At 38.5% G+C, this 72,089-nt stretch overlaps 2 protein-coding genes across 5 annotated transcripts; both read left to right on the forward strand.

Annotated features, from left to right (window-relative positions):
• Positions 1-10,789: 10,789 nt before the first annotated feature.
• Positions 10,790-11,518, forward strand: LOC131229598 (uncharacterized). Its single transcript, XM_058225598.1, has 2 exons — positions 10,790-11,257; positions 11,365-11,518. The coding sequence occupies exons 1-2, from the start codon at positions 10,888-10,890 to the stop codon at positions 11,391-11,393; spliced, it is 399 nt and encodes a 132-aa protein (XP_058081581.1). The 5' UTR covers positions 10,790-10,887; the 3' UTR covers positions 11,394-11,518.
• A 5,783-nt stretch (positions 11,519-17,301) lies between these two features.
• Positions 17,302-21,968, forward strand: LOC131237283 (BEACH domain-containing protein C1-like). Of its 4 annotated transcripts, none has more exons than XR_009167154.1 (6): positions 17,302-17,393; positions 18,037-18,289; positions 18,396-18,546; positions 18,980-19,055; positions 20,459-20,530; positions 21,748-21,968. XR_009167154.1 is itself a non-coding variant. In XM_058234977.1 (5 exons), the coding sequence occupies exons 2-5, from the start codon at positions 18,231-18,233 to the stop codon at positions 20,476-20,478; spliced, it is 306 nt and encodes a 101-aa protein (XP_058090960.1). In that variant the 5' UTR covers positions 17,302-17,393; positions 18,037-18,230; the 3' UTR covers positions 20,479-21,968. The 4 variants fall into 4 exon arrangements, 1 of the variants encoding a protein (XP_058090960.1); XR_009167153.1 differs by having other exon boundaries at positions 21,790-21,968; XR_009167155.1 differs by having other exon boundaries at positions 18,037-18,546; positions 20,752-21,968.
• The last annotated feature ends 50,121 nt before the right edge of the window (positions 21,969-72,089 follow it).

Genomic DNA, 72,089 nt, shown 5'->3' on the forward strand with positions numbered 1-72,089 from the left:
GCTATGGCAAAGACGTAGGTCAACACTTTTACCTGAATAATCTTTAGACAGTTGAATGTTGTAACCATGAGTGTTTGAAAATTTTTACCATTCTCAAAGCCAAATTTCTTAATAAGATTCATCGCATATTTTGTTTAAAAGATAAATATCCCATCCTTAAGCTGTTTCACTTGGAGACTAATGAAATAATTTAGCTCACCAATCATACTCATTTCAAATTCTGATTTCATTGAATCTACAAAGTTAGAGGAAATGTTCGTATTTGTTGATCCATAGATAATATCATCTACATATATTTGAACAATTAACATATTTTCATTATATTTTTTGATAAACAGGGTTTTATCAACACTTCCCATTTTAAAGTTTTGACTAAGAAGAAATTTAGTTAGTTTTTTATACCATGCTCTTAGAGCTTATTTTAAGCCATATAGAGCCTTTTAAAGATGGTTTACATTGTTAGGAAGTTTAGAATCTTCAAAACCTTTAAGTTATTCTATATAAACTTTCTCATTTAAGTCACCGTTCAAGAAGGCACTTTTGACATCCATTTGGTATATTTTGAAATTTTTATGGCATGCAATGGAAATAAATAACCTAATGATTTTAAGTTGAGCAACTGGAGCAAAGGTCTCAGCATAGTCAATTCCTTCAATTTGAGTGTACCCCTGTACAACCAATTGTGCTTTATTTCTTATAAAATTGCCTAATTCATCAGATTTATTTTTAAAGATCCATTTAGTTCCAATCACATGTTTGTTAGAAGGTCTAGGAACTAGATACCAAACATTGTTTCTGATAAAATGATTTAATTCATCTTGCATAGCCAAAATCCAATTTTCATTAGTAAGGGCTTCATTTCCATTAGTCGGTTTTATCTAGGAAGTGAAGCACACATGATTACATATCTTTTCCAATTGTCTTCTGGTTTGAACACTAGTGTGAGGGTTGCCGAGTATTTGATTAGTCGGATGATCTTTGACTAATTTATTCTTAGTTGAATTTAATTTTGATAATGGTTTAGATTGATTGAAAATAGTACTTTCATCATCTTGATCATGATTGGGTGTGATAGTTTGATCATCGATACCAACATTTATAGATTCTTATATCACCCTGGTCCTTTTATTCAAGACACGATATGCTCTAATATTTAGAGTATACCCCAAAAATATAGCCTCATCACTTTTCGCTTCAAAATTTTTCAAATGTTCTCGATCTCGTAAAATGAAGCGTTTACTTCCAAAAGTACCAAAATATTTCACGGAAGGTTTTTTTTATTAAACCAATGTTCATAATCTATTTTATTTTTACCTGCTCTTATATAAACTCGAATAATAATATAGCATGCGGTATTAATAACTTCAACCCATAGATTTTTTTCTAATTTTTTACCGTTAAGCATAACACTCCCCATTTCTTGTAGAACTCTGTTTTATCTCTCGAAAACACCATTTTGCTGAGGGGTTTTGTCACGCCCCAGACTCGGTGACCGGACCCCCAAGGAACCTGATAACTGATTCCGGCCATAACAGCCTCCGTAGTACCCCATTCTCGGCTCCTGAGGAAAGATTCTGATCCTCAGATCCTACATGGTGGATTTCCATATCACAATCCCAAACCAAATCGAGCATACCCAAGATCATAACAAGTAAATCCCAGAAATAAACCAAGGAACACACTATAAAATCCACTATAAATTTAAGCTTTTACAGTTACATAAGGTTCAAAAGGACATACATTAGATAAGGAGAAAAGTCTATAACGGGTCTTCAGCATGCTCCGATCCAATGCCCCGACCGCTACTGCGTCGACCTAGAATCACCTGAATGCATCAATCATGCATAAGCTTATAGAAAGCTTACAGGGCGGTGAAGGTATGTGATAATGGTGCTCAAAAGAAGATAGGGGAGAATGCAAAAGGAAATAAAAATGATACCAATGCCACTAGCCGTACTGAGGCTAAGCTACGAATGCGGTAAGTCATACCAAGGCTATACAATGTAATACATGAGTACCGAATGTCATGCCAAGGCGATACAACATGAGGCTTATAGAGCCAATTGTAACGACCTTGGAATTTTTATGTTAATCTTTCCTTAAGTAGTTGTTTTTAGGGTAATTAGTGCTATACTTGATTGCTTGTGAAATTCGCATCAATCACTTTAAATTGTATCTGCATGGCTCAAAACTTGTAGATTAGTTAGCGCTATGTTACTCTGAAATCTAGGATCCATCGCTAAATCCAGTTGTTCTGGAGAATTTTTGGAAGATCTGGATCGGACCTGGACCACGCGTCGAAAGTCCGATGGCGATGATCTTAGGCTTTTGGGGTCACCGAGTTGGGCTTGACCATCACCTCGAAAATCAAATCCATGTGATGTTCTGGGTCGATTTGTTTGAGTTCGGAGTGAAGAGTGTGAGAATGGTTGGAAATTTAATAAGTTTTTATGAAATCTGAGTCGTGTCTCTTGCGCGACGATTTTAAGCTATCTGACTGTTGGATTCTGACCCAATTTCACCCTCTAATCAGGGAAGGTGGCCCAGGCATATCCTTGTGCTTGTGGACCTGATTGAGATTCCGTCACTGTTGAATTGAGTGTGGTCCGCCATGGCTGATCTGAAGAGCCGGTCGGTATGAAAACTCAGCTTGACCTAGATCCATGGTCAGTGAGCTTAAGTCCGACCTTTCGTGGTTATAGGCCCACCAGAAGTGCTTCGTTGGATCGAGAGAGGCTTGCTTTGGTTATAACCTAAGTATACCTTGTCCCTGGGGTTATTTTCATCAATTTGAGGCCTATTTATAGTCCTTAAACCCTAGCTCTCTTTTCCATACGAATTTCTCTAACCCTAGCTTGGAAAGAGAGTGGAAAAGAGAGAGAAAGTGAGAGAGAAGTTGGTGAATCATCTTGGATTCTTTCCTGTTCTTCTTCATCTTTGAACCTTCACTTTGAATCGTTATTCTGACGGTTCTGAGTTCATCTTGGGGTAAGTTAACCTAACCCTAATCTGTGTTAGAGCTTAGATTAGTCTTAGTGTTGTTGTATCTCATTTCTATACTTGTTTTAGGGTAATCTGTCGCCGTTGACGAAGACAACTCGTTTAAATCAGTTCGGTGTTTCTTTCCTTGCTTAAGGTGCGGACTTTAAGTGTATAGGTTATGGTTTTCAAGGCTTTCAATGCTAGTTAATGATTTATTCTTGTTATGGATGAGATTTCACATGCAAAATGTTGTGTTTACATTACTTTCCTGTTATGCATGTGTTATATTGAGATTTGTGCATTCTATGTGTATGTATAAAGTACCGTATACGTATAAATTATGCACTTGTGTTTGCCATGATTATTTGTCATGTATGCATGTTAGATGTGTGCATGACAACTCCTTGGTAAAAGGAATTGTCCAAGTGCTTGTTTTTCAACATACGTCATGTATGTTGTACCATGTATTCTAAGTGTTTGTAGAAATGCATGAATGATCTAAAGTGTAACTTATTACACTAATTGCGGGCGTTGAGAAGTGATTCTCAACACTCCTATTGATGTGCATGATTTCCTTTATGCAAGTTACATTCCATGTTATTTAAATTCAAGCATTTCATATGCTTACATTTATGTTAAGTTGATATTCTTCAAATGTCTATGTACCATGATTTGAGTTGTTGTTCCCTTACTGTTTTACATCCAATATGAACATCTGTAGTAGTGTAATGTGTTTGGGACTATGCATTAGTCCAGGAAATCGGTAATCGACCCTATGTTCGTGGTTGAGGTTACTTTCGCCACGTAGGACGTATTAGACGAACCCGAGCGTATTAGAGTTGTCGGCAGTGGTTTGGCCACGCGTAGTGTTTGCGCACTCTATGTCGTTTTACTCAACATGCTCTTATGCTAGTCGAGTTCGTCAAGTAACCCGATTGTCCGATGTATGTTCACCATGTATGGACGCTACTGCTTGAATCTAGGGTACCGAACTTACCAGTGAAATCCTAATAACTATGGTACCTTGATCCGCTAAGACTCATGAGCCGGACATGATGGTATGGGACACCATGGTCGAGTTGTCGGCCTACGCTGGGGTGACGAGCCTCCCCGTAGTGATCAGTGAGCAATTAAACTCGTTAGCCGATTATGGTGGTATGGGACACTATATTCGTGCTGTCGGCCTATATTGATTGGTGACGAGCCCTTTGTAGTGACCTCGAGCATACCTGGATACTGCAATGAGGTGACGAGCCGAACTGTGGTAGTAAAGGTGTGAAAGGCGTGCATTGATTGGTGATGAGCCCTTTGCTACGACCTCAAATATATGATCGTATGAGACGACTAGGATTGATGACCCTAGAATGGATCACTGTTTGGATGGTGACATGAGGAAGGTATCTTAACTTCCCAATCCTGCTGTATGAAATGGACTAATAACAACTTGGTAATAATATCCATGCACCGCATTTGCATGTGCTTTGTAGATGTGGCGCACTTTTAGGTGGTGTCATGCGTAACGTAAGATGAAGACGCTGAGGGTGTACGTGTGAGGGCATGCATCATTTTGCATACGTCCTTGCATTAACAAGAGTACTTAGGATTTATTTAATTGTTCTGCTTTATCATTACTGCTTGATTGAACTGATAACATGTTAACCAGTACCTTATTGTTCCACTTAGTTGATCACTCACTCCCACGTTTCTGGGGCGGTGTTAAACACCCACCAGACTCTGTCTTAGGTTCTGATGTTGCAGATGTTGATGCGACCTCTGAGGCAGAGCGGGAGATGGATGATGATGAGGTTGCCTTCTCTTATATGTAGTTTTCAGATGGGTTCTAACGAGCTTTGGTCTGATGCGTGGGACTCTGGGATTATTTTTAGGAATTGAAATGATATAACTTGATACTTATAATTTTGTTAATTAACACTTTCATACGACCTGGTTTATATATGTACTTCAGGGATTTACACTTGTACACATATTTTTCTATAAGTCTTCCGCTTGCTTTATTTACTTATCCCTGAATCATATCTGTGTTTTGACTTAATCTATTCCATGTGTTATGCACTAATACAGTCAACATACATTCATCATAAAATATGTTGCATAAGTGATGTTTTGGAACTTGGGAGCTGAGTTATGCTCGACCCTCAAATTTCAGGGCGTTACACCAATGCCAATGTAATGCGAAGTAATGCCAGTCCTCATATACAATCCACATATCAAGTACAGTTCGATAAGAAGGAATCCACCGGGGTCAAATACACTACATGATGACTGACGCTTTACAAACCCGCACAGTCAAACGAGCGTAGGAGACCTCACTACCTGCATGTGGACAACCAATCACTAGCGAGGCTCGATGGTAGCTGAACCACTCACAAGCTGGTCAAACTCAGCCTAGCAATGCCCACTCACTCAGGCGGATAAGGCCACATCCCCTCTCAACCGACTATACGACAGTGGGAGATGTGGCTTAATGTTGTAAGGCACTCAGGCGCTCATGATTTCCACTCAGTCACGGCTTTGAGGCATCTTCCAGGTACCTTCAAGGTTTAGGGGCTTTCACCCAGGGATATCCTATGCACCCCAAATGCTCAAATAATATATTTCTGGTGTCCACATTTAGCCATCCACGAATATACCTGTGGAGGCGAGGCCCTGGTGAAGCAAGAGCGATAATATCCATGAGATGCGATGCCAAATACATGAATCAGACATACCAATCATGCACCAGCTCCAAGTACTCAATGTGCACAAGAGGGGAAAACTCCATCCCTCTATCATACCAACCCAATGACCCCACACTAATGCAATCCAACCACACAATGATGCATATGGGTCATGAGGGTGAAATAGGTGCGTCATACGGTGATGATGACATAGAATACACTCCTCCTTCCCAAGGAGGGACTAAGCCTAGATATATGGACAGATACTCTAAGGAGAAATCCTCTAGTTGGGGGGGGGGGGGGGAATGCTTTAGGTTAGCCCACAAAGCTAAGGAGAACAAGACATAAGCCTAAAAGGATAAACGGTCCAAGCAAGGGTCTATGGTGGACCTTTAACCACTTTTAGAGAACCCATGGGCCTACCTTAGGATCACCAAGGAGGACATCCAACCTCAACTAGTTCCAAGAGGTAGCCCGTCTAAAATCAAACGTGAATCAAGGCCCAAGGCCTATACCAATACATGGACCTAGTTGGCAATCATACAAAGCCCAACTCATAGGCAATGTTGTGGGCCCATAGTAAGGTTTGGGCTCAATCATAAAGGTCATAAACCCATATATTGTGGTGGGCCTAATGGGCAACCCATTATTCCAACCATATGAGCAAATCCTTAAGCTTAAATCAAGTGAATCGGGCCTTATAACTTGGCCCAATTACAAGGTTAATTTAGTGGGAAACCAAAGGCCCAACTACTTGTGTAATTTGGTTCACAAACCCATCACAATAATATAGTAAATATAGGTCGAAAGGTCTAATGGGCCTATCTAGAAAGTTCTAGCCCAATAAGGCCTAAAAGTCCAACAATTAGCAAAAAATATGGACCCAATAAAACCCAACTGGGGTGGGCCTCAAATGTGCACTAATTAAGCCCAAAGAATAATAGGAAATAGGGCAAGATGTGTGTGCAAACATCCCCAAATATGATGGGCTATGCTACCCCAAAACATATAATTATGGGCAGCAACTTTGGGCTTATTGATGAAATTCTAGCCCATCCACTTTCTGGGCCTGCTGGAATCCAGCAATAATTTAATTTATAGAAATATTTTGTTCCTTGGTGACCCATACATGTCACAGTGGGTCCCACCAAATAGGAGTGCATATAACACTTACATCAAGTGGGCCAGCTGCGGGACTGGACGTCCAGCAGCAACCCAATAGGGTTGGGCGTCCCAGCTTGGACAATCAAGGGGCCTTGGACGGCTGCCCTTAAAATCATCAAAGTGGGCCCCACATGTGGACATCCCCCTGGGAGGTAGGCCACGACCATGTGGGCCACACCATGGAGGGATGGCGTGGATAGAACCATACATTAAGGTGGGTCGAAGGAGGGTGGATGGCCAGCCCATGGCTAGACGTCAACCCAGCTGGGACGTGCAGCTGTCAGCTGCCTATCCAGCAGCAATACACACCAATTTGTCTGGAAAAATGATGGCCCACACACCTAAGATGGGTCTTAACATGATGGGCCACAAAATGGACTAAGAAGGAAGCCACAAACCCAAGCAAAACATGAAGTAAACACATGGATAACAAGGTTGGAAAATAAAATCTGCTACATAACAATGTTGCTATCCACTCCAATGTACACCCATGGCCTGTATCCTAGACCATACCATTCCTTAGGCTTCCCTAGTTCTCCCAGTTGAATTACGGAGACCCGCGACACGTAGATAGCAGTTGCGCGTGACCCTAAGTCATATCCTATATTTTAGAGTCAGTTCAACCCGATATTTGTACCCTAGCAACCACACCGTCGTTGCGGTTCCGACACCGCGTCTTGTACGCCGATGCGATACCTAGGCCAGGAGATGTGGGCCCGCATTCAGTTCAAGGAAAAACACTGTGCATTTGCAACACGCAAGAGAACATGTCAAATCAATCAATCAATTACATCAATCAAGTACACATCACTTGTCAAGTACATTTCCCATCACTTCCTTACCAAAGTAACCCCAAACTCAAAGCAACCTATCCCTTACATGTCAAGTACACATCACTCCAGCACTCATCCCTCTCTCTCTCATTTCTCCATTTTCAAGCAAGCTCTCAGGAGAAACTGTAAGAACTCTATCTAGTGGGCCTCACTGATCAACGGTCTGGATTGTTATACAGTTGGACTGGATGATTGAGTAGACCAGTGGGCCCCACTTCAGGTGATACGCTGCGCAGTCTATCTGCGCAGCTCTGCGTACTAGGGCTGGAATGCTATAGCTGTCTTACGCAGACAGCAGTTTGAGTTGAACTAGGATGTCACAACGTGGAGCATGGGAGAGAGAGTTGTGATGGGTTTCAAACTCCCTCTCCACAGACTCTATAAAAGAGAGTTGGGTCCCCAATCCTACACCATAGCATAAATTCGAGTCCCATCTACTGATTTGCAGAAAGGGTGTGAAGGAGAGGAAGATCCTAAGCTCTACAGGTTTTCTGGTATTCTTATCCGGCTTCCATGGCGGCGTCTCAGCTAGGTAAGCTATTCGACCCCTGATCGCCATGTCCCATGCACAGACAGATCCGTGGGCCTATTCCGCATATAGATCAGATCCCACATTTGGTATCAGAGCAGATCTGTACATAGGAATGGATGATCAAATTCATCTGTTTCAGATACAGATTCATTAAGTTAATTAGGGATATCCGAATCCCTGAATACTGTAATATTAAATTAGGGTTTTTCGAATCCCATATCTCAAAATTGGGGATTTCAGTCTAATAACCCCAAAATCCAACTTATATTAGGGATTTCGGATTTCAAACCCAAATTCAGAGATTAGGAATTTTGGATTTTAATCCCTAAATTCAGATTTTGAAATTTAGGGATTTCAGTTTTTTCGAAATTAGGAATTAGGAATTTCAATCCCCAAATTGTGAAATTAGGGGTTTTCAATTTCGAAATCCCCAAATCAGAGAATTAGTGATTTTTCCCTGAAATCAGAAATCAAATATATAGAAATTTCGAATCTCAATTCCCATATTGGGGATTTCAGTTCCATTACCCTAAATCCAGTTTTAATTAGGGATTTTTTTTTGATCCAAAACCCCAAATCCAGACAAACCGTTTGGGATTTTGATTCCCAAACTAGCTGTTAGGGTTTTGTCTCTCAATCCTTACCTGTATCATCCATGAAGCTAGCCATTCCTGACGACAACGCCTGATGGATGCCGGAGATTCGGCCACCTTTTCTGATCATGACCCTTTCATCCAAGGCTCTTGATGGTCTCGTCCTATCTCCGTCAGCCATCAACATCGTGTTTTGTGGCCGTCCGATCCTTCATTCAGAGGCTGGGTGTTGCTGCCATTGATTACGGCCACCTTCCTGGATCTAATCTTCTCAGACAACGGCAATACTCGTGCGGCTTATGGATTTAGCCACCAGATTCTGGCCACGATTGCAGTTCGTCTCTCAGAAGGAGTAGCACAAAACTCGTTTTCAAAACTACGGTGAGCAGCAGCAGCGGCTGTTTTTTCGAACAGAAACAGTAGCAGCAGCTGCTTTGTTTTCGAACGGAAGCATTAGAGGCAGGGATTTTACCTACCCGAGTTTTTGGGTGACGGGTTTGCGGACCCGATTGAATGATAGTCGGGTCTGCAATTCAGGACCCGAACCGGATTTTCTATTATCCAATATTTCTCTTAGTGGGCCCTGACATCATTCAAGGCCCATTGGTCCGATAATCTGGTCCACTTGATATCATTCTGATATAATTTTATTTTTATTTTTGGCCTGGACCATATATGGGTTCAATCATGAGCGTATGATCTAACTCATTCAGGAGGATAGGGACCATTTATTATGATCTGACCGTTTATTAGTTTGATCAGGAACTTTCATCTGACTTTTAACTCATCTATTCAAACTTATGGATGGCCATACACAGATCTACCCATCAAATTTATTCAATCCATAATATCGGTCCATTATTAGAATGTCAAGAGCTCGATTTAATCATGCTCATTTGAACAAGTACAGATCAAATGAGAGTCCTGATTAGGCCCTATTATTTGCCCATCACCCATATTTAAGTATTGATATGGACCGTTGGAAAGTAAGGTGTGAAACCTATTTATATGTTTCACTTAAGGTCCCTTTATTTCCAAAAAGGTTAGTATCAACTAACTTATGGACCGCATCGGACTAATTAAGAAATAATCCATAGAGAGGCAGGATTATAATAGCAATCTTAAAGTCTATATTTGTAGTTTTGGATTTGGTTGTGTTAGCCACCATAGTGACCTCAATCGATGAAAACTTTACAAGTACAGACTTGTAACATTGTGATTAGAAAGATTGCATACAGTTGCGTTCACTTTTTCATGCGTACGGTAACGAAAACACAGACGATTACCGTTTGGCAGTCAAGTGAACGGGTGGAGTAAATGGTGTAGGTAATGTAAAGCTGAAAGACTCATCTCACCCACAGGTGTTGAGTGTCTCAGATTTACATCACTGACATCACTTAGCTTCATATTTAGGAGGATTACTAACATGTTGTCATTACCACCCATAGGAGGAATGATGATGATGTAACAGATTCTCACTAGGATGAGATGGTTGGGCTCATCGTCATCCTGGATGATTCAGTTGATGCCTCCCTTAGCAACTGAATCAGTTATCTTTGCCTGATATTTTGTTTACTAAACTGTTTTGTGAAATAATGAACTAATGTGAGTATATGTGTATCTATTATATTTCAGTCTCAATTCCAACTAATACGCATCAAGTCCCTGCCTTAAATGGATCTAATTATACTCAATGGAAGAACGCCATTGAAGTTGTACTGGGTTGTCTTCAATTAGATCTTGCCCTGATAACACCAGAACCGCCAAAGCCATCTGATAATGCCACTAAAGCTGAATATAATAGATGGGTTGCATGGTTTAGATCAAATGATACATGCCTGAAAGTCATTAAATATTCAATTTCTGAATCGATGAAGGGTGCCATGCCTGAAACAGATAAGGCTAAAGTTTTCCTAACTGAAATGGGAAAACGATTCAAGAAATCTGATAAATCTGAAGTAGGCATTCTTCTGAATAAATTGACTCGCTCGTCCTACGATGGAAAAGGCAACATCCGTGAATACATTGTAGAGCAGATCGAAGTCGTTTCTAAGATCCGTGCTCTAGGGCTTGTACTCACTGATGATCAACTAGTTCATTTGATCATGAACAACCTACCTCCCCAATTCGGCACGTTCCTGGTAAACTATAACACTCTGAAGGACATGTGGATATTGGATGAACTCATCACTCAGTGCGTCCAAGAAGAAGACAGGATCAGACAGATGATAAAAGTTCAAAATGTTAATATGGTGACTTCAGGACAGGGGCATGGGCAGGGGAATAAAGGTAGAAGGAAGAGGAAACAAGGTTCTAATAATGGATTCTCTGGTCCTCCATCTGGAAACCATGAAAATCAATCTGGAAATGGATCTAAACACAAACGGGTTAAAGGCAAACTGTGCTTCTTTTGTAAAAAGACGGGTCATCTAAAGAAAGACTGCGAAGGTTTTAAGGATTGGCTCATAAAGAAAGGTAATCGTTCTGTTCTTGTCTGTTTTGAATCTAATCTGACCGATGTGTCAGCGGATTCCTGGTGGATAGATTCAGGAACTACTATTCACATATGCACTTCTATGCAGGAATTACTACAGGCCAGGCCACCAACTGATGCGGAGCGCTCAGTATACGTAGGCAATGGTGTCAAAGTTGACGTGGAGGCAATAGGAGTCTATAGGCTTAAGTTGAAGTCTGGTCATTTTTTGAATTTAGTTAATACATTCTGTGTGCCGTCTATAAGGCGCAATTTAGTTTCAATTTCCTGTTTAGATAAGTTGGGATATTCGTTCCACTTTGGAAATAAAAGTTTTAGTATTAACTTTAATTCAATTAAAGTTGGAACCGGCTCTTTAGTAAACAACTTATACCAGTTAGACTTGATTGCCTCTCACGTCTATAATATTAATACCTTGCATGGAAATGTAGTGGGATCTAAGCGAAGACTAGACTATGAGAATTCCTCCATATTGTGGCACAGGCGGCTATGCCATATATCTCGTGAGAGATTAGACAGGCTTGTGCGAGAAGGAATTTTGCATTCTCTAGACTTTTCTGATTATAAAGTATGCATTGATTGCATAAAAGGCAAACAGACTAGAACGAGAAAGAAAGGTGCAACCAGGAGTGTAGATCTATTAGAGGTTATACATACAGATATATGTGGACCATTCCCTACAGCCTCATGGAGTGACCACAAATATTTCATTACCTTTATAAATGACTACTCTCGCTTTGGGTACCTATACCTTAGCAGTGAGAAATCAGATGCCCTGGATGCTTTTAAAATCTATAAAGCCGAGGTTGAAAATCAACTCGATAAGAGAATTAAAGTTGTCAGATCTGACCGTGGTAGTGAATACTATGGCAGATATAACGAATCAGGACGCAATCCAGGGCCATTCGCTAAATACCTACAGGATTGTGGCATTGTTGCTCAGTACACTATGCCTGGTACTCCAGAGCAGAATGGAGTTGCTGAAAGACGTAATCGCACCCTTATGGATATGGTGCGAAGTATGGTCAGCAATTCAACATTACCAGAATCTCTGTGGGGTGATGCGATCAAAACCGCAGTTCATATATTAAACAGGGTTCCCAGCAAAGCAGTAAGCAAAACTCCTTTTGAGTTATGGAATGGGAGAAAACCAAGTCTCCGATATCTACATGTTTGGGGTTGTTCTGCTGAGGCCAAAATTTATAACCCGCATGAAAAGAAGCTTGATCCTAGAACCATAAGTTGTTTCTTCATTGGATACCCAGAAAGATCAAAAGGCTATCGATTCTACTGTCCTTCCCACTCCATCAGGATTGTTGAGACTGAGAATGCCAGATTCATTGAGGACACTGAAAACAGTGGGAGCACGAACATAAGAAATTTTGTATTTGAGGAACAAAGGACTGTGACTCCTGTCATAGTCAATCCAGATCACGTGGACATTAATAATGCAGTCGATCCTTCAGTTACTGCACAGCACCACGTAGAACCTCATATACAAACCACTGATGAGGAAAATCAAGATCAGACCCAACAAGTTGAACCATTAAGAAGATCTGAAAGAGAGAGAAGGCCTGTAAATCGAGACGATTACATCGTATACTTACAGGAACACGACTTTGACATAGGGGTGGAAAAGGATCCTGAATCCTTTACACAAGTCAAACAAAGTGTTGATCCTTCTCGTTGGTTTAATGCCATGAAAGATGAGTTGAAATCCATACAGGACAATAAAGTATGGGATCTTGTAGAGTTACCCACTGGAATAAGGCCGATTGGTTGTAAATGGATATTTAAAACCAAACGGGACTCCAAAGGTAATGTCGAACGATATAAAGCCAGACTTGTTGCCAAGGGTTTTAACCAACGTGAGGGCATTGACTTTAAGGAGACTTTCTCACCAGTATCAAAGAAAGACTCATTCAGGATCATAATGACTCTTGTAGCTCATATGGATTTAGAGTTACATCAGATGGATGTAAAGACTGCATTTCTCAATGGGGATCTAAATGAGAATGTGTACATGTTGCAGCCCGAAGGTTTTGTAGCTACTGGCGCAGAACATTTGGTTTGCAAACTTAAGAAGTCCATCTATGGGTTGAAACAGGCATCGTGGCAGTGGTACCTTAAGTTTCATGAAATCATTTCTTCATATGGATTTGTAGAAAACACTGCAGATGAATGCATCTACATTAAAACCAGTGGGAGTAAGTTCGTTATGATGATTTTGTATGTTGATGACATTCTGTTAGCTAGCAGTGATACCAGGATGTTGAGTGACACCAAGAAATTTTTATCTCAAAAGTTTGAAATGAAAGACCTTGGTGAAGCTTCTTACGTCATTGGCATTGAGATTCACCGTGACAGAACACTTGGACTGCTCAGTTTGTCACAGAGGACCTATATTGCTAGGGTACTCGAAAGGTATGGCATGCAAAATTGTGCTTCAGGAAAGTCCCCCATTGTGAAGGGCGACAAATTTGGTTTATTTCAGTGTCCAAAGAATGATTTAGAAAAGAATCGAATGAAAGAATTTCCGTACGCATCAGTAGTAGGGAGCATCATGTATGCTCAAGTCTGTACGCGACCGGACATTGCCTTTGTCACTGGAATGTTGGGAAGATATCTATCTAATCCAGGAATGCAACATTGGATAGCTGCAAAGAAAGTATTACGGTATTTTCAGAGAACAAAAGACTTCGGACTCACATACAGAAGGTCTGATCAGTTGGAGTTGATCGGATATTCAGATGCAGACTTCGCAGGCTGCGTCGATACTAAGAAGTCTACTTCAGGATACATCTTCATGATGGTGGGAGGAGCTGTGTCGTGGAAAAGCGTGAAACAATCTATCATAGCCTCATCCACTATGGAAGCTGAATTTATTGCTTGCCATGAGGCATCTAATCAGGCACTATGGTTACAGAGTTTCTTCTCGGGTTTGCGAGTACTGAAGCATATCCCGAAACCGTTGAGAATATTTTGCGATAATTCGGCTGCTATTTCCTTCTCTAGTAACAACAAGCATTCGTCAAGGTCGAGACATATCGACATCAAGTATCTTGTTGTAAAGGAAAGGGTTCAGAATCATCAAGTGTCCGTGGAATTCATCGGCACTAAGCAGATGATTGCAGATCCGCTCACTAAAGGGCTCCCTATCACGCCATTTCAGGAGCATGTAACATCCATGGGAGTCATTGATCCCACAAATGTTTTCAGTTAGTGGGAGTTGAGGTACTTTGATTTTCACAGACACTTAGAGATCTCATTTTATACAGTTTGTTTAGATGATTTTGATATAAAGATTTATTTCTGCTTATTTATATATATGCGCAAATTTTAAATAAGTGGAACTACAGTTGTGTCTCGTTGGAGACATGAAAAAGGTTCAGGACCTCTTAAGGATAGGCACATATTATCACACTAAAATGTGTAATCCTTATACCACATTTCCTAGTTCATGATCTATGTCGTTAAGATTAAAAGTATTTGTGATCGTGCTTAGACTCACTTCGCCTAAATTAAATGTTGCGATGACTACCGCGTTTCGATACTGACTGTTTTGATGGACCAGATTGAATAGCATTACTCATATTGTCCAACTGTTTTCATTGGTTAACCATTTAGATATTTTTTTTTTAAAAAAATATCAAAACTTGTTTACAAAATTATTATATATATGACTATCATTGACGTTGCTCAATGAGGCCCAAGTGGGAGAATGTAAGAACTCTATCTAGTGGGCCTCACTGATCAACGGTCTGGATTGTTATACAGTTGGACTGGATGATTGAGTAGACCAGTGGGCCCCACTTCAGGTGATGCACTGCGCAGTCTATCTACGCAGCTCTGCGTACTAGGGCTGGAATGCTATAGCTGTCTTACGCAGACAGCAGTTTGAGTTGAACTAGGATGTCACAACGTGGAGCATGGGAGAGAGAGTTGTGATGGGTTTCAAACTCCCTCTCCACAGACTCTATAAAAGAGAGCTGGGTCCCCAATCCTACACCATAGCATAAATTCGAGTCCCATCTACTGATTTGCAGAAAGGGTGTGAAGGAGAGGAAGATCCTAAGCTCTACAGGTTTTCTGGTATTCTTATCCGGCTTCCATGGCGGCGTCTCAGCTAGGTAAGCTATCCGACCCCTGATCGCCATGTCCCATGCACAGACAGATCCGTGGGCCTATTCCGCATATAGATCAGATCCCACAGAAACGTCCAAGCTTCATGGGAGAGAGCTAGTGTGGCCCACCTTCCTACCACCCAATCCCACCATCCAAAGTCCATCTCAACCTTTGAAATTCATCCATTGGAGCTCTAGGATGCTTTAGTGGAAGAAGGAAGGGGAGATCCAACAATGGGTGCCTCTCTCTCTATCTCTTTCTCTCTCTATCCCTCTCCCTTCCCTATTTGTGGCCCACCTGACGTGCACATCAAATCCGGACTGTCAAAACAAGCGGGACTGGACCACCTTGCTGCCCACCGTCCAGGTTCAGCAGGCCCACTGAGATGTATTTATCCCTGCTGCTAGTCCATTTGGATTGGCCTGGACGAAGGGAAATCATAAATATCAACTTGATTCCCATCTGGTGGGCCCCACCCATGGACCACTCCTTGATGTGTATGCCATTCGCCAGCCCAACAGGTCTAGCTGCCCAGCAGGCCCACCTGATGAGTTTATCCAGGCCGTCTGTCAAAGGGACGTCTAGTAGGACTGGATGATTTGGAAAATACAAATATAGCTGGTCTCCCAGCTGGTGGGCCACGCACGTGGACCCCACCCTAATGTATGTGTTGTATCCTCACCGTCCAGCTGGGACGATGGGACCCTTCTTGATGAATGTATTCTATCCACCGTCTAGCTGGGACGGTGGGATCCACTTGATGTGGTGCCCTGTCCAGCAGCATGACTGGCTGCCTGGCCCACCATATTGACTCCACCAGCTATGATCGGCCTTTCAACTCTGTATCTTCTCAGTTCAACATCTCAGATCAGCTTATCATATCTGTTTAACCCACTAATCAGACGGTGAGGACTGTTCATCAAGTGGACCATGCTCACGAATCTAGATCAGACCAGAACTTAGTCTCTATTTTATGACCGTTCCTGACCCAGAATACTCGGTTCATGTAAACGATAATAATCTTATCTTCAAATAGTGAAGATCTGATCATCTAATGATCAGACAATACTTCTTTCTTCTACATTTTCACGGATCAAAGACATGCGTACGAGCAGATCTGTTGACTCTAGATCAAAGGTGGATGATATTTTCCCCTTGCATCATCTCAGCCTCCATGTCTTCACGGCAGATCACACCTGCTTCTCTGCTGGTGACGTTGAAGCTGAGTGGGCCGTGATCATTTATACATTTAGGTAAGAAAACAACCTATCAACTACTGATGCGCGTTCACGCACCATCTACGTGGTACTAGATCCATAGCAGCAGTAGTACAGGCGTGCTTGTACCTTGGATCTTCAGGCCACCTTGCTGCTGACTGTTGGATGAAGGAAAACATAAATATCAGGTTGATTCTAAGCTGGGTGGGCCACCTATGTGGACTCCACTTTGATGAATGCGTTATATCTATATTGTCCAATTGTGGGACCCACCTTGTTGACGTCCAGTAGCATTGCTGCCTAGACTCACTATAAGAAAGAGGGCCTTAACCGACCGATGGGCCGACCCTTTGCCGGCTGCTAGTATTAACGGATGCTGGCAGGGCCCTGTGTATAAAAGAAAAAAAACCTAACCTAACTCTCACTCTCACGTGATTCTCTCCCTCTCTGTCGCTCCCTCTCCGCTCGCTCTTCCTCTCCCTCCCTCTCTGTGAAACTCTCTCTCCCTCTCTCGCGCGCTCCCTCTCTCTGCCTCTCCCTCTCTCTACTTCTCCATCTCCGGCCCTCTCCCTCTGCCTCTCCCTCTCCCTCTCCCTCTCCCTTTCCCTCTTTGCTCACTCTCCCTCTCCCTCTCTCTCTCTCTCTCTCTCTCTCTCTCTCTCTCTCTCTCTCTCTCTCTCTCTTCTCTATCTCCTCGGCCCTCTATTGCAACATCATGTATCTCTCTCTCTGCTCGATCTACCGCACATCAAGGAGCATTCTGCTGCAACATCAGGTATCTCTCTCTCTCTCTCTCTCTCTCTCTCTCTCTCTCTCTCTCTCTCTCCTTATCTATTCATATCAATTTGGGCATTTTTTTTAGCATTTTTAATACTTAAAGTAACATTGTGCAATGATTTGTGTATTTGAAAATTTTAAGTTTCAATCCCTAATTAGGGATTTATAGTGTTGATTACCTAATTGTAGATTATAGATTAAAAAACTGAAAATCCCTAATTAGGGATTCGAAATTCAAAAATCTTAATTAGAAATTTTTTAAGGGCATATATTGAGCCATTGGATGTTCTTGATCCTTTGTGGGGCTTCCTATGATGGTTGATTGTTTAAGATTTACTTGCCAACAGTCCACTGTCAACATAAACATCTGTGTAAGCCCTCTGGCAAAAATCGCTTTCCTATTATCTCTTAATGCTTCCTATGATGGATGCATGCTATAGCCATCTATTTCATCTTTAATTGCATTGTATTTTAGTTGATATGATTCTTTTTCACCTTTGCTTACGAGCTCTGCTTCAAAATTTTTCTCTATAATTCTTTGTGAAACCTTTTATCTAAGCTGCAAGTCATTCATTTGTTGCACCAACCTTTGTGTACTTCATTTTTCTTGAGAACTTCTAATTTTTCTGGAATAATGGCAGGGTTTTGATGTGAAACTAATCAATGTAAATCGAACTTGCAAAGTTACAAAAGGTGATGCTCCTTTCTCTTTTATTTGGGTTCTTTCTTAGGAATAAAATTCATTTCTCTATTGTATGTGATCTTTCTCTTCACTTCCTATTTCGGGGAGGACAAGTGGTCAAGTACACTGCCATGTTAGCTTGTGGCAACTATCATGGAGTTGTGGGCTTTGCAAAAGGAAAAGGCCCAACAATTCCCATTGCCCTCCAAAAGGTATTTGTTTGATGCATTTGTAGACATCAGCTCAAATTTGAAGTCCTTGTTAATTGGGAAATCAAGATTATTTATGGTTAATTCTGCATTGTGGCTCATCCATCAGCAAAAGAGTGACTATTTTACCTCCAATTGTTGCCATTCTGAGACGCTGGCGGCCACTTTTGGCAAGTATTCATGAGCTTACTTCTTCAGATGATCTGAATCCCCTCGTTGTTGATGACCGCGCTTTGACAGCAGATGTGCTGCCTCTTATGGTGATTGAACTTCCACACTCTTATCTCTTTCTAGTTCCGTGGAAACTGTGAGTTGTATATACTCCCATTGAAGAGTTTTGTGATTGAATTCTGTACTCTCTCACAATTTTAATCCACTATATTTGTTCCCTGCCGTTTGATACATACTTTGTAAAGAAATTTGATATAATTAACGTAATTAGTGTTTCTTCCTGGTGCTTGTGATATCACTCTAGCGAAATCCATATCTAGATAATTAGATAATTAGATGTAGTTATGTCTGGTAATATATAGTATACTGGAGCTTGTCATGACCATTGTGCTTGTGAAAATTTCAGGGAATTCCACAAATTATTTTGTTGATGCTATACTGTTTTATCAGTCCAACTGTTTTTGTTTTTCCTGGTTCTATGTTGATTGTTAATTGATGAATTCTCCACTTCTAACTTAATAGGTTGCGGAGGGTGCAAAAACAGCTGGTGCTTCACGTATAATTGGCGTAGATAATGACAACAAGAATTTTGATGTTGGTATATTTTTAACTGTTCTTAGCAATGAAATTTTGCTAGTAGTTCCATAAATTTCTTTTATTGAAATAGCGGAATTATATATATAAAAATCAAGTTCCAGAACTTGAGGCTATGTTTATGAGTATTTAACTGGTTTTTATTTTATTTTATGTGTTCAACTTCAGTCTATCATAGCCAATTTGAGGAACTCTCAGAATAAAAACTAGTCCATTTGGGATAGTTCCAATGAAGCAGCTTTTGGATGTTAAATTGAAATGTCTAACTAATTTCTAAAGGCATAAGGTCCTGTTTTTTAATATGTTCTTATGTTTGTTTGTCCTTTAAAGAATTTGGAAAGATGAGTATTGATTTTTTATTTTTGTTTTTTGAATTTTTGAATTTTGAACAGGTTGGGCTATTGATTGTAGATGGGTATTACAACAGCTTGCTTACTATGTTTCACCACTAATGTAAGAAAGTGGAAATGACTAAATTGTAATCACTTTCCTTAACATTAAAAAAATTGAGGGACTGGACATATGAAAACCATAAAAAATTGTAAAAATCCCAAAATCATAATTTATCTTCCTCTGCTCCTGAAATTGCCATGTGCCAGCATATATGGTTATGTTTGGCTTTTTTCCTCCCATGTTTAAGTGGGTCATGGTTTCCATTTCATCTATTTTTCACCATGGTTACAGATTTCATGGATTGATGGAGAGAAAATGGCATAACAGGACACATGTGCCAATTTGACACATTAGTATGGGATCTAGGACGTTCATCAGATGAGAAAAAAACAAAAGTCAGGTCCACAATGCAGATCAAAGTACACAACATTGCAATGTTTTGGATGTTGGTCTATGCACCTCCACCTATTTTGGCTTTGATACACATAGTCATGGGTAGTATAGGTGCATGCTGGATGACTTGGATTAGTTGGACTTGGATGGTTAGTCATATTTACTTGTGTTTGTGCTTGTTGCTTGATTCAATTTATTTTGTTTTCCAAGTTAGTAAACTTTATTTTCTGAATGGAAGTTATAAGTTGTTGATGTAAATCAAGGCTGTCACAATTCCTATGGTTTATTTATTTATTTATTTTTATTTTAATTCTTAGACAAGCTGTTTAAAGTTATTCCTGCGCCTTTGCCACGTTTTTATAGTTAAATTGTGGCAAGCTAATCTTATTAGAAGACTTTGCGTTCTTACATTATTCCAAATACAAATCATGCTTTATATCCTTTATTATAATTTTATCAAAATTTCAACATTTAAGTTATTAAGTTGGCAATTTGGTTATAATTTGTTCATTCAATTACTATCACCTTCATTAATCTCATTCTCTTGTGCATGATTCATGGTCTAAGTACACAAACGTTGGATGTGTTTGGCTCTAATTTTAATTGTTCTGATTTTAATAGGCTGGAGATTTGTGGTTTGAGGGTCGTGAGCACATTTGCCACACATGAGACCTACTCTTACAACTTAAGGAGGTATGTTGTTGTTTGTTGCAAAAACGATTTCTTTGCTTGCATGCTTCTGACAATGAGTTTTTTTTTTATGAGGCTTGTGTGCTTCTGAGTTATGTTTTTGTTGTTGCAAAAAAATGATTTCTTTGCTTGCATCCTTCTGAGATTGTATTTCTTAGGAGGCTTTGCTAAGATATGATTCACCGGTGTTGTTTGTTGTGGTGAGAGATGAATGCGTGCTGTAGAAACTGAGACATCTGGTTTGGTGGGAGGAGAAATAATAAGCAAGACATGGGAGAACCTTATGGAAAATTGCATAGAAATGAAGGAACTTGTTTCTGGTTCATATTTGCGGGAGATGTGTTTCCCTTTTTGCTTTCTCTACCTTTGAATTTCTCTCACAATCACATGTTTAGGAACTGATATAAATTCATTTACCATTCATTCGAAATCTATGTGAGGCTGTGAGCGCTGAATTCATTTGTAAAATCCATGATAATTTTTTCAGTGGAAATGTTTGAAAGCTTCTATTTTTTACTCAAACATAAGAAATCACATGTTATTTTATTTTGTTTTATATTTTATTTGCATTTATGGACAACTCATGAGTTTTTCCCTTTGTTCTTTATTTTCTGTTTATACTGCAGCATGAGCCAAACAGCCTAAAGAAATCTATCCGTACTTGATGCATAAGAAAACCACACTCCATTTGATATATCTTCCTTTATTTAAGCATTATAGATTTATAGAACCTGTTGGGATTAGCTATGCTAGAAATGGAAAATTATGAAAACTCAAACGTATACTCTAGCCTCGAAGATTTAATAAACATACAAAGGAAGATTCAGGTTGGACAAGTACAGGAAACTTGTACTGCAAAAGAACTATGTGAAATTCTTGGTAGTTTTCACTTATACTTTGCATTATGACAAAAAAAAAATCAGTTTGTTTGATAATCCTTTTATTTTTATGTTATGTTATAATTCTCAAAGGCAGCACATGATATTTTCTAAAATTCTCAAAGGCAGCATATGTCAAAATTTATCATGAAGAAAACACATACTGACTGCCCCTTAAAGTTTAAACATCTGGTAAGAAAATTATTAGAAGTTACTTGAATTTTGAGATAGTTCATTGACATGAAATTCTCAGCGAGTACAACTTTCCTCTATCTATTCCTATTGGTAGCTATGCATTTATTTATTTTTTTAGTGTAATATTTTTTGTGTTCTTTAAATCAGCTCTATAACTCACAAGCATCGTTGGTTGGCCTCGTCATACAGGTGTTATAGTTGGGATGGGACAGAAAGATGCTTGTGTTGGTGATGAGATGCAATCCAAGAGAGGTATTCTCACTTTGAAATATCCGATTGAGCATGGGACTGTAATTTGGATGACATGAAGAAGATCTGTCATCAATTGATTCCATTTTGAAAAAAGAAAAATCCTTCCCTTCATCCTCGATTGATTTACAAACTCATGTAAGTATTTAGACCATCATGACTGAATTAATATTCCCATGCAGTCCCATTGATAAATACATCCAGTTCATGGTTACTTGAAATCATGTTATTGTTGTGTCCTCATGCCTTGATCGGAAGCAAGTGGGATTTGCCAAATAGTGAGCTGGTTGTTATGGTCCCTTCCTATGAACACTACTGATATTCAAATAAAGTTAAAGAGATTTGCTAGATATATATACACATAGCAACTACTATCTTTACAAAAATATGATATTTTCAGTTTTTAGCCTAACAAAGTTTAGCACTATTATGGTTTTAAATACATCTCGAAAGATCATAAATTAAGATCTTATCAGGTTGGAGCAGTTCTATGGAACAAATTTTTATAGTGGCAACAAAACAAGGTGTGTTTGTTGGCATAGTTAAAATTGGCTTATAGGCTAACTAAATTTTGTCCCACTCGTGAACTTGAACTTAGTTCACGAGGGGTTGAAGGCAATAAAGGAACATTTGGATCTTAGGTAACTTAAGATAATTATGCATTAAGTAGCTTATCTTAGTTTCTACTTGTGTTTGTCCTACTAAAATTAATCTGGTCAAGTTGATTTGAGGCTTTCGATTGGAATCTCATGGTGTACTGATTCCATTCTTTTGTTTTTTGAACAAATGGACAAATAGCATTTTTGTATTCTTGTTTAAACATCTTAATATTGTGCCATGTGCATCTATTGTATGTGGCTGCAGCACCAAGCCAGGTCAGGGTCAAGTTCCTGGATGACTAGAATCAACTCATAATGAGGAATGTGAAGGGTCCTGTCAGGGAAGGCGACATCCTTACCCTGGTTGAGTCTGAAAGGGAAGCAAGGAGGTTGCGCTGAGCAAGGTTTTGCTAGGTTTGTTTTTCATTCACATGTTCCGTTTGGCTTTTTGAAATGCTTTGAGATGGGTATGAGAGAGAGAGAGAGAGAGAGAGAGAGAGAGAGAGAGAGAGAGAGAGAGAGTGTGTGTGTGTGATAGCTGAGATGGAAAAGCCTAGGATTTGGGATGATAAAAAAACCTGGAACAGTGGCTAATGGCTAAGATTTGTTTCGTAGGTTAGAACTGACTGGTTAGGCTAAGTGCTTCCATTGAAGTTGCAGTAGCTAAGTGCTTCACTCGTATAATCGCCTTTTAGAACCTTGTATTCCATGCATTCTCAGTATATTTTTACAACTTAGCTACTGTATCCTGGAAATATTAAATGGTCTTTGTCGATTTCCAAGTCCAAGCAGCAAAAGTTTAACTTCGGTTTCAACTTTTAACCTTCCATTTTCCTCACTCAAACATTTATTTTTGTTATTATTATGATTATTTTAAAATTTTTCTTTGGAAGCCTTGCTGACCACAATTTTCTGGTAGAAGACTAAACTGATTTTGATGGGTTTCTGGAAACCTACATTGCCTTGTACCTGTCAGCAAGATTGTTAATACCTTCACATATCTACTTATTGATGTCAAGTAGCTCTTTTCTATAGGTAACTTGGGTTGATTCAAGCTATCCAGGTGGTTTGGCATCATATATTCGAAATGCTAGGAATCTATTAGCAGATTCAAAAGCAGGGAAAAGTCCATTTAATGGCTTTACTCCTTTGGTAAGTGAATCCAATATTTTTGTCTTGCAATCTGTGTTTCTTGTACATTTCTGCTAGATTTTTGTCTTCAATTTCACTTTTTTTTTAATGAGAAAGATTTGCTCCGTGGCTACGGTTGCATTGTGGGGCTGGTCATCTTTAGCTACGGATTTTATCCATAGCTTTTGGCCAATTTTCTGGCAGTGTAGCAGAACTGTCGATTTAGCGGCGTCCAGCACAATCGTCAGTAAAGGTCCTAACCACCGGTAAAGCCTTTACTGACTGAGGCTTTACCGGCTATTAGCTGATCGTGGGCAAAGGATTTGCCCACGGTTTTCTGGGGCTTTGCCGGCGGTTTTGACCGCCGGTAAAGACCAGTTTTCTTGTAGTGACTATTTTGAGATAGACCTTGGTGAAGGGAAATTATAAATATCATCTTGTTTCGGCCACACTAACGTGGACCCCACATTGATGTAAGTGTCCTATACCCCCAGCCGTCCATCTGAACATTGCCCAGATCCAAGGTTCTTGTGGACCGCACCACAACAATAGTGGTGACGTTCCTGGTGTTGTTGAACCTCCCATGCCCACTGTACTTTTACTGGCCACCCAACCTGGGGGCTGTGAGGCCCACCGCAGATTTCTTTGATGTGTATGGGCCATGACCAGGTGGGGCCCATCTCATATTCAGTGTTTCATCTAGACTGTCCATCTGCAAACGGTCCAGATCCAGCGTCTTTTTGGGCTGCACCATAGCAGCAGCAGGGTCGCTGTTTATATTCTTGAAGCTCCTAGGCCCACTATAATTTTATATGTTACCCATTCTAAGGGCTATGGGACCCACCTTGATGTATATATGCTATGTTTGCATCGTCCAGATGAACGGTGCTGTATGGTGTGCGCCATGACGTTTCATCCAGGCCATCCAGGGCCTGGACACTACTGTTTTAAAAAATGATAAATAATAATAAATAATAAATATCATAATATATAAAACTACCTGGTGGGCCATACGTGGGACCCACCAAGTAGATTGAATGGTGTACGTTACCTAGCATCAAAGTTGTTGTATTGACGTTGACGTCAGCATGATGTGGGGCCTACCATGATGGCACGTGTGGACCCCACCATGACATATGTGTTGTATCTCCACCATCTAGTAAGAACACCACCATGATTTGGTATTTAATCCACTCTGTCAGTTCCGTGGACCCCACAGTAATGTATGTATTATGTCCACACCGTTAATCACTGTGTGGCCTGGATCATGAGGTTTGTGTTGGATCCAAACCGTCCATCCACTTTCTGAGATCGTCTTAAGGCCTAAGACGAGTATTAAGGCAGATCTTCTTAACAGGTGGACCACACTGCAAAAATCAGTGGGGATTGAATGTCTACCATTGACACCCTTTTAGGGTCACAAAAGTTTTGGACCAATACGAAATTTATTTTTTCGCTTAATTCAGGTCTTTATGACCTTATGAATAGATTGGATGGAAGTAAATGTTATGGTGGGTCCCTGGCTCGGTGAATTATTTAACAGTGAAAATCATTATCTCCACTGCCATTTGTGGTATGGTCCAGATGATATGATTCATTTTTTTAGAAATACCCTAAAATGATCTCTAAAAATAGATGTATGGTGTAGATGGTGCGGCCCATTGATGCGACCCACTTGATGCATATGAGGCCCATTGGTGCGGCCCATGTGATGTAGCCCACTTGATGTATATGTGGCCCATGAGTGAGGCCTGATTGTTGTATATGAAGCCCACGTGATGCGGCCAATAGTGATGTGTATTAGGTCCTTGTGTGAGGCCATGGGCCCATGATACGTTTGGCTCTATTTGGGCCACTCCTTGGGAGCAATGATGGTTAACTGTCCACATTGATGGGCGATGATGGTTAAATGTCCACATTGTGACCTTCTCTTAGGCCCATTGTTAGGCCGATTACCGATTCCAATTATCGAGGCCGATTCCGATTGTATAGGTCGATTCCAATTGTCGAGGCCAATTCTAATTATCAAGGCTGATTTCGATTGTTGAGGCTGATTGTCAAGGTTGATTCCGATTGTCGAGGTCGATTGCCAAGGCCGATTCCGATTGTCGAGGTCGATTGTCGAGGCAGATTGTCGAGGTCGATTATCAAGGCTGATTATTAATGATGATTATCATGTCGATTATCGAGGCCTATGCTGATCATCAATGCCAATTATTGATGTTGATTATCGGTGCCCGTTATTGATATCGATTATGAGTATGTGACAGCATAACATCATGATACATGCACATACATATCATCTGCATGTTTGTTATGAGATGTGGTTGACTATTGCATATGCCAAAGGGCAGGTTGTTTATGAGACTCCCTGATAGGTGGAGTCATCCCACATGAGCAAACTGTATGCGTAGGATTGATGTATGACTGGATTGTATGAGTCACGCATCACGTATTTTGTAATATGACTACTATACGCCCTAGCGATATCAGGGTCATAGCCTCCACAGACATGTCGTGGATGGCCAGATGGGACACCGAAAATGTTTAGTTCTAGCATACGGAGGCCACAGATGTCCCTGGGTGAAAATTTCTAAACCTCCGTGGCCAAGAGACACCCCAACGTCGAGACCGAGTGGATATATATGAGCGCATGAGAGCCGTATACCAGTAGGTCGCATCTCTTACTATGTCGTGGTTGGTTGGAAGGGGGTGTGACCTTACCCACTTGAGTGAGGGGGCAATATCTAGGTTAAGTTTGACCAGCTTGAGGAATGGGTCCGCTATCGACGAGCCGAACCCGATAATGGCAGGCGGATAGTGAGGTCTGTTCCACTTACCCAGTTATGCCCTCGGATAGGGATGGCAAGCTGGCATAGAGTGTAATAGACCCCGGTGATGATCTCAGAGATGTAAATACTGATATATGGAGTTATTGAGCAGGAGTTGCATACTCAGTATTTTACTCATTCATTCATTCATTCATTCACTATCCACTTGGGCTAATGGTGAGGAACTAATTGTTGTGTACCTTCACAATAGCTAGGATTTCGGTTAGGGCGCATGACCAATCAGAGATCAGGAGTTTACCACATTGAGTCTGACTATCCAAATTTAGGTATATGACTAGTTTGGATAGAAGTCCCTTGTGATAAACCCCATAGCCTGCGATACTATGTACTATCATTCTGATTTCACACTCTAGCTTGGTCATTTCATTCTTATCGCATATTGCATTACATCCGTGACATATGACATTTTAGGTTGCTATGCTACGTTTCTGCATTTACATGGCCTAGTTAAGGTTGACGACATTTGTGGACTTGTTAGGATTTGTATATTGGGTTGCATTCTCAGTATACGATATTGGCTTATTATGTTTTTACGTCACATAACCTGGATAAGGCTGATGATATTCATGGACTTGTTAGTACTTCTGCTTACTCTGATATCTGTGTGTTTGGCACTTACCTTGTGCACATACTTTCACCACCCTCTAAGCATTCTATAAGCGTATGCATGATAGATGTATGCAGGTGATGTTAGATCATAACAGCGTTGAGCTTGGAGTGTGCAGTTATCTTCTGGAGCTTTGATTTTTGATATATGTGTTTTCCTTTCAGCACTGTATTCAATTGTTTATATTAGTGGATATATGATGATGATGTTGCCTTTGTGATTTGGGTATGCTTGTGGTTATGCTTCTTATAAGATAAACATACGTTGGAAAATCCTCCTTGTAGGATCCTATGATTGAAATCTGGCGTATGCGCGTTGGGAGCTGAAAATGGGATACTACGGAAGCTGTCAGCACTGGATTTGGCGATCGGGAATTTTGTGAGCCCGACTTCTGAGTTTGGGGCATGACAATTAAAGTGGGCCATTGACTTACCTAGAAGAGGAGGAATGAGTGGCCAATATTTTCCCTATAAAATACAGCAAAGTAGGTTCCACAAAAGGGATCCACCACTCAAAGAATCAAGCTAAAATTTGTGTTTTCCCTTCAATCAGCATGGCTGGACGGTTTAACAAGGTGGACCATCCACCCCTATGGGCCTGCACTTTTGGGTGCATTGGGATGGACAGGTGGGGTCCACTCCCCTAAAGGACACCCCACATCAGGGAGAAAAGGGATCAAATACATGGTTAAATCCCATGCCAAAAATTGGCAATATCAATTCAAGAAAAACAGTCCAAATTTCTAGACAGCCATATATGGCTGGACATATCAGCCCATATCTGGAAAATTACATCAAATAAAGGGTGATGTGGCCCTCCTTAGTGGGCCCCACATGTGTCCATATCATAAACTCAAGCCAACACACCTTGCATGCATCAAATGGGCAGGAAGTAGGACACTCAAAATCATAAGATAGGTGGTATGGGCGTCCCACTATTGCTGGATTTTTCTGGACGACCCAAGGCCCACTAAATAGGCTACACATAAAAAGGGAGAAAATAAAAGAAAAGAGAGAGGAAGACAATCCAACCATAAGGAAAGGGCTCCGCCACTATTGAGCCCTCCCAAGAACAATCACACCCACACATCTTCATTGATATAGGATTACAACATAGATTTACATCATGCATGTCCTATAATCAAGATGCATGGTTAGGATGCCATCCCAACCTTGATTCTAAGGTCTAAATGACCCATCACGTTATGAAGTCCAAAGAAACCTCCATGATGGGGCCCATAGAGGGAAAACCCCATGCATGGGACATGTATGCATAAGATAGGCCATTTAGCCACATCCAAGGGATTGAGTAGGATCTCCACCATTGATTGGTGGGTCCTACACTTTCCAAATGAAAGGAATAAGAAGATATATACTAGAGAAATGAAATTACACATCTAGAGGAGCATCCACCTCTTGGATCTCCACCAAAATTAAATCTCTAAGCTCCTAATGCACCATGGAAGCAAGATCAATGGGTAGGATGGGTTTGGGATGGATGGATGGAGAGGAAATGGGAGAAAAGAGGGCTAGAATGGTGAGGCTTAGTGGGGACATCCAAACTCTCTCTTGCTAGGGAGAGAAAGAAAAGAGAAGGGAGAAATGAGAGGGAGAGAAGAGAGAGAGGGATGGTTGTAGAAATACAATGATGGTCTCTCTAAAAGAGACCACCTAGATTAGAGAATTTCATCATGCTCTCTCTAGGGAAGGGTGGCTTGGATAGAGAGCTCATCATGGGCTACCAAAAGAAGGGCTATATGGGGGCTATAGGGTGGAGATGGGTGGTGTGGGTAGTGTTGGTGGTGTGGGTAGTGTAGGAGATGGAAGTCTTAGGTGGTGTGGGTAGTGTGTGTTGAAAATTGAGCAAATGGGTAGGCCATCTTGGAAAAATGTGCATATCTCTCTAGGTGGGCCACATGATCATGATTAAAGGGCTAGAAATGAAATGCCTACAAATTATGATCTACACATCGAATGGACACATGGTATGTGGCATCGAAACCACAATGATGATGCAAACAAGATGGTATATGTTTCGGGTCGATCCGGGTCGGGTCAAAGTGACCGGACTTGAGGATGACCACAAACACTATCCGAGGGTTGCGGGTCGATGAGATTCGACCAGTAAGAGCGCGGGATAAAGATAAATAAAATGCACACACACACACATGCACTCGGGTCGGGTCTTAATAGGAGCATAAAATTCATATAATATTCCATGGTCATTACAGAACTTCTCAAAATTGCTATTTTTAATTTCAGTGCCATAGTCACTTTTTATTCCGTTCACAGGTAGTTCTTTCTCAACCTTGATGCATTTAAATAACCTTTTAACTTCGTCAAAAGCATCCAACTTTTCTCTTAAGAAGGCTACCTAAGAGTATCTAGTGTAGTCATCAAATATAACTAGAAAGTATTTCTTACCACCTTTACTCTTTGTTCGAGTTGGTTAAACTAAGTCCATATGGAGTAGTTTAAGAGGTCTTGTAGGGGCTAAGGAGTTTACCTTTTTATGATTACTCATGATTTGTTTGCCTATTTGACAGACACCACATACTTTCTTCTCTAACTTTTTTAGTTTGGGTAAACCTCGTAGATGATCTCTCTTGCTTAATTTATATAGGTCTCTATAGTTTACATGTCTAAGACATTAATGCCACAATTCAGTTTCGTCTGTCTGGACCATGTAATAAGAATGATTTGAAAAACAAGAGTCATTAATGATATAGCAATTTTCAGAGGTTCTTTGACCATTTAATATTATATAGCCTTGATTGTTAATGATCTCACTTTCGTGATTTGAAAATTTAAAACTATGGTTATTATCACAGATTTGAGATATGCTTAGCAAATTATGTTTTAAACCTTCAACATATAAGACATCTTTAAAGATATGTAGGTTTGGAAGTTTTACATTATCTCTTCTGATGATATTGCAGTTATTACCATCTTCGAATGTCATTGAGCCGCCATCGATTTGATTGATGTCAAATAGAATCGCCTTATCATCTGTCATATGTCTAGAACATCCACTATCTAAGTACCATCTTAAATGGCTACTAGCTTTGAAAGCTATGTATATAACAAGACACTTATCTTTTGGAACCTATTTTAATATGGTTTTGGGTTTAGGAGGATCTCTTACTATTCGCTTTGTTTGGGAGTAAGAGTGTTTCTTGTTTCTTCTTACTCTGTTATTTCTAGAGTTGAATTTTAAGAACTCCTTAAGTAATTCCACTATGTTATCTGCAAGGGGAGGATTATTGTTTCTCTTTTCATATTTATGATAGTTGGCCTTAGTTTTTCATTCTTCTTTATTTCCTTTATAGTTTCTACATTCGACTTTGAAGATTCACCTTTTACAAATATAGGAGCATAATTTTTAGATTTTTCTGTTTGACTTTTGATATATCCCAAGCCAGATTTGTCGCTACTTCATCGAGATGCAATTAATAATTTTTCAAGTCTCTGGTCACCTTGGGTGTATATCCAAGTATCTTTTGAAGTCTCAAGAGAAGCAACTTCTATTTTTAAATTCTCATTTTCTATTTTGAGATTTTGAATTTCAAAAATTTTCAAACTTAAATCTAGTTTGGTTTTCTCAAAATAATAAGAAAAATTAGATTTTTCCAAAATTGATTTTTCAATTTCTAATTTTAAATTAACAAAGTTTTCTTTTTAAATTTTCAATTTAGCTGCAATCTTACTACTTTCTTTGTATAGGGCATCATAAGCAATTTGAAGATCTTTTTCATTTTCAGAATCACTTCCAGGGGTTTCATAGTCAGAAGTTCCACCTTCATCTGAAGAAGTAATCCTAGCTATAGTCATTAAGGCCTTTTGATCATTCTCAATTTCTTGGTCGGATTCGTCAGATTCTGATGATTCATCCCAAGTGGCAATCATGCCTCTTCTTCTAGATTTATCTTTCTTAGGATATTTTGAAGCTAGATACCCATATTCAAAAAACTTAAAGCATTAGGTGTCATTAGATTTTGATTTTTTAAAATTTTGATTTTCTTTTCTTTTGTCAATCGGTTTTTGAAAATCAGTTCTATTTAAAAAAAAAAAAAAAAAATCTACAAAACTTTTTAGCCAACATTGCCATATCATCCTCATTTTCCTTATTATCAGAATTTACGTTTGTATATTTGGATTTAGATTTTGAGGATTTAAGGCCTATGAACTTGTTTTTAAGAGCTTTAAAATTTAGTTCATAGGTTTGTAGAAATCCAACTAATTTCTCAACTTTCATAACATCGGTATCTCTTAATTCTTGTATAGTAGTGACTTTAGAATTGAACCTGTTAGGAAGTGATCACAGCATTTTAGTGTAAACCTTGCTTTCATGGACCTTTTTCTTCAAGACCCCGCATTGAATTAACAATGTCATTTAGTTTCGTATAAAAGTGATTGCATTTAAGGCTTTTGCATTAGCACTGCTTTCACTTTTCTAAGCGGTAGTCCAAAAGGTATAAATGGTTTCTTTCATGTACGTGGTTCCATCCTTAGCCAATACTTCCATTGTTGGAGGGGTCCATTTAGTTAAAGTGGCTTACCACATACTTTCATTAATAGATTTTTAGAAAAATCATCATTTTGGCTTTCTAATAGGAATAATTTGATCCACCAAAGGGAGGTGGCCTGGTAATGGACAGACTGTCGAAATTTGACATTCTAATAGTTCTACATCTTGCTCTAAGAGGTTAGTCCCAAAAAGTGCAACCTTGCTCTGATACCACTTAAAAGGACGAGCTATAGATGTCCTAGGGGGGTGAATAGGACAATACATAATATTTTGATACAATGCAAAATAATAAAAATAATTATACTCAATTGATTAGAGTATTGAATTCCTGATATCAAATAGTTCGTAGGACAACCTTCACCTAAAAGATTTAGACAGGACAACATTATTTCACGACGTCTTTGAGATCAAAATATCAAACTTAGCAAGAGTTAATCAATCACAAGACACGCATATAAATAATTAAAATAATCATCACAATGCATAAAGAAATTATAATGGTTTGGTGCTTAAACCCACACCTACTCCACTCTCAGAATTACTAGCCTCTCAATTTTGGCTTTCACTATTTCAAGGTTTTCATAGGGTCACCTTAACAACCTAATACATTTCTTATGATTTTCATGAGATATCACCGCAAAACTCACTTTATGGTTTTCACGGGATCACCACAAAACAAGCTGAGATTTCTAAGCTATCTTAAAATAACTTAAAATGAAATGAATATAAATACATTACTTATCTTCAACTGGCGAGTCGAAGATGTTACTATAGCCTGATTGTAGTGATCTTCTTTCTTAGGATATTGATGAAGATGTGTAGGAGTTTAACCCAAAAAGAATATAGGGATCTAATGTGTTTTCAATATATAAATAAAACCCTAATTGCTACAAATTTTATTCTCTTAATTTCAAGTAGAGTTTAAATAACTCTTTTAAAAATAATTAAATCTAACTTAAGAAGAGGAATAAAATAAGCTAATAGAAAATTAGAATTACCGCAAAAAGAGCTTAAGAAGGGCGCGACATTCTCTTTTTCTTTGAAGAGTTTTCTCACTAATTTTTATGTGTTGAATGAATGAGAGAATGCCTCTATTTATAGCTAAAGTTTTTGAAAATTCGATTGGACCAAGTGTCGGTTTGGATAGCAGGATTCCAATGATTTCGTTCTAACGGCTCTCAGATTTCACAGGATAAAATCTTTCAAAAATTCGGATGGCTCAAGCCAAAATTCGGCTGGCTGAATCTCCTTGAGATCCAAAATCTTTATACGCTGAAAACTTGACCGAACATAGTCATGCTAGCCGAACAATCATGTTCGGCTGGTTGAACAGTACACAGAAAATTTATGTTAACTTGTAAACTTGCCCGAATTATGTTGGGTTAGCCGAAGGTAGTTAAGCTAGCCAAACCAGATGTCAGGCTAGCCTAACTAGAGTGTATTTTACTTGAAATTGTTTTCATTATAATGTTATGTGAAATACACCTAACATATGGTCAATCTAAAGTTATACCCCTGATGGTTGACTCATACGAAGTGTTCTGATCTTTAAATTATGTACTTTTATGCCTTGAGATGTTGAGTCTTCCTTAATACGCTTGATCGAGTCGATAACAATTCTTCATGAGTTGTCTAAGAGTATCTTCATGAGTTCTTGTGTTCCTTTCAAGACTACAAAATTTGACAATCCTAATTGTGCTTAAGTATAAGCACTTACAGGTGTGTTGAGTGTGAAATATTGTATATTTTTCCCTCTTTATGCCTTGGTTTTATAAACATGATAGTGCTTAATCGATCTAACTATGCATGTTTTCATGTGCGAGGTGATTTTGAGAGCTTAAAGTGAAATCAATGCTAAAAGGAAGATTTATGCTCAAAAGATTACTAAATGATGACTTGGAGATTTGAAAGTCATTAATGAAGAATTCACATGCTAAAGATCTAAGGAAACTAAGCAGTGAATGAAGAGAATCGAAGATTTGAAGTGAAGAAAAGGAATCCTGAAAATTGTTCAGAAAAAACGTTAGGGACTTTATCGTATTTGCCAAGGAGCAAACTGAGGTGATCGAACATGTTAGACAGGCAACCTTAAGACATTAGGCCATTTTGACCAAGAAGGAGGAGAGGCAAGAGGAAGTGAAGGATGTGATCGCTGGATTTTCTGATTTTGATATCTAACTTTTCTCCTGTATGTTTATCAATTAATAAAATCGACTTTCGCACCACCTTTGTTTCATTCCCTTGGCCATCTTTTAGTTGGTGTTTTCTTTACTTTTGCTATCTATAACTGATTTGATGATGTGACATGCAAAAAAAAGAGGAGTATGCACTGCCTTAGCTGAAATAAATGCCACGAAGGATACACATTCTGACTTCTCAGTAATACAAAGCGTCATTGCATGCCATAACTACACATGATGCATCGAACATGGGGGAAGGCATAATCGCATATATAAATAGTATTAGACCTCATATTGCAACTCACTAAAACCCACATACTTCCCAAAACTCGTATAATTTGCAGATATAGCTCTCAACGAACCCTCTTCTTCTTTCTTAGTCAGGCTTAGGCCTATTTAGAAGAGATTGTCGATTTAAGCCTTGTTGATTATGGCCAGTGTTCCCTCTTGTTTGACACTACTCTCTGCCTCAAAGATGCTTTTGAGGCTGCCGATACTAACGCTTCTCTAAAGAAGATTCTGAAGGTACTAAGGAAACCCCACTACCTTAGAAATCTATACTTCCAACTCGAGTTTAAGTCATAGAAGGTTGTTGAATACTTGAGACAACAAGCCTCTACTCAGGAAGAACTTGATTCCATGGACGATGCCTATGGGAGAGTATGGAACGATTGCCTTCACTAGAACATGGCACATCCATTCACCTGTACTTTACTTCGAGTCCTTTAACCTCAATGCACTGAACTTATAAAGGGCATTAAGGAGAAATAATGTGCTTATGCTGTGAAGGATCCTGTCATCCTAGAGGATCTCCTCTCCTTCTTGGACTCCTAAATTTTTGACTACCAAGTGTTGAATGTGAAATATTATATATTTCCCCCTTATTATACCTTGATTTTCTAAACATGAATGTGCTTAATTGATCTAATTACATGTGTTTTCTGTTATGAGGTGATTTTAAGAGCTAAGGAGAAAAGATGCTTAAACCAAGGAATTAATGCTCAGAGAATTACCAAGATGAAGAATGGATCTATTGAGGTCAAGATTGAAGATTTCAAGAGTCAAAGATACAAGGAAACCAAGTGAAGAAGGAAGAAAATTGAAGTTACAAAGTGCAGAAAATCAAATATGTTGAAATCGACTGTTCGATGAAATAAACAACACCTTTGATGCCATCGAAGTAAGTGTTTGATACCATTGAACGTAGATTGATCCCATCGCAAAAATCAGAAAAATCTGATTTAGTTATTGGACATATTTAAGCACCCTTCAATACCATGAAGCAAGTGTTCGATGCCATTGAAGGAGTGTTTGATGCCATCGAAGCTAGTTCGATATTATCATAAAAATCATGAATTTCTGATTTTCAGTCATTGGACATATTGGAGAATTCTTTGATGCCATTGAGGAGATGTTCGATGTCATCAAAGCTAAGTTTGATACCATCGAAGGACGTGTGATGACATTAAGACATTACGTAGATTCAAAAGTTGGTTCCTGGAAAATTTCCCAATTCAATTTGGACTCTTCAATGGGACTTCGATGTCATCGAAGCTGCATAAATTTGAAGCGATTTTGAAGTTAGTGCAAATCAAGCCTATTTAAGGGGATGTTTTAGGAGTTTCTAAGCACAAAATATGGTAGAAGGAGTAGAGCAATGGGTCCTTCCTCCTCTTCAATCCTTCGGTTCTAGTTAGATTTTATGTTTTTCTTTAAGAGTTCTAGTTCAATCGTATCTATGGTTGGCTAATCTCTTAGTTAGAGCTAAGAGTTGAAGCTTGTAGTTCATTTTTATGTTTATTTTACTTTGATTCAAGTTATTTATCTATATGTTGATCAATTCATTATTTTTTGTTTGAATGAAGAAGTAATTCTTATTTCTTTTAATCCATTGTCAACTCTGGCAACATTGGATGCTTATGAAGACTATGAATGCTTTCTTTCCTATGAGGTTTTAATCTATAGAATTCATTGATCTATCATTAACTTCAAGCATGATAGATTCTTTAAATGAACTATTATCAATTCGCAAATGCTTTATGAGGGAATCAATTCGATGAAAGTTCAAAATCTGTTTTATGGATGGGTATTTGGGCTACAATCAAATAGAGATGACCCTTGAAGATTAAGAAAAGACAATGTTTACATGTCCCTTTGGCACTTTCGTATACCGAAGGATGCCATTTAGATTATGTAATGCTCCTGCCACTTTTTAGCGATGCATGTTGAGTATTTTCTCTGACATGGTAGGCCAATTTTAGAGGTCTTCATGGACGACTTCTCTATCTTTGGTTCTTCCTTCAGCAAGTGCATCGAACATCTTAAATTGGTGCTGAAGAGATGTGAAAAAAAGAACTTCATGCTAAATTAGGGGAAAAAATGTCATTTTATGGTTTAAAAGGGAATAGTTTTTCAACATATTATATCGTCTAATGGAATTGAGGTAAACAAAGCTAAAATCGACTTCATATCTAACTTACCTCCAGCCAAAATCATACGCAATATGCGATCCTTTTTAGGATACACCAACTTTTATTGAAGGTTCATAAAGGACTTTAGTTTTATCTCTCGTCCTTTATGCAATCTTCTTCAAAAATATATTCCTTTGAGTGGAGTGAAGAATGCCACAAAGCTTTTACCAAGCTTAAAGGCACGTTGACTAGTGCACCTATTATGCAACCACCCGATTGGAGCCTTTTGAAATCATGTGGGATGAGAGCGACTTTACTATTGGGGTGGTATTAGGCCAAAGAAAAGATAAGAGGCCTTACATAATTTAGTACACAAGTAGAAGTCTAAACTCGGCCCAAGTGAACTATTCCACTATGGAGAAGGAACTCTTAGTCGTAGTGTTTTCCTTGGACAAGTTTAGTCCTATTTGATAGGATCCAAGATCATCATTTTCATTGATCATGCGGCACTGAAGTAGCTTATTTCTAAGAAGGATGCTAAGCCCTGCTTGTTATGATGGATCCTTGTACTCCAAGAATTTGACTTAGAAATATGCAATAAGAAAGGAGTAGAAAACGTAGTGGTTAACCATCTTTCTAGGCTTGTCTTATCAAATTCCACGGAGATGACACTCATTAATGGAATATTTCTTAATGAAGAATTTTTTAAAGTCTCCCAATTACATTGGTATACTGTTATTGTTAATTATCTTTCCACAGGTACAACTCCCACCTATTGGACTGTGCAGGATAAAAAGAAAATTTTCACTGAGGTATGCAAGTTCTTCTAGTATGATCTATATCTATTCAAGTATTGACCAGATAAAATCATTTGGAATGTGTCCCTGACAATGAATATAATAGTGTCATCTCCTTTTGTCATTCTCAAGCTTGTAGTGGCCACTTCTCAGTTAAGAAAACCACAGCGAAAATTCTGCAGTATAGCTTTTATTACCTCACTATGTTCAAGGACACGTGAATTTTGTAAAGCATGTGAGCATTGTCAGAAATCAGGATGATTGTCCTATAGAAATATGATGCCGCTAAACCCCATTCTCATTATTGAAGCATTTAATTGTTGGGGCATTAATTTCATGGGACCATTCCCCCAATCATTTAGAAACATATATATTTTGCTTATTATAGACTATGTCTCCAAATGGGTCGAGGTGATTTCGTGCCAGAATAATGACCATTGAATGGTCATTAGGTTCTTAAAAGAAAATATCCTATCTCGGTTCGAAACTCGTTGAGTCATTGTAAGTGATGGAGGATCCCATTTTTGTAATAGGCCATTTGAAGCATTGATAAAGAAATATGGCATTTCACATAAAGTGAGTACCCCCTATCATACTCAGATAAGCGTCCAAGTTGAAATTTTAAATAGGGAAATTAAATAAATTTCAAAGAAAATGATTACCCCATATCATAAGGATTGGTCATTTCGACTATCTGATACATTATGGGTTTACCGTACCGCTTATAAGACCCTTATTGGAATGTCTCCCTTTAGACTTGTCTATGGGAAAACTTACCACTTGCCTATAGATTGGAGTATAAAGAATATTAGGCAATAAAGAATTTCAACTTCAATCTTGACAATGTCAGCTTGCTGCATAAATTACAATTAAATGAAATTGAAGAAATTCAAAATGATGCATATGAGAATTCTAGGATATATAAGGACATGATGAAGGTGTTCCATGATCAAAACATTATTCAAAAATCTTTTGAGCCAAACTACAAAGTTCTTTTGTATAATTTTATACTTCAGTTTTTTCCTAGAAAATTGAGATCTCGTTGAACCAGCCCCTTCAAAGTTAAAATGGTCTATCCTCATGGGGCTGTTGAGATAGAAAACTCAATGAATGGTAACATTTTCAAGGTAAACGGTTATCGTCTCAAGCCATTCATTGAGAATTTTGGTTCAGAACATATGGCCATCCTTTTGATTGATCTTGTGTATTAGGATTGACCTTCTAGTTTGATGAAGGTCCACTCATTTATTTCTTCCTTAGGATTTCTTTAGGTTAGTTTTGTTTTTCGTTTCGTACAAATCCCTTTAAACAATAAAGTGACTTCATGCCATTGATCTTCCTCAGGTATTATCTCTTTAAGTAATTCCTCTTTTATTTTCATTGTATTGTGTTGATTTCTTGTATATCGTTTACATTGAGGACAATGTAGATTCTAGGTTGGGAAGTTAGATTAGATAGATCTAATCAACATTTTCTTAGTGTTGAGCAAAGATTTTTTGAAAAATTTCAAAATTTTCAGTTTCAAAACTCTTTTTGAAGACAATTATGTTGTGAATGTGAATATATTGTGAGTATTAGGAGAAGTTATAGAATACCTTTTTGAAAATCTAGAGTTTAGTTAAAGTAATAGACTTTTGAATAAGTTCTTTTAATAAATTGTGTGATAGAAAGTTTAGACATCAATTGAGTCAAGTTCACAATTCACACCTAACTCAAATTTCATAAAGTTAACTCGAAATCTTAGTTTTAACTTGATGATTACTTAAAAGTGATTAGGTACCAAGTCTAGAGATCCTTATATACCTTAAAATGTGAAAAAGAAGAAGAAAACTATCTAGAAAATAGTTGAAAATGACTATATGCTTCAATGAGAAATCAATGGAAAATAAGAAAAAGAAAATAGAATGAAGAATGAAAAAGCCATTAATGAAAAATTGAAAGCTAAAATAATAAGTGAAAAGGAGAAAGGATCGGAATCAATAACTTATGTTAAGTTATGCACTTTGAAGGTAACGATTATGGTTAAAATGTGGAAAGAAGGTTGACTATTATGAAATATAAGTTAAAAGCCATTGAGCACACTAGGAACTCGATGTTTGAATACATTTTATTTGGCAGTTAATGAAAAAGAATTTAGTTCAAAAAAGATTACTACTAACATTGAATTCTAGATTGATGAAATTTTATCCTCATATCTTTGAATTCTACTCAGATGTATAGGATTGCACATGATACTATTTTCTGGAAAAGGTTTAAAATATGATTGTTGAAACATTGATTCTTAACATGTTTTTCTCGGGACTAGCAAAATGTTGGTTGGGGGTGTGTTGAGAGTGAAATATTGTATATTTTTTTTTTCTTGTTATGCATTGGTTTTGTGAACATGGATGTGCTTAATCAATCTAATTACACATGTTTTCTCTTACAGTGTGATTTTAAGAGATAAGGAGAAAATGATGCTTAAAGCATGGATTTAATGCTCAAAGGATTACCAAGTGGAAGATTGTATATATGGAGGCCAAGATTGAAGAATTCAAGAGTCCAAGATTTAAGGAAACCAAGTGAAGAAGGAAGAAAATCGAAGTATAAAAGAGTAAAAAATCAGAAGTGCAAAAATGGACAGTTTGATGCCATCGATGACACCTTCGATGTCATCGAAGTAACTGTTCAATGACATCAAAGCTACTTTAATCCCATCACAAAAATTAGAAAAATTCAATTTTCTAGTTGGACATATTGGGGTATTCTTTGATTCCATTGAGGAGTCGTCACCCCTCTTTAATCCTTCGGTTTTAGTTAATTTTTATATTTTTCTTTGAGAGTTTTAGTTCAATCATGTCTATGGTTGGCTAATTTCTTAGATAGAGCTAAGATGTGAAACTTATATTTTTTTTTAATGTTTATTTTACTTTTATTCAAGTTATTTGTTTTAATGTTGAAAAATTCATTGATTTTGGTTTGAATGAAGAAGTATTTTTAGTTTACTTTGATCTATTGTTGATTCCAGGCACTTTGGATGGTTAAGAAAACTTATGATATGTTCTTATATGTTTTGCAATTGTTTGGTCTGTATAATTCATTGATCTGTCATTGACTCTGGGCATGATAGATGCTTTGAATTTCCTGTGATCAATACATTGGTGTGTATGAGGGAACCAATTCAATGAATGTTCAGATTTGTTTTAATGCATGAATTCTGAATTAACTGCTCTATCATCCAACTGGATAGAATAGGACTTCGATTCCAGTTGTATTATGCCTTTGAATCAAGTAGATTAGAATTAAAGAAGCTATAAGTGGATCCTTAGCGCTCTAGTTTCTTCTTTCTCCTGATAGTTTTCATTCACAATTACTCTTCAACTTAAAATCATTGGTTAACATAGTTCGAGGGTCGAGCAAAGCTCTACTCCCGAGATCCAACACATCACTTATGTAACATGGATAATGATGTTTAGATTTCGTCCATATTAATGAGTTAAACATGAGTGGGATTATACCAAACAACATATCATACTCCAAATTAATTAAATTAAGCAAGCAGAAGACTGAAACATATATATTTGAACAGGTAAATGTTTCATAACCTCTAGAGTATAATTATGTAATCGAGCTGAATATATACATGTATTATTTCAAACTAGACAAAATATCAAAATGTGAAGTGTCGCACTAATCCATATGTCCCTATAATCCCGTTGAATCAGCACGGGGTCTACATAAACCCGCCTAAGAGCTGAACGTAGGAGAATTCTTCATCCTCATCTATGAAGTCAAACTCCACTGCATAGACTCCCCATCACCTGCATCTACAATAGAGTCTGGTTGGTTTTTTAAAACACCGTCCCAGGGTGGGAGTGAGTGATCAACTCAGTGGTACTATAAGATAAAGGTTTACATGTTATCAAGTTAATCAAGCAGTAATGATAAAGTAATACAACAATCACTTCCTAACTACTCTTGTTAATGCAGGAATGGCATACAAGTAATGATGTATGCCCTCGCACAAAGCTCCCTCACAAGCGACTCCGACATCCAAGTTTGCATATGACAATACTCCCTAAAGTGCACCTTCCTCGCCAAAAGCACATCCTAACTAATGCAATGCGATGCATGGCCGTATTAGCCGAGTACTTAATTAAGCTTATTCATAAAGCAGGTTTGGGAAGCAAAGGTACCTCCCTTTATATCATTAACCCAAATAGAAGGATCCATCTAGGGTCATCAATCCTAGTTAATCACATACGATAGGCAAGTTGTAGGGCATCACCCCTAATGAAAAGCAGTTGATAGTCAAGTTCAAAGTTTATACTCGCAGTCACTACGAGGAGGCTCGTCACCTTAGTGTAGGCCGACAACTCGAACACGGTATCCCATACCACCATGCCTGACTCACGAGTTTGGGTTGCTCACTGGTCACTACGGGGAGGCTCGTCACCCCAGCGTAGGTCAACAACTCGACCACAGTGCCCCATACCGCCGTGCCCGGCTCATGAGTCTTAGCGGATCGTGGTACCATGGTTGAAATGAGCTTTTACATTGGTAAGTGGTACCTTAGATTCAAGCAGTGATATCCATATATAGTAAACACACAATAAGCCAATTGGTTCATTAGACAAGTTCGACTGGTACGAGTGCACACTAACTTAATCGACATGGAACGCATAAGCATTCCTTATGGCCTAACCACTATTGATAGTCATCGTGCGACTCGGATTCATCGAACGTATCCAATATGGCAAGACTAGTTCGGCCACTCAAACAGGGACTATTACTAATTGCCTAGGCTATGTTGTAGCCCTAATCTTACTTAGATGCAGTAACTAAGCACATGTAATAATAATCTCAGCATTTAGCAAACAATCCAAATAAATTCCTCATTTGAGCATTCCATCATACACATTGATCATATTACCTAGCAATTGTATTTTATCTATAAATTGCGTAGACAAAATTAAGATTACATGAAGGAAATTATACATATGGATAAGGTAATTGAGAATCCTATCTCAATACCCTTATTAAATACAATTCATCAACAATTTCTCATTCAGACAATTTATCAAACACTTAGACTACACATTACTAAATACATAGACTAGATTAGTTGCGACGTATATTATGGCAATTCCTTACACAAAGAGGTCATCATGCATATGAAAAACATGAACCCTAGATTAGTAATCATGGCAAGCACATATCATGTTTACATCTTCATTCAAACATTTTAACAAACACATAGGATGCATATTTCATTCTACATAGTTCATACATGTATATTACATTAAAAATAGCGTAACTACGATCATATGGCAGCAATCAAGTCAGACATAAATCATTAACCGACATTGAAAGCATTGAAAATCATAACCTAAGCGTTTATAGTCCGCACCTTTCATTAGAATTCTCGATTCGGACACGATTCGAATTCTACATTCCCGAAAACGGAACGACGGGTACCTAGACAACGAAATAGGTTAGCTAGTTCGTCAATTACTCTATCTGGATCTCTACAACAAGATTAGGGTTAGGATTTTTTACCCAAATCATAGCCGAAAATGATTATGTAGCGAAGTGCGGAGGTGAATCAGTACGTGGAGTAATGGGAGAGAACCACTGCAGCAATCTCTAAAGATTTATCTTCTCTCCTCCCTCTTTTCTCTTCTTTTCTCTCTTCTCTCTCCTAGGGTTTGGAGAAATTCGTATGAGAGGGAGATGGGGTGGTTTAAGGGCTATATTGTAATGACCCGTAAAATTTTGTGCCAAGACCCGAGTACTACCTCTATTTTCCTTAGAAGCTATTTGTGGGTTAATTAGTGTTAAACTCGATTGCTTGTGAAATTAGTATCAATCACTTTAAATTTGATCTGCAGGACTCAAAACCTGTAGAATCGTTAGCGCTATGTTACTCTGAAATCTAGGATTCAACGCTAAATCCAATTGCTCTTGGAAATTTTTAGAAACTTTGGATCGGACCTGGACCACGCATCGAAAGTCCGATAGCGATGATCTTAGACAGTTATGGTCACCATGTTGGACTTGACCATCACCTCAAAAATCAAGTCCAGATAATGTCCTGGGTCGATTTGATTGAGTCCGGAGTGAAGAGTGTGAGAATGGTGAGAAATTAAATATGATTTTATGAAATCTGAGTCGTGTCGCTTGCGCAACGATTTTAAGCAATCTGACCATTGGATTCTGACCCAATTTCACCCTCTGATCAAGGAAGATGGCCCAGGCATGTCATTGTGCTTGTGGACCTGATCGAGTTTCAGTAACCGTTGAATTGAGTGTAGTCCGCCACGACTAATCTGTAAATCTGATCGGTACGAAAACTCAGCCTAACCTAGATCCATGGTCAGTGAGCTTAAGTCCGACCGCACGTGGAGAAAGGACCACCGGTAGTGCTCCGTTGGATCGAGAGAGGCCTGATTTGGTTATAACCTAAGTATACCTTGGCCCTAGGGCTATTTTCATCAATGTTAGGCCTATATAAAGACCTTAAAACCCTCACTCTCTTTTCCATACGAATTTCCTAACCCTAGCTAGGAAAGAGAGAGGAAAAGAGAGAGAAAGTGAGAGAGAAGTTGGTGAATCATCTTCAGATTCTTTCCTGTTACTCTACATCCTTAAACCATCACTTTTAAATCATTATTCCGGCGATTCTAAGTTCATCCTTGGGTAAGTTAAGCTAACCCTAATCTGTTTAGAGCTTAGAATAGTCTATGTGCTGTTGTAGCTCATTTCTACTCTTGCCTTAGGTTATCTTGTCGCCGTTGACGAAGACATATCGTCTGAATCATTTCGGTGCGCTATTTCTGGTTTAAGGTGTGGACTATATTCGTATAGGTTATGGTTTTCAAGGCTTTCAATGTCAGTTAATGGTTTATTCTTGTTGTGGGTGCAATTTCACATGCAAAATGCTATATTTACTTTGCGTTCCGGATATGTATGTGTTATATTGAGATTTGTGTATTCTATGTATATGTAGGAAGTATCGTATACATATAAAATATGAATATGTGTTTGCCATGATTATTTGTCGTGTACTTGTGCTAGTTGTATGTGTGTCAACTCCTTGGCAAAAGGAATTGTCCAAATGCTTGTATTCCAACATACGTCATGTATGTTGAACTATGTAGTCTAAGTGTTTGTAGAAATGTCTGAATGGTTTAAAGTGCAATATATTATCCTATTTACGGATGTTGAGAAGTGATTCTCAACTCTCCTATTGGTGTGTATGATTTCCTACATGCATGTCACATTATTTGTTGTTTAATTTCAAGTATTACTTATGTTTAAATCCATGTTAAGTTGATATTCTGCAAATGCTCATATACTACATGATTTGAGTTGTTGTTCCATTACTGTTCTAAATTGTATATGCATATCTGTTATAATGGAATATGTTTGAGACTAGGAAATAGTTCAGGAAATCGGTAATCGGCCTTGAGTTCGTGGCTGAGGTTGCTTTCGCCACGAAGGACGTGATTTGACGAACCCAAGTCGTATTAGAGTTGTCGGCAGTGGTTTGGCCACAGGAGTGTTTGCGCACTCTATGTCATTTAACCCAATGTGCGCTCGTGCTAGTTGAGTTCATCAAGTAACCCGATTGTCCGATGTATGTTCACCATGTATGGACGCTATTGTTTGAATTTAGGGTACCAAACTTACTGATGAAATCCCGTTAACCGTTGTACCTTGATCCGCTAAGACTCATGAGCCAGACATGGTGGTATGAGACACCGTGGTTGAGATGTCAGCCTACGATGGGGTGACGAGCCTCCCCATAGTGACCAGTGAGTACACCAGACTCGTGAGCCGATTATGGTGGTATGGGACACTATATTCGTGCTATCGGCCTACATTGATTGGTGACGAGCCCTTTGTAGTGACCTCGAGCATACCTGGATACTGCATTAAGGCGACGAGCCTTAGAGTAGTAACAAAGGTATGATAGGCATGCATTAATTGGTGACGAGCCCTTTGCAGTGACCTAAAACCATATGATCGTATGAGATGCCTAGGATTGACGACCCTAGAATGGATCACCGTTGGGAATTGATATGAGGAAGGTACCTTAGCTTCCCAATCCTGCTGTATGATAAGGACTAATAACAACTTGGAAATCATGTTCATGCATCGCATTTTCATGTGCGTGGAAGTCGTTGGCACTGCGGGAGGATGTCATGCGTAACGTGAGATGAAGACACCGAGGGAGTAAGGCGAGGGCATGTATCAGTTATACATACATCCTTGCACCAACAAGAGTACTTAGGACATTTTTGATTGTTCTGCTTTATCATTACTGCTTAATTAAATTGATAACATGTTAACCTTTGCTTTATTGTTCCACTGAGTTGATCACTCACTCCCACGTTCTGGGGTGGTGTTTAAACACCGACTAGACTGTCTTAGATGCAGATGTTGATGCGACCCCTGAGGTAAAGCAGGAGTTCAAGGATGATGAGGCCGCATTTTCTTTTATGCAGTTCTTAGGCGGGTTCTTGTGAGCCATGTCCTGATGTGCGGGAATTCTGGGTCTTCTTTTGGAATAGATAATGTCTTTTGATGCTTATATTTTTTAATAACAACACTTGTAAGTATGACCTGGCATGTATACATATTTCAAGGACTTGCACATGTACACCTATGTTTCTTTAAGTCTTCCGCTTGCGTCCTTTACTTATCCCTGAATTATGTTTGCAGTTTGGATTAATCTATTCCATGTTTTTTGTACTCATATAGATAACATACATCCATCATTAAATATGTTGCATAAGTGATGTTTTGAAACTCGGGAGCTGAGTTATGCTCGACCCCCGAATTTCAGGGCGTTACATATATATAGGCCCAGAAGTGATGTAAATGGCCCCAGGGCCCTGGTATACTTAGGTTATATCCAAAGGGCGACTGTTTTTGACAAATAGGGAACATAGGGAGGCCCACAACTCACCTATATCATAGGGTAAGTTCCCGGACAATGGATCTAGCCCAGGATATGATTTCGGTGAGATTGGATAGGCCGATCGACCGTGGAGGACCTGTGTCTGATCAACGGTCATGCTTACTCGATTGGGGCCATAAGTATATGGATATTTTCAGAAAAATTTTCTTTTCCCATGGGTGAAGTCTGGTTAGAAACTGACGGTTCAAAATCCTCAATTTCGTGCGTGAGCGAATGACCCAATTCACTTAAGTTTCAATACATTTTCTAAAGATATTCACATTTTTCAAACACTTCACTCAGGGCTCAAGTTGTGCATTTTTGGATACTATCTGGGCTCGATTCCCATAATGGTTGTTAAACTCAGTAGGACGGACATAATCTTATAGTTTCGCAGTCATCGGATTCTCGGCGTGCAGTCTAGGTCCAATACGGGGTTTCAATGTACTCCCAAGAGCGACAGGCTCTTGGAATTTTTCTTAGGTCTTTGTGTAGTATTGAGTTAGTGGTATTAATGGCTTTAGGTCTTCTCATTTGTGGAAATGGTGGTTCATGTTTAATTCACCAATTATTTAGTTTAGTACTTAACTAATTTTCGCCTAAATTACGACGGGATACAGTCCTCGGGTAGTTCTATATTTTTTGGCACTTTTAGTTAGTATATTATTTTAATTATTTTTTCAATAGTTCATCATCAAGTCTACTTTATCTCCACCAAATTTCATTAAATTTCATGTTCTAGAAATATTCTAAAAATTCTGGAAGTAGCAGCTATCTGAACTAATAATTTTTGGATAGTTGTCACATCATCTTAGGTTCAACTATATTAAAATTTTTATTTTATTTTTTATTTATTTTTATATGAAACTAGACTTACCACGCTTCAATTTTGCTTTTGAATCACCTAAATCAGAGTTATATTAAGGGAGACGTGACTTTTTGAAGTCGGCTTAAAAATGCAGAAAATTTCAGTGAGGGTCCACTGAAATTCGGTGCACCGGCGGTGCGCTGCCGACTGGGCAGTGCTGCCGCGCCCCTCTAGTGGTCCTGGTGGTGGTTCTACCACTTGATTTTTGAAACGATTGTATCTTGCAAACCAGAATGAGTTATTCGACATGCGATATATGATTTTGGTGTAGGAGAAGCTAAGTTATCCAACTAACCTAGTTATTTCCCAATATTCCATCAGGTTAATGGTCTAAAGTCCATTTTATTTGTATTTTTACTATTTATAGTAAATTTTAGTTTAATTATAGTTCTTCATCCTTTGAGCTTTAGGATTTGTGTCTACTGTGAAAGTACTTAGAAAATTTTGAAGAATAAGGTGGTGAAAGGTGACATTTTTGAAGGAGATGGGTTGAAAGGGGGATTTGAGACTTTGGGATTGAGTTTTGAGAGCTTGGGAAGAGAATGGGGTGATGACTTGAGAGTAAAAAGGGTATAACAGACTAGAAATGGGGTATAAGTGAAGTAGAAATGGCCCTAGTGAAGCCCCTAGGGCTTCTATGTGATTTATGAGAGCAAAGAGGGGTCACTTCTATAGCTAAACCCTAAGTTAAGACTTCAGTGTTTAAATTAGCCAGATGGCTTGATCTTAGGGTCCTTTAATGTCACTAAGTTCGATTGCTCCCTCCTAAGTCGATAAGGTGTTATAATAGACCCATTGCCTAAGGACGTCCAACTCCAAGTTGACCAAAAATCTAGGACGTTACATTATAGATTAATGCTTTAATTTGATTAGGATATTTACCAAGTGTTGGAGTTTAGGTATAAATTATGATTTACATTGATGTAACTTGGATTTCTAAAATCTGGACTACTTAGAGAATTTCTTGAGTTTATAGAAATTTATTCATTTAGTTTTGAAATATCTTTCACATGTTTTGCTAGGGACTAGCAAAATGCTACTTGATGGTGTATTGAGACTTAAATATTACATATTTATCTCTTCAATTACATTAGCTTTCCTAGAATTCAAGTGTTAATCCGATATAATTATGTATGTTTTAATTATGCGAGGTGGTTTTGGACCTAAAGATGAATATTCACTTAAAGGGATGGATTTAGAGCTCAAAAGGAGATAATGAATAATTGGAGATATGGACGTCATTAATGAATAATTCACATGACAAAGATCTAAGAAAACCAAGTACAAAGGATAATGAAAAGACTGGCGAAATCACACGTCCATCAATTGAAAAAACAAACTGTTCAGTCCCACCTAAGGTCAGTTTGGTCTGACTAAAAGTGCACAAAACACTCCAGTAAGAAATTGTGATTTTTAAAATTAATTTGGCTCAACACTTTGGTTCGACTGAAGCAAACTTCGGTCCCACCTAAGAAAGCTTAGGTGAGACTTAAGTTAGAAAGATTCTGCACATATTTTTCAAATGAAATTTAGTGCAATCAAAGGCAATTTTGATGAGATTGAAGCGTACTGAATTGCGAAAGTATAAAGTCAGTGCGAACTTTTACTATTTAAAGAATTTTTCTTAGTTGTTTTAGAGAAGAATTAGATCCTGGGAGAGACCAAGGGGTGACGAAGTCTCTACAAATCTATTGTTCTTCTTCGACTTCTCAATTCTAATTTGTCTTTCTTTAATTTTCTTCTAGGATATTAGCCATGTCAGGCTAATCTCTTAGCTAAGGCTAAGGGCTGAAGCTTGTCATTCATTATATTATTTAGTTTATTTGATTCACCAAGCATTGGTTGGAATTATGATATTAGATTAAATAGATTTGGATTTTAGTTTAAAGTCTTTGTGTTGTTTCATCTTTAATTCATTGTCGACTTCGGGCACATTGGATGCTTGGAAGTGCAATTACAATGCTTGATTAGGGAAGGAATTAATCTGTAAATTTTCTTGATCTATTGTAGACTTTGGGCACAATGGATGCTTGAATTCTCTACAATTGATGTTCGAATGCTTCATGAGAGAATTATTCAATTGAATTCATATTCTAATATTTTTTATGATTGGTTTAACCCCTCTATCTTCTGATTGGATAAGATAGGACTTTGATTCCAATTGAGTTATAATTGTTGAATTAATAAAATAGATATTGTGATTGTTATAAGTGTATTCATGGATCCTTAGTGCCTTTTCTTCTTGTTTAAGACCTTTTTTCTCTTGTTGGATTAAAAACCCTGGCCAAAACTTTTAATTTAGAATTAGTTGTAACTTTGTTCTCACCATTCTCCTTATGGATATGATCTTGATCTCACCGATTATAACTACATTTCAGTCCTTCACCTGGGGTTGTCAACACCACTATTGCTTTATACATGACGCGGCATCGCTTGATAGATGCCAACTGTATACCTGTAAAATCCTCTTTGGGTATCTCCACATTTTAAATACACTACACAACTCTTGTAAAATTACACAAGTCTCTCTTTAATTGGCTCTTGTAGGAATGGACAAAAATAAAATACAAGAGCACTTTCATTCAGTTTTATGCCATGAGGATATTTTTCTTCAACTGAAGAAGAATCTGATCATGGCCATGTAGTTGTTGATCAATATGTTCCGCATTGGTTAATGCTTTACTCATGCTCCTCCGGTGGTAGACTCTCAGGAGTTTCAACACGGGGTCAAGGGTTTGAGGACCCATAGGTGGTGAAATTCCACTATGGTGTGACTGTGTGGGGGTGTGTGTGAGTTTTTTTAAAAAAAAAAAAAAAAAAAAGTAGTTGACTGTACACTTTAAACATGGACAGTTTAACAGTTACTTGATAAGCAGTATTGTACCCCCACGCTGCCCATGGAAGCATTTTTACCCATTGTTGTGGCATTTATTTTGTGAAAAATCATGTCCAAAAAACTGTTAAGGGCCTCCATTTGATCATTAGTCCATGAGTGATAAGCTACGCATATCCATAATTGTGTTTCCTAGATTGTGAAATATTATTCCTGACAAAACTTTCTAATAAATACTGGATTGCGATTGCTGACGATTGAGGAGGCATCATAGAGATTCGAAGCGATAGATATGAACACTTTCGGCACTGAAGTTGCCGTGGAGGGATGAAATTAAACAGATTGCAAAAGTGTACATACTTTAAAAGCCTATAAACAGACACTTTCTAATAAGCCTCTGTATTGATAAAAGGCTGATGGTTTTCACTCCTTGAGATACTTTGGAGTAGGAACACGGTCCATCTGTCTTACCATCTTCAATAGTATCAACGGTCAAGATCATCAAAACAAATAGGACAGACTTGCTACAATCATAGTCTCTCAATTAATGGTGTGCAATAAATGATTAAAAAAAGAATGGAGCCATAGTCAACAATACCGAATGGATAAAGAGGCTGAAGATGAGCGGAACTGATATAGCCGGGATGTGGTCCCTTTACTATGACCATCAGATCAAAGGGTCGAACATGCTTTATCTAATCCGGAAGCCGCTTTATTCCCGACGGTATTTTTATACTTTTGCTTTACAAAAGGAGAAAACGAAAGGATTCCCACCAACTTATAAAAATCAATTTCGTTTTACGGCATCGTTAATCACCACCGGAACCATACTTCTGCGAATCCGAATTCGGATCTGGATTCAACTTCTACAAGCTAGATACACGAGCATTTAGAAATTATCTAAAAACTGCAAGCGTGGAATACAAGTATTTCAACCAGATTATGGATCCCAGTTTACATGTTGTTGGGTGTTACAGAAGAAAATCCCCAGCTCGAATAACATCAACAAAAGATAAACGCAACAAGGTACATAGAGAATATATGAATTTACATGAAAAACTCTTGTGGAAAAAAATAAGGGCATAAAGTAACAAGCAAATTCACTACAAAAATAAATTACAGGAGATTAGAAGTAACTAACATACAAAAACATTTCTCTCCCAGACAAATCCCTTCAAAACCCTAGCCTTTCCCTAGAATAAACCTCCAATCACTTAAGATTACTTAATCCTACCCTAAACCTGCATTACACCCATATATGTATGTATGTGTGTGTGTGGATCTCTCTCTCTCTCTCTCTCTCTCTCTCTCTCTCTCTCTCTCTCTCTCTATATATATATATATATATATATATAGTGTACACCCAGAATAGGAAATAAATTGCACAATTACATAATATCCCGCGCATCGTTGATCTAAGCTTCGATCGATCGCCATCAATTGAGTGACCCTCGATCGATCGAACCTCCATGTTCAATTGAACATGCTCAAAAGTTTCTAGAGAGTAAAGTTGATTTTTCTGAATTATCTTTATTAATCGATCCTCTAATTTCGATCGATTGAACTTATCCGAAACTATCCAAAGACCAATCTGTTTAATCTGGGGTTCTCTCGATTGATCGAGTAGACTGTTCGATTGATCGAAACCCCCTATTTCTGCACAAATTGAAGACATCCAATCGCTTTATGCCCAACAGAAAGCTTCACTAGCTCAAACGTCCCACTTTTGTACAAAAAATTTATCTTGTCCAGCATTGTTGTCATCCACTTCTCAGCATTTTTATCTTCCAATGCTTCTTGGAAGGTAGATGAATTCCTTTCATCCATAATGAAAGTGAATGCAATATTCAAGTTGTCTTTGTATTTCACTGATAATATCCTCACCCTTGTCGATTTCAACATTAATTACATCTGAATTTTCTATTTCCTTGTGTTTATTATTGTGAAATAAAGAATCCTCATCAAACCTGACATCACGGCTTATCGTGATCTTCTGTATAACCCAATCATACAGCTTGTATTCCTTCACATCATCATCATAGCCGACAAAGGTACACTTCTTTGCCCTTTGGTCTACCTTATCTCTCTTAAGAAATGATATATTAAAGTAAACATCACAACAAAATAATCGCAGTACTAAGCAATTTACATTATGATCACTTCACACTTCTTTTAGGATTTTACAATCCATGGCCGTAGATGGGGACTAATTCACAAACTAACAAGCCATATTGATGAGATCAATCCATAATTCATTGTCCAATGCAACATTTCTCAATATGCTTTAGGTAATCTCAAAGAGAGCCTTATTCGTTCGTTCTGTCACACCATTTGTCACGCCCCAAACTCAGTGACCGGACCCACAAAGAACTCGATAGCCGGTTCTGGTCACAACAGCCTCCATAGTAACCCATTCTCGATTCCTGGCTTAGGTTCCGATCCTAGGATTCTACAAGGAGGATTTTCATATCACAATTCCAATCCAAATGAGCATACCTAAGATCGTAGCAAGTAAATTTCAGAAAATAAATAAGGAACACACTGTAAAATCCACGGAGAATTTAAACTTTACAGGTACAAGGCTTAAAAGGAAATACATAATATAGAAGGGAAGGAAAGGTCTGCAATAGGTCATCAGCTCGCGCCAATCCAATCCACAACTCCTCTGCTACTGCACTGACCTAGGATCTCTTGCATGCATCAATCATGCATAAGCTCATAGAAAGCTTAGAGGGCGATGTAAATGTGTGACAATGGTGTTCAGAATAATAAGGAGAATGCAGAAGAAGCCAATGAACAATACCAACGCCTCCAGCTGTACCGAGACAAAGTTATTAATACATTAAGTCATACCAAGGCTAAGTTATGAATGCAGTAAGTCATACCAAGGCTATGCAATGCAATACATGAGTACTAGGCGCCATACAAAGGCGAAGTAATATAAGGCTTATACAGCCGATGCAAATGCAATGGGAAGTAATGTTAGTCCTCATATCCAATCCACATATCAAGTACAGTTTCATCATAAGGAATCCATTGGGGTCAAGTATACTGCTGGATGACTGCCACTTTGCAAGACCTGCACAGTCAAACGAGCATAAGATACCTCATTACCCGCCTGTGGACAGCCAACAATAGCGAGGCTCGACGGTAGCGGACCCATTTCACGATCTAGTCAAACTTAGCCTAACTATGCCCCCCTCTCAAGCGAGTAAGGCTAAACCTTATCTCAACCGACCCGCAATAATGGGAGTCGCGGCCTAACGATATAAGGCCCTTGTGTGCTTTTGTTTTCCACTCGGTCTCGGCGTTGAGGTGTCTCCTCTGTACCGTGGAAGTTTAAGGGCTTTCACCCAAGGACATCCTATGCACCCCAAATGCTCAAGTATCATTTCCGGTGTCCACACATGGCCATCCATAATACTCTGTGGAGGCTACAACCCTGATAAAGTAAGGGCGAATATCCACATGTCATGCAATAACAGATACATGAATCACACAATCAACCATGCATCAATCCCAAGCATCCACCTTGCTCAATAAGACAAACTCCATCCTTAAGGGAGATGCCAACATGTCCTACATAATGGCACAACCATGGCTAATCATATCTCAACCAAGCATGCATAAAATTCGTATGAGAGTGGGCCATAAAGATGAATAAGGGTGCCAATGAGGTGAATGAGAAGATGTACTCTCTACCTAACCATGAAGGGTCTAAGTACTTAACCAATTCCTCATAAGGAATACAACATCTAGTGTGGGCCCATTTACCTGGGGTAGCCCACGAGACTAAGCATACAAAGCTAGGGCCTAGATAATATGGAAACGGGCCTAGCAAGGGACTAAGGTGGGCATTCAACCACACTTGCAACTATTGGACCTAAAGGGGTCCAAATGGGGACTTTTAACCACCATTGCCTCAAGGCATCTAATCCAAAAATCACATAAACATAAGGCCTAAGGCCCATATCCAAACCATATGCACATAGGTCTCACAAAAGGCATAAAGAAGTAGGCCCAATACTACCTCTAACAATAATGGCCCAAGGAGGGGAACAAAGGCCTAAAGCCCAAGTCCTAAGGGCCATAGAGTCCAAGCATTTAGATGGACTTAGTGGGCAGCTTGTAACACCCCGAAAATTGAGAGTCGAGCAAAGCTCAACTCCCGAGATCCGTCGCATCACTTATGCAACATACATAATGATGGTTAAATGTTGTCCGTATTAATACCTTAAACATGAATGAGATTACACTAAATCAGCATATCATACTCTAAAGATGATTAAATTAAGCAAGCAGAAGACTGTGATAGATATATAAGGTATATAAGTGGTTACAAACCCCTGAAGTATGATCATGTCATCAGGCTGAATATTTACATGTTTGTTCCAAATTATACAAAATGACAAGTGTAATGTCTAACTAATTTGTATCCCTGTAATCCTGTCAATCAGTACATGGTCTACATAGACCCGCCTGATAGCACATTATAAGGAAAATGGGCAAAGGCGACGGCCAAAAACCGTAGCTAAAGACCTTTTGCTATGGATCTAGTCCGTAGCACGTCCGTCGCTATTGGTGGGGTAGCTAAAGGTCAAAAAACCTATAGCTACGGATTATATCCGTAGCAATAGATATCAGTCGCTACGGACAAAAGCCGTAGCTAGAATTTCTATAACGAAAAGTATCTATGCCTACAGATTGAATCCATAGCAATAAATATCAATAGCTACAGATAAAGGCCATAGCTATAATTTCTGTAGGGAAATGTACCTACAGCTACGAATAATAGCTACGGTTTTCAGAATAATAGCTACGGCTTAAATCCGTATCTATTTTTTAAAAAATTATTATTATTTTTTTAATAATGGTGCATGTTTGCATTGCAAGAACCTACTGTGATTTATAACTCATCTAAGCTTAATGCTAATAGGAATAGTACACAAAATGCAATCAGGAAAAAAATGATGCATTTATTACAAATAGCAATCAAATCATACAATACATCCCACATTCACATTTCTAAATAAACAATACTTCACTTTGCTCAACCTATCATAAGAAGATAGAGCTTCTTCTTTCCCTGAAACTATAAATGTAACTTCTGTGGACTTCGACACAAGATCACTTTCAAGTTCTGAAACCCTTCCCTTAAGAAAGTGAATTTCATCCTCTAGTGACTTCTTTAGCTTATCAGCCTATATAAAACAACATTTGTAAACACAAAAAAAGTTTGTGACTGAAATATGATTTTCTAACTTAGTCAAAGTAACTACTACAACTTTTTTTTTAAAGGTTTGTGACTGAAATGTGATTTTCTCTAATTCTAGATATAACCTAACTGAGTCAACTCCGCTAAGTCAGGTCAAGCTTTCAAACTACGATTCATCGAGTGGGTTCTGACTTCCAATAAACAGATTCGAATACAACGCATCATTGTAAAAATGAAAAATCCATATCCACAGCCTACAAATGCTAGTAACTAATGATGCAGTAACCTCAATTCAAGTGGAACAGATTATAAAGATTAGCAGGAAAGGGAGCGATCAAATTCCATTGTAAAACATCAACTCAAATGATGAAAAAAACCCATCCTCACACCTAATTGGAGCTAGGTACATAGTCTATGCATAAATCAAGTATTAATACCATTACAAATAGAACAAAGAGTGGCTTGAAGACTGTCAGCAAAACAGAAGTAACAATGAATGCAGGAAAAAAAAAAGCACCTTTTCCTTCACCACCATATCAGGCTTGACATCTCCATGGGTGAAAATAGGCCCTTTGAATGCACTAGCCTGCATATGAAAAAAGATGTGCCTTAAGAATTTTGTTTCCAATTGGACCCTGGCACAAAATGCTTGTAAAAGTGGATTGTGTGTTAGGTAAACTACAGCTAGTTGGTCACCAGTTCCCTTTTCAACGTCTAGCTAAATAAAAGCAATCAATCATCATGAAAAAATAGAAAGAAAACCTAAATGGAACGATTTCATTGGATTATGCAATTGGAATTAAAAACCCATAAATCCAAAACAAACCCAAATCAATTTCCAACCCATTTGTATGGCACGTAGCCATAGTGGTGGAAATTTTGGCAATTGATTTTACAAACTATTTTGGTATTAGTCTGTGTATTTTTGTCCTTGCTGATGCCACCAATATCCAGTTCTATGCTAGTTAATAGAAGATTTATTAATTTCAATTCTGTTTTAATGCCAGGGTAAACACTTACTGGTGATTGGAACGACTAGTGAGGTGGGCTTCCTGGTGTCTGTTGGTTTACCCTTTGCCAATTTTTCCTGCAATAGCCTACCGACTTGACTCGTCAAATCGCACTAAAATCTTTTGTTTTGATCCCCAAAATAGGTGCAGGCCTAGTCTAAAATGTCTTTCTAAGTTTCCTTCATGGTTGGAATAAAAAGAAGAAATTTAAAAAAAGGAAAAGAAAATTCTTGCCATTATGGCTATATTGGCTTGATACAATCATTGTATCAAGCTGACACAGATCTGATGTAGCTTCATTGACCAATACAATACGAATATTATGAACCATGATCATACTAAATGAAAACAAATCATCATCTAACCAATCGCTTTGATGATGTGCTATCAAATGACTCTCAACAAAATCATCTTTAATGTCAAAAAATTCTCTTATAGCTCAACTACAACAGTATCAATAGTAACATAAACAACAAATAATCTCAACAAACAGAAGTACTGAAATCTTAATGTTTGCATCCATTTAATATAACTAAGCCGGAGATGAACTTACATGTAAGTGCCGAAATTTTGGGACAAGCCATAAAAATGAGTCGATCTTTGTGCAGCATTAGCATTTACTGAAATGTGCCATCAAAATTACCACATCAATCTCACCTAAAACAGAAGAGTAAATGGCACGGAGTAAGGTACATGCTTACATTCACACTCACATAAATAAAAATGAAGTGAAAACATCGTGCCAAATGAGTGTTTTAGTCATCAATCAGTAGGGCGATTAAAGGCTGCTCATGCTTCTGTTTCCCACACACATTCCCAACACAATTATATATTGACTTTGATAGCATGAATTGGTTATGGGATCTATCCAAAATATGTCACGGGGCTCATTTATAGATGATTTACTGAAACAACTACATATTAAAGCAAGATGTTTCACATGTCCATAACTGTTAGAATAAGGGATCAACCACGTTTTTAACCATCATCACCAAGCAGAAACTTAGGGTTGTCCAATCAGCATGAATTTTGGGTTATGTTCCTATCACAATAGGGACCGCATTTAGACAGTCAGGAATGAAGTTTATCCATGCCATCATATACGGTGAACGTGTTGCATTACAAGTGATATAAAACCATGTTAACTGTAAGGTAGCAGATTATGAAGGCTAGCAACTAATCTTTGAAATAAGTGGTTAAGAACTTCATCAAATAACTGAATTTAAAAAATAAAATAAAAAAAAGGTAAAGAAAAACATCAAGAACTAATGTGGAGCACACCCTTCTGCTGACACAATAAGCTCAATGCCCCAAAACCCTCAACTTCTTTCTGTTCTTCTCTTCCTTTCACCTGTCCTTGTGTTATTACTCTATTATGTTTATTTATGCACCAAACTCTTTCTATCCCAACCAAGTCTCCAAAAACTAGGAATGTTGATGCTTATATGACAAGTAGTAATTAAGAGTTTTGAGATCTACTTAGAAGAAGAACCCATAGAACATGATTTAGGAAGAACGGATTTAATCTTCCTGGAGTGATTTTCCTCATATTCAGAAAATCAAAAAACAAGAGATCCCTAGCCACTTAAAGTGCTAGTGTCTAGCCATTAACGAAATGCACATTGTGAAATATGCAGAGACCTAGAGATATCCCTCTTGAATTTTCTACCTCACTTTACATGCTGCAGGACATATGCATATAGCCACATCTCATGCCTATAATGGCACATAACCATTGTGGATCAGCTAAGCCATATGCTTGACTGCATAAAGTCTTATCTTCCATTGTGCACATCTGTGCAATACCCTATATGGAAACACAGAACATGCAACCAAAAACCTACACTGTAAATCCCTAATTCTAATATGGCAATACTTAGGAACTGAAATCAAACTCCAAAGCCCTAAATCTCCTCATGAAATTTATCAGGAAAAAATTAGGAATCCAAGAAAAACAATACCAGAGGTGGCTCATCACTGTCATCTTCATCTGCAGCACCGGAATACACTAGCACTACCCGAATCCACTAGGGTCCACTGCCAGCATCATCCCTTGTCAAGAAAATAAAAAACCCCCCGACTTTTCTGATAGCCATTGTTTTCGGCAGATTTGGTGCAACCCAAACCCTCATCTTCTCTGTCTCTCATCTCCAGTGACCACATTTGCATCCCGTGATTGCCGAACCCATCCATGTAGACATCATCGTGAATCCATCTCCATCCCTTTGCAATGGAGAGAGATAGAAGAGCTTTACGGCGTGGCTGATGCATTGGAGATAAAGGGAGGAGAATGAGAGAGATGGAGCAGAGATCGAGAGGGAGAGAGAGGAATGGGGAAAGAAGAGATTAGGGAATGAAGAGATTAGGGAATGGGGAGAGAGAGAGAGAGAGATAGAGAGAGAGAGAAGCCTTTTTTAGTGCGGCTCTGTTTTGAGCACGCGCCCAAATTTGGGCGTGGACCGTGGACGGTCTTAACAGGGGCTTCATGGGGCCCATCATGATGTATTTGGTTTATCCATTCCGACTAATAATTTTATTAAATTATTTTAGTTCATGATCCTAAATTTAAGATAGATTTAAGGCCTAAGTGGACCACACCATAAGAAACAAATATGATTTAATATCCATGTTTCCTACCTTGTGGTCCACTTGAGCCTTCAATCTAGCTGATTTTTTATTTCATGCTCTAAAGTAATATTTCCAAATATATAGATGGCTTAGATAGGACATTTTTTTAGGCCCCATAGAGCCCCTTACAACACCATTAATTATTAACGGTGTGTCAACTTTTTAGCTACAGATTAAAACCGTAGCAAATGTAGCTAAGGTTTATATCCGCAGCCAAAAACTAATGTGGTCTGTATCCTTTGCCCCTTTTTTGGTAGTGGCTGCATATAGGAGAACTCCTCCTCCTCATCTAAGAAGTCCGGCTCCATCACGTAAGCCACATCACAACCTGTATCTAAATCAGAGTCTGGTTGGTGTTTTAAAATACCGTCCCAGAGTGGGAGTGAGGGATCAACTCAGTGGTACTATAAGGCAAAGGTTAATGATAAATCAATACAACAAGCATTTCCTAACTACTCTGGTTAATGTAAGGATGATATGTGGTAATGATGCATGCCCTCACCTACACTCCCTTAGCGACACCATCTCACGGTCGCACATGCTACTCCCACTGTGTCTTCATCTCCAAAGCACATGCAGTGTGGTGCATGCACGTGTTAGCCGAGTTCTTAATTAGGCCTATTTATACAGCAGATTCAGGAAGCTAAGGTACCTCCCTTTATATCATTTACCCAAATGATGATCCATCTAGGGTCGCCAATCCTAGTTATTCACATACGATAGGCAAGTTATAGGGCAACATCAGCCCTGATTTGAAAAGCAGTGGATAGGCAAGTTCAGGTCACTACAGAAGGCTAGTCACCTTAGCATAAGCTTATTTTATACTCGAGGTCACTACGGGAAGGCTCGTCACCTTAGCATAGGCCGACAGCTCGAATACAGTGTCTCATACCACCGTATTTGGCTCACGAGTTTGGGTTGCTCACTGGTCAGTAGGGGGAGGGCGTAGGCCGATAGATCGACCATAGTGTCCCATACCACCATGCCTAGCTCATGAGTCTTAGCGGATCATGGTACCAAGGTTAAACGGGCTTTACATTGGTAAGTGGTATTTAGATTTAAGTAGGAGCATCCATACATGGTAAACATACAATAAGCCAATCGGGTTATTTGACAAGTTCGATTAGTATGAGCGCATGCTGAATTAATCAACATAGTACGCATAAGCACTCCATGTGGCCTAACCACTATCAACAATCTTCATACGACTCAGATTCATTGAACGTATCCAATGTGGCGAATCTAGTTTGGACATTCAACCGGGATTCATTACCGATTTCCTGGACTATGTAGCAGTCCCACTCATATTCAACGCAATAGACAGTCATATGTGATAATCATAACGGCATTTAGCAAACAATTCAAATACAATAATCATTTGAGCATTTACCAAACACATAAAGCATATTACTATACATAGGATATTTTTATACATAAATCACGTGTGTGAAATTAAGGTTACATGAAAGAATTTTATACACATAGATAAGGTAGTCGAGAATCCTATCTCAACACCCTTAGTAATTACAATTCGATAAACAATTACTCATTCAGACATTTTATCAAACACTTATCCTACACATTAATACATGCCCTAACTTAGTTATAGCATATATTATAGCAAATCCTTTCGCAAAGGAGTTGTCCTACATACAATGTACATGTATTCTAGATTAATAGTCATGGCAAGTACAAATCATGATAGTAATTTCATTCAAACATTAAAATAAACACATGGAAAGCATTATATATTCACTTAGTTCATACACATGTATAATCTATCGAATTCATCGTAACTAAGATCATATGGTAGCAATCTAGTTAGACATAAATCATTAGCTAACATTGAAGCCATGAAAACCATAACCTAAACGTTGATAGTCCGCACCTTTCATCGATACGCTTGTTACGAACTCAGTTCATACACCACGCCTTTGTTTACGGCACAACAGCTACCTAAATCATGAAATAGGTTAGCTATTTCACCGATTCCTCCATTTGGATTCCTAAAATGAGATTAGGGTTAAGATTTTTTACCCAAATCGAAGCTAGAATTGGCTGTGTAGTGACGGTGGGGTGGTGATTCAACACGAGGAGCAGTGGGAATGAACCCCAGTAACGATCTCCTGAACTCTCTCTCTCTCTCTCCCTCTCTTCTCCTCACTCTTTTCTCATCTTTTCTCTCTTCTCTCTCCTAGAGTTAGAAAAATTCGTATAGAATGAGAGAGGGGTGGGTTAAGGTCCTTATATAGGCCCAGAACTGGTCCAAATGGCCCTGGGGCCATGGTCTACTTAGGTTATAGCCAAAAGACGTCTGTGAAATTACAGTAATGACCGCTTTAGTTGAAGTAGAAATGTGCCAATATGTCCTAGAGGGGGGGGGGGGGTTGAATAGGACTTTTATAAAATTTTACAATAATTTAAAATCCTATAACTCTAATCCTAACAGCAAGCATATATTATGATTACTTAAGAGTAACTTTACTGGCTTCCAAGCCCGGTAGAGGATCCAATCACAAACTATTTGAGAGATGAACAGTATGCAAATTAGTTTATAATAGATATGACTATGTGTGTGTGAGGTGTGATCTCAAATAGTCAAATATGAAAGTATTTAAGGAAATCACATAAGTAAATATAAGACAATAGTAAACTCAAACACAGTCATTTTTATAGTGGTTCGACTACTTGTCTACTTCTCTCCTGGTAACCGCACTCAACCCTTGAGTGTACCAGATTTCACTAAGGAGGTTTCACTTGGTTCACCTTAAACCCAAGGTTTTAAATCAAGTTTACCTCTAACTAGTACAACCTATACCTAGGCTGACAGTTTATGCTCCCACAAGCAAGGGTTAACACATAGCACCCGATTTTAAGCACACTAGCCAAGGATCAACATAAGGAACCTCTCTCGTATATGCTCTCATGAGCAAGGGTCAACACAAGGCACTCACTTTAAGCACACTGGCCAAGGATCTCCTACGAGGCCCTAACTGTTTATGCTCACCATAGAATAAGGGTCAACATAATGCACCCACCACGTACACTCCTGTCGGAGGCCTCCTAGAGGACTTGCAAGGGGTGAGAAACACCTTAGACCCAATCCTACAAAGGAATGATCACAAGGGTCCTCTGGACTCTAATAACTTACAGATAAGTGGATGAGTCCCTTTTAGCTCATTGTCGAAGATCACCTCCTTTGTTGATGAAGAGTCTTCTGCTTCCTTGAACCGCAAATCAGAAGATGTACCAATGCATGGTGACGGGTTGGGTCATGGTTGTAATGAAATCCTACTCTAATGAAAGTTTTCCTATAAGGGAAATAAAGCGATTCCAATCATTTATGCATTTAAGGTATCCTAGCTTAATGATTTGCCATTAAGGTGGTAGCTGGAGTATCCTTGAACGTAGAAGTTCATTCCCTAATCCACTCTATTGAATGTCAATGATGAGGGTGGATTGGAGGATGAACTTCCATGAGAGAAAGGGCTTTGGGTATATGATATAAGGTTAAACACTCAAAAACACTCTCTTCTTTCTCTACCAACAGCTAAGGCCAAGCTCTCTAGAAATAGGTAAAAGGTTCCAACGGATATAAAACGGTCACATTTTCGATATCATCGAGCGTATACTCTCGATTGCATCGACTAGCCGCACAATGACACAAACTCAAATGTCATACACTTTTGAAACATTTTGCCAGCTGGTCGAGGGAATCAAAACATGCGTCAATGTCCTCGGATTTCGAACTTCGATTTCATCAATACGAGGTTCGATTCCTCGACACTTGAAAATGAGAGAGACTTGCCTTGGAAATATTTTAGGTCAAGGATATGATCAAGGTACACTCGATATCATCGGAATTTGAATGTCGATGATATCGGTAGTCGGGTCGATGCATCGATAAATCCAAAGGATTTTCCAGTTAAGCTTGTTGGACAGTTTATGTCCATTCTCAATGCAATTGATCCAGCCTCGATACCATCAATACTTGAATATCGATTCTACCGAGTGACCCCCAATCCAAGATAAAAACAACCTGAAAATATTGCTGGTAAACTATGTCCAAGACCGCTATCATCAAAGGCCTTCCGATATCATCGAAAGTTGAATTCCGATGATATCGAGGGATACTTTGATATATCGAATGTATTTATTATTTTCCATAGAAAAATAGGGACATAAAATCTCTACTGTCAATTTTATCAAGTTAACTTCGATAGACTCGAGATTCAAGTTTCGATGATATCGATATTGCTATCGATACATCGATAATTCCATCCAGAAGTATATGCGGTTGCTGGACAACATATGTCCTCATTCAATAATATCGAGTGAGTTCTGAGGACATCGACAACATTTCTCGATTATATCGATCAGACTATCGATAAATCGACAGAGGTTGAAAACTTAGAGATTTTTCTAAATTTTGAAAAAAGTTTTCTAACTCAAAAACCCTATGTTATTCTAATCAGTTTTAAGGGTTTTATTTACCTGCAGTTTTAGGACATGGGATGTGAGGCTTAGATCAAAACATTATCCCCCTAATTGATAAACCAGGGCACTTTCAATCTCCCCCTTTATCAATTACATGACAAAATACCAAAATACCCTAGAACAGCATTTAGACAAACACATCCTAAATTGTGTGTACATGTATTTTACACAATTTTACAATGTCTAGTGAAACCACACACACAATCAGTAGCTGCTCCCCCTAACAACATTCTCCCCCTATCTTGGTGCACCTGCTCCCCCTAACACCTGCATCACCATTCAAGTAGATATACACTTTTTCTTTCAGGGTTTTTGATTTGTTCTCCCCCTTTTTGGCAGTCATTGACAAAGGTAAATGTAATAGCTGATGTTGACTGAAGTTAAAGTACTTTAGGAGAACCATCGTCCAGAGAACATACATATATAAACGATAGATGTAGAATGATGAAAAATAGTTAATAAATCATACATCATTTTCAGAAACTATGTATGCATAGCAGACCAAATAGAACAGTGATATAAGCAGATATAATAAAACATCACATGCATTCCATACCATTTAAACAATGATCAGATAAAATAGGGGTTGGCAAAATATAAGCAAGGCAAAAACTATCTGTGATTCATAACCAGCCATATCCAAAATATCCAAAAACATATATATATATATATATATACCACCCAAGATTGGCAGTAGTATGATCATTCATCCCAACCCAAAATAACATTCAACCCATCCATGGGTACAAAAAAAAAATGTGATCCTTATTCAGAGGATATCACACAAACTTGTCAAACTATGCAAGTTAGTAATTCATCACAAGGACACAAATATGAGTGAAGGACATTTAAATAGATATTTATGTCCTAGGCGTTCCATGGAGACTCCATATGAGTGATGAAGGAAAGAACGTACTACAGACAATGACGGCCTTTACTGCGCAGGTAGGGAATCCAGAATTTGTTGTGTAGTATGTTGCAAAGTTGCCAGCATGTGTTTGATCTCCAAAAGGCAGACTTTATAGTCATCCAGCCGTTTCATCATGTAAGATTGTTTATCAAGAAGATCCTATATAATGTCTCGTTCTGTGACAGCCTGAATGATGGGGCTATGCACAAGATTATCCTTACCTGAGGATGGATCAATTCTTCCACCATGAAACACGTTGTCAATGATATGCAGGTTGCAGATGTCTTCATAGTTGAACCAAGCACACAGATGCGGGAGATCATTAGTAGGAGGCAACCCAAATTAATGTGAAAGTTTAGACATAAAACCACGGAAAGGAAAGTGTAGTGATGGATTCTTCTGTAGATACACGGATTAAATGTTGTAAGATGAGAGTGGGTAGACACATTGGAATACCTAGATGAACATCATACAGAATATTGAGAATGTAATGAGAAAGCTTATTGCTGGAGACTTCACAAGGATAGACATTAGTGCTGAAAATGCTGTGAAGAATTTTGTATGTAGGATTGAGATGCTTAACATAAAGAACATCTTTTGCATTTCTGGGTATTGTAACACTGTTACAGAGTGCTCAAGTAACTTCTCCACATACACCAAGACCATTCATATTTCATTCTGATGCAGGTATCCTAGTGACTTCTACACCAACCAGACGACTTACCAGTTTAGGAGTGACGTGCTCGATTCGATTTATGCAGCGACTGAAATGATTGGAGGATCATTTTCAACATTGTAGATTAAGTTCAGAAACTAATGCACAAGATTATGCTGAAATTCTCCACCAAAATTCATGATATGCCCCACCCAATCAGTTCTAAGAGATTGATGATCCTAAAGGGTTCAATGCACTTCCTCTAAACTGTTCGTTCTGCCACAAAGTTTAAGTTGAAAAATGGAGATGAGCCAGTTGCATTCTTCTTACCTTTCTTGCTCTCCGTTGAGGAACATTGTGGAAGAACCTGTCCTTAAACATTTATCTTGAGATGAAGGAAAAAAAACTATTCTTGAGAAATGCAATGCCATTCTGAGATCAACAAGTGAGCTTCGTTTTCCGTTCTTCCATCTTTAATTGAGCAGTAACCTTCGATATCATCGAACATCATTTCGATGACATCGGAATACCTTATTTGATATTTTCAATGAAGATCAGAGGGAAGCCCAACCGACCCGACGATTCAGCTTCTCGATAGGTCATCGATGGTATCAATTTTTGTTTGATGTTATCGAAACGTTCACTTGATGTATCGATAGTCATATCGAAGATGAATATTTTACATATTTTGGAATTTCGACAGACTATTGTGCATAATTTTATTATATCTTAGAATCAGGCAGTATACACAGTAAAATTTTGTACAAGCATTGTACTAATCAAAATTATAAACATTCAAATGTTTATATACAAAAAGATTGAGGTGCGAGACCTCAGATGTATCATTAGGAGCTCAGCAAAAATTGCATCATTTTAGCAAATATCCCGATCTCGATGCATGATCTGGACTTATTTTTCTATGCTCAATATTTCTAAGCATATGGATTAACCTTTCCTTTACCTTTAATAACATAGCAGTGGTTAGTTGTACGAGAACCCTTCATCACTGATTTTCCTGAAAGGTCTAGGATCTCGCATTTTTCTTTGTTGAATGTAACCACATGCTCATTGTCACATATTAGAGAAATTCTTAGAAGATTGTGTGTTAATCCTTTTATGCAAAAGGCATTCTCATTTTTGAGCAAATTTATTCCTTTAATAATTCTCTATCCAATTACCTTAGCGGTGCTTCCGTCTCCATAGATGACTATACCATCATTAAGATCTAAATAATTGGAAAGGAGGGATTTGTAACCCGTGACATGTCTTGAGCAACTGCTATCTAGGTACCACTTAGTATCATTGCCTGTTGTATGATTTGAATGAATAATAAGGCAATTCTTCTTTTCTTTTGGAACCCATTTTGTGACAGGAGTTTTTACTGTAGTAGATTCAGCCACTTGATTTAGTACTTCCTTTACTATGTCATTCATTCCTGGTGATGATGGGTGTGTATTTCTCATATTCCTAGGTGGACACTTGATATCTTGTATTTTCCTGGTTGGTTTGAATTTTTGTTTAGAATTATGTTGTGTCCTCCTAGGTGATAAGCATTAAAACTTGTAATGACCCGAATCACCACATAAATGACAAATTGGAGTAGTTCTAGTGTTACTTCCTGAAGTGACAGATTTTTCAGTCATTCATGCTACTTTTCCATATTTTGTTTTAGATTTTTCATATCCTAAGTCGCTCTTGTCCTTTTCAGGTCTTCCCATACCTAAGAGTTTTCTAATTTCTCACCACTCTTGGAAAACTTATAGTTTAGCTTAGCGATTTTTTTGGATTCTTCTAAATCAAACAGGAGTGTATGATTTTCATTTTTGAAGGAGCATGTTTTTATCTTTTAATAGCTCAACCTATTTGTTTAATTTTTCAGACTCGGTTTTAAAGAGGGTGTTGATTCTTTCAAGTTTATCATTATCTGAATGATATTGCTATAAATCATTGATTAGATGTGTATTAATTTCTAGAGTTTTATCTAAATCTTTTTGCAGCAATTCCCTTTTTTTCCAGATATTCCAAGCCTTCTAACAATGTTGATGCAATGGATGTAAAGTTGATTGTAGGCATCTTGTAGTTTATTCTCTTCTTCTTCTTCTTCTTCTTCTTCTTCTTCTTTTTCAGTTTCCTCATTATCTGATGAAAACGATTCAATGGCTTGCGGTTCTTCCTCGTTCTCAATTTCATTGGGAATGATTGGAGTAGTGGAGACCATAATAATTTTCAAAGATTCCTGGTCTCCATCGCTCTCTAAGTTGATAGATTCTGAGTTTGACTCTTCTGTATCATCCCATGTAGCATCCATTGCCTTACCCTTAGTTTTTCTATTTGGAAATTCAGTAGACAGGTGTTCAAACTTCTGACAGGCATAACCTTATAGTTCTCTGGTCTTTTTACCAAATTTACCTACAGACTGTTTGTTGTCCACCCTTTTTCCTTTAAATGGACGGCCACGATTTTTCTGAAAGAACTTTCTGAATCATTGAGCCAATAAAGCCACTTCCTCATCTTCAACTTCTCTTTCACTTTCAATGTCCTCATTTATTGTTTTCTTTGAAGTTTTGAGGATAGTAGTTTTGGATTTTTGGATTTGTTTGAAGTGTAGTTCAAATGTTTGTAAGGAACCTACGAGTTCTTCTACTTTCATTTCATCTATGTTTTTACATTCTTCAATGGTTGTTACTTTAGGATTGAATCTTTCCAATAATGATCTTAATATTTTCCTACAGATTTTAGGAACCGGAACTTTCTCTCCTAATCCTCCCATGAAGTTGTAAATGATATTCAATTTTGTGAAAAACTCCATAAAGGTCTCATGCTCTTCCATTCTGAGACATTCGAACTATGATGTTAGAAGCTGTAGTTTGGATCTCTTCACAGTGCTTGTTCCTTCATAGATTGTTTCCAACAAATCCCATGCTTCTTTAGACGTGCCACACATACTGATTAATTGAAAATATCTTGGGACACAACACAACAGATAACATTCATAGCTTTAGCCTCAGCAATTTGGTTTTCTTTATCGAATGTTGTCCACTTCTCTTTAGATTTCGATTTGGTGATAGTTGTGCCATTATCAAGTACTATTTATTTAAATGGTAGCACATATCTTCTTTCAACTATATCCCAGACATCATGATCCAAAGATCTCAGAAAGTAGTGCATTTTTGCCTTCCAGTAAGCATAATTTAATCCATCAAATACTGGAGGTCTAGAGACCGATGAGCCCTCTCCTTTGGTCATATTCTCAACTTTAGTCAAGATCACTCTCTAAACGGTGAAGCCCTTTAAGAGAGACCTACTCTGATACTAATTGAAATTGCGGTAATGACCGCTTTAGTTGAAGTAGGAATATGCTAATATGTCCTAGAGGGTGGGGGGGAGGGGGGTGAATAGGACTTTTAAAAATTTTTATAAGAATTTAAAATCCTATCACTCTAATCCTAATAGCAAGCATATATTAGGATTACTCAAGAGTAACTCTGCTAGCTTCCAAGCCCGGTAGAGGATCCAATCACAAACTATTTGAGAGATGAACAATATGCAAATTAGTTTATGATAGATATGACTGTGTGCGTGTGAGGTACGATCTCAAATAGTCAAATATGAAAGTATTTAAGGAAATCACATAAGCAAATGCAAGACAATAGCAATCTTAAACACAGTCATTTTTATAGTGGTTCGACTACTTGTCTACTCTACTCCTGGTAACCGCACTCAAATCTTAAGTGTACCAGATTTCACTAAGGAGGTTTCACACGGTTTACCTTAAACCCAAGGTTTTAAATCAGGTTCACCTTTAACCAGTACAACCTATACCTAGGCTGACAGTTTATGCTCCCACGATCAAGGGTCAACATATAACACCCGATTTTAGGCACACTGGCCAAGGATCCACATAAGGAACCTCTCGTGTTTATACTCTCACGAGCAAGGGTCAACACAAGGCACCCACTTTTAGGCACACTGGCTAAGGATCTCCTACGAGGCCCTAACTGTTTATGCTCTCCACAGAGCAAGGGTCAACACAACGCACCCACCACGTACACTCCCGCCGAAGGCCTCTTAGAGGACTTGCAAGGGGTGTGAAAAACCTTAGACCCAATCCCACAAAGGAATGATCACAAGGGTCCTCTGGACTCTAATAACTTACAAATAAGCGGTGAGTCCCTTTTAGCTTGTTGTCGAAGATCTTTTCCTTTATTGATGAAGAGTCTTCTGCTTCCTTGAACCACAACTTAAAAGATGTACCAATGCATGGCGACGGGTTGGGTCAAGGTCGTAATGAAATCCTACTCTATTGAAAGTTTTCTTATAAGGGAAATAGAGCGATTCCAATCATTTATGCATTCAAGGCATCCCAGCTTAATGATTTGCCTTTAAGGTGGTAGCTGGAGGATCCTTGAATGCGGAAGTTCATTCCCCAATCTACTCTATTGAATGTCAATGATGAGGGTGGATTGGAGGATGAACTTCCATGAGAGAAAGGGCTTTGGGTATATGATCTAAGGTTAAACACTCAAAAGCACTCTCTTCTTTCTCTACCATTAGCTAAGGCCAAGCTCTCTATAAATAGGCAAAAGGTTCCAATGGATATAAAATGGTCACATTTATGACAAAGTTCGATATCATCGAGCATATACGCTCGATTGCATGAACTGGACGCTCGATGACACAAACTCAAATGTCATACGCTTTTGAAACATTTTACCAGCTGGTGGAGGGAATCGAAACACGCGTCGATGTCCTCGGATTTCGAACTCCGATTTCATCGATACGAGGATCGATTCCTCGACACTTAAAAATGAGAGAGACTTGCCTTAGAAATATTTCAGGTCAAGGATATGATAGAGGTACACATATCATCGGAATTTAAATGTTGATAATATTGGTAGTCGGGTCGATGCATCGATAAATCCAAAGGATTTTCTAATTAAGCTTGCTGGATAGTTTATGTCCATTCTCAATGCAATTGTTCCAGCCTCGATACCATCGATACTTGAATATGATTCTATCGAGTGACCCCCAATCCAAGATAAAAACCACCTGAAAATATTGCTGGTAAATTGTGTCCAAGACCGATATCATTGAAGGCCTTTCGATATCATCGAAAGTTAAATTCCAAGGATATCGAGGGATACTTTGATATATCGAAGTTCTTTATGATTTTTCATAGAAAAACGGGGATACAAAATCTGTACTGTTGATTTTATCGAGCCAACTTCGATAGACTCGAGATTCAAGTTTCGATGATATCAATACTGCTATCGATACATTGATAATTCCGTCGAGAAGTATATGCGGTTGTTGGACAACATTTGTCCTCATTCGATAATATCGAGTGAGTTCCGACGACATCGACAACATTTCTCGATTATATCGATCAGACTATCGATAAATCGACAGAGGTTGAAAACTTAGAGATTTTTCTATATTTTGAAAAAAGTTTTCTAACTGAAAAACCCTATGATATTCTAATTAGTTTTAAGGGTTTTATTTACCTGGTGTTTTGGGACATGTGATATGAGGCTTAGATTTACTTGTGGCAAGTTCGGGCCCACATCCGGTTGAGGTAAACGATTGATTGATCTTACTATGTAGCTTCTCTGTCTAGCCGACTCAACACTCACGCTAATTGACAAACCAGGGCACTTTTAGTCTGTTTTAGGCCAACGGATCTCATCTGGAGGTCGAATGCTCGCATACGGTCTGGAAAAAGTTCCTTGACAATGGATCTAGGCCAGGTTATGATTTCGGTCCGATCAGATTAGTGGATCAACTATGGAGGACCTGTTTCAATTCGACGGTCATCGTCACTCGATCAGGGCCACAAGTATACCAACGGGTGCAGAGAAATTTTCCTGATCCAAGGGTGTAGTTGGGTCAAAATCTGATGGTCTGAAACCTTAAATTTAGCCTAGTGAACGGCCCAATTCACTTAAGTTTGAGTTCATTTTCTAAAGATATTTGCGTTTCTCACACACTTCACTCTAGGCTCATGTTGTGCATTTCTGGATACTATTTGAACTCGATTCCCGCAATGGTTGTCAAGCCTAGTAAGGTGGTCATAACCTTATAGTTTCTCAGTCATCGGACTTTCGATGCAAGATCTAGGTCTGATACGGGGTTTCAATGTGCTCCTGCGAGCAACTGGGTTTTGAGATTGCTCATAGGTTTTTAGGTAATGTTGAACTAGTGATTCTAATGGTTTTGGGTCTTGCAGTTCGTATAGAAAGTGGTTCGAGCTAATTCTCTGATATAAATCAGTTTAGTACTTAATTAAACTTTTCCAAATTCTAAAGAATTCAGTCCTTAGTGATTTCTGCCTGAGGTGGTACCGGGTCTTTGTACTGATTTTTCTGAGACGTTACAATCTATCCCCCTTAAAGAAAAATTTCATCCTCGAAATTAGTACCTTTCATACTCCTCGAGAATATGAGGGTAGTTCTTACGGACCTCGGCTTCCGTTTCCCAAGTAACCTCTTCCTCAGTGTGATGCATCCATAATACTTTCACAAGTGGGATAACTTTACTGCGCAACACCTGTTCCTTCCTGTCTAAGATATGCGTCGGTCGCAGTACATAAGTAGCATCTTCACTCAACTATACTTGCTCCCATTTGATAATGTAGGAAGGATCAGGAACGTATTTCTTCAGCATCGATACATGAAATATGTTGTGCACGCCTGCGAGTAGTGTGGGCAGGGCGAGACGGTATGCCACCACACCCACTCGGTATAGTATCTGGAATGGGCCAGTGAATCTTAGTTTAAGCTTCCCCTTCTTACCAAAACGAAGGACCCCCTTCATTGGGAAAACTTTTAGGAACACATGGTCCCCAACCTCAAATTCTAGCTGTCGTCGTCTCATATCGGCGTAACTCTTCTATCTGCTCTGTGCTGCAAGGAGTCGCTTGCACTAACTCTGGGCCAATCAAACTCTTCTCGCCAACCTCTGTCCAGCAATGCGGTGCTCGACATAGGCGCCAATACAAGGCCTCGTAGAGAGCCATGCCAATGCTCACTTAAAAGCTGTTGTTATAAGCGAACTTAGCATAAGGAAGACAGTCATCCCAATTGTCTTTGAAATCGAGCACATATGCCCGTAACATGTCTTTTAACACCTGATTTACCCGCTCCGTCTGCCCGTCAGTTTGTGGGTGGAACGCGGTACTGAACTTCAGTTTCACACCAATTGCTTATTGGATACGAGTCCAGAAGATAAATGTGAATCATGTGTCTTGATCTGACATGATCTCCATAGGCACTCCATGCAGACGTACTATCTCCATGATGTACAACCTAGCCAAATCGTCTGCTGAATTTGAGACTCTAATCGGGAGGAAATGAGCCAATTTCGTCAATCGGTCCACAATCACCCAAATGGAGTCATGCCCCTTCCTCATCTTTGGCAACCTTGAAATTAAATCTATAGAGATGAAACTGTATTTCCATTCAGCTATAGGCATGGGCTGAAGTAAACCAGGAGGTTGGCGATGCTCGACCTTAACCTGCTAGCACGTGAGACAATGGGACACAAAGTTTGCTATGTGGGCCTTCATGTTGTCCCACCA

This window comes from Magnolia sinica, chromosome 2 (assembly GCF_029962835.1).
Source record: "Magnolia sinica isolate HGM2019 chromosome 2, MsV1, whole genome shotgun sequence".
Lineage (NCBI taxonomy): Eukaryota > Viridiplantae > Streptophyta > Magnoliopsida > Magnoliales > Magnoliaceae > Magnolia > Magnolia sinica.

Coding starts and splice junctions, on each gene's coding strand:
- LOC131229598 (XM_058225598.1), top strand. CDS start 10,888: ATGAACAACCTACCTCCCCAATTCGGCACGTTCCTGGTAAACTATAAC. Junction 11,258..11,364: donor GGATTGGCTCATAAAGAAAG/GTAATCGTTCTG, acceptor ACTTCTATGCAG/GAATTACTACAGGCCAGGCC.
- LOC131237283 (XM_058234977.1), top strand. CDS start 18,231: ATGGAGTTGTGGGCTTTGCAAAAGGAAAAGGCCCAACAATTCCCATTG. Junction 18,290..18,395: donor TTCCCATTGCCCTCCAAAAG/GTATTTGTTTGA, acceptor CTCATCCATCAG/CAAAAGAGTGACTATTTTAC. Junction 19,056..20,458: donor CAACAAGAATTTTGATGTTG/GTATATTTTTAA, acceptor TGATTTTAATAG/GCTGGAGATTTGTGGTTTGA.